The following is a 69,776-nucleotide window of genomic DNA, read 5'->3' on the forward strand; positions in this document are numbered from 1 at the left end:
CCTTGTGATAACAGCTCTTCCTTCTCCTCTCTTTCCAAGAACATATTAGGACTTCTTCACCTCCTTGGGACATGGTTATGAAGATGAGAGTAAATGACACAATGTCACTTCAGGACAGACGCTTTCAGAGTCAAATGTGCAATTCATGATGTCCCTGTCTCTGCCTTAATCATAGTAGAAGCACCTACTGAGATGGAAGTTTCCTCAGCCTGGTCCCTGGGGGTCTATGATGAGCAGTCTTCCTTAGCACACGCTTTGGAGAAATAGATCTTAACTGAATTAAGATACTGAGGTTTGGCATTATTTATTTATTTACTTGTAACATCTTTGTTAGATTTTGGTATCTGGTTATTGCTAGCCTCATCAAACAAATTGGGAAGTGTTCTTTCCTGCTCTATTTTCTGAAAGAATTTGCTTAAGATTGGTGTAACTTCTTTCTCAAATGTTTGACAGAATTCACCAGGGAAACTATCTGGGCTAGGAGCTTCCTTCCTCTTTTTTTCTTTCTTTTCTTTTTAAATAGCTCTACTGATATAGCATTGACATTTAAAAATTGTACATATTTAAGCTGCACAACTTGATTTTTTAACTCTAAACAATAGTTTTATTTAATATTTTTTATTATACTTTGTTGTGGGATACATGTGCAGAACATGCAGGTTACACAGGTATACACAGGTTACATATGTGCCATGGTGGTTTGCTGCACCCATCAACCTGTCATCTACATTAGGTATTTCTCCTCATGCTATCGCTCCCCTAGCCCCCCATCCCCCAACTTGATATTTTGATATAGATTGTGAAATGATCACAATACAGCTAATTAAATATCTACCTCTTCTACATAGTTACCCTTTGTGTGTGTGTTGAAAAGATTTAAGATCTATCATCTTCTGAAGTTTTCTTTGTGGGAAAGGTTCTGATAATGAATTCGATTTCTTTAATAGATGAAACTATTTAGATTTTGGATTTCATTTTGTAATTTATCAAGCCATTTTGCCCATTTCATCTCAGTTGCCAAATTTATTGGCATAAAGTTGTTCATAATATTTTCTTATTACCTTTTAATGCCTGCGGGCTCTGTGGTGATATTGATGCAGATATTTTTTGGCCCCTTTGCTGAACTTGTGGCAGGGGTGCCCCATCTATTTGGCTCACTGTGCTCAGCCCCTTGAGGGAGGGAGCATGTGAGAGAGTGAGTGCAGGATCTGGCTCACCACAGGAGCAAGCCCTGTTGTGGGGGGCCTGTGGCCAGACCAGCTGTGTCGCCTTGAGTGGAACACAGTGGCATCCAGGTGAGGTTGCCCACGACCCCAAAGCCCCAAAGGGGGCATGTCATAGTAGTCTTTTAGTTCCACTGTCCATTGTCTGATGGACAGTGGTGTGTTAGCAGCTTAGTTGGCCCCTTGCCTCGTCATGTGGTGTAGCTGCCCTCCGCTGCTGAGGGCAAAGGGCTACTGTGACAGCCTTTTGTGGTTACCTGCACTTGGTGGGTCCTGAGGTCTTGTCCAGCAACCAAGAAGAAAATCTTCAATCACCGGCATGACCTCATTCTTCCTGGATGCTGGACGAGAGCTTGGGACCCAATGAGTGGGTGAAGACAGAGCATTTTATTGAGCAACGGAAATAGCTCTCAGTGGAGAGGGGAGCTGGAGAGAGGATAGGAAGGGAAGGTTGTCTTCCCCAAAGTCAGGTTGTCTCTTCCTCGAAGTCAGGCCATCTCCCCTTCTACTGAGTCTTTATAGGCACAGGACGGGGAGTGTGTGCTGATTGGTTTGTGAGTGTGCAAAGGTTAAAATGAAGAGATCACTCAAAGGTGAGCATGACAGTGTAGAAAACCAATTAGGAACGAGTAGGTATATGTAAAATAGGTGAAAGGTGGGGATCAGAGGAAAGCATACCAAACAGGAGGACAAATTCTCAATCCAGTCCAAGGATTTAACTTGTAGTTTGGCTTTCAGGCTTTAAACTGTCTTTGGTTTGGAGGTGGGGCTTCACCAGGGACCTGCTCCTGTCTGCCTAGGCATTTGGCTGCCTCCTGTCACTATCAATCTCTCTTCTTTCATTCCTTAAATGTATAATTTGCATGCTCTCTCTTTGATCAACCTAGCCAGCTAGGAGTTTATCATTTTTGTTGATATTTTCGATGAACCAACTTTTGGCTTTGTTAATTTTCTCTGCTTATATGTTTCTTGCATCACAAATATTGGCTGTTTTTATTATTTTTCCCTTTCTTCTACTTAAAGTTTACTTTACTCTTTTTTATCCTAGCTTTTTGAAGTGGAACCTTAGATCATTACTTTTACATCTTTCTTCTTTCCTAATAAAGCTAAATATTTTCCTTTAAGCACTCCTTTAGTTGTAAATCACAAATTTTCATAGACTATACTTTCATTTATTGTTCAGTGCAAAATAATTTTTAATTACTAATTTTCCCTGTGGTTTATTCTTCTACCCACGGGTTATTTGGAAGGGTGTATTTAATTTCCAAATATTTGGGTTGTGCCAGATATCTTACTGTAATTGCCTTCTAATTTCAATAAATTAAGATTTATCGAAGGCTTCAATAGTTTGAAATGTATTGAGACTTGTTTTATGGCCCAACATATGGTCTATCTTGGAGAGCGTACAATGTGTACTTGGAGTGTTCTACAAATGTCAGTTAGGGCACGTGGTTGACAGCATCGTTCAGATCTTTTTCTTTCTTATGATTTTTCTTTCTTAACCATTGTATATATTAGCCAACCCTGACTAATACAGTCCTGAAATCTGTATCTCTGGCCTTGAGTCTCTGAGCTCTAGGCCCATATCTGACTGTATACAATACATCTTTACTTGTATATTTCAAAGACACTTCAAATTAACTATTGAAGAGAATGGACTCATGATCTTTCCCCAGAAAACTTGCTTTTCCAAGGTTCTTCATCTCAGTGGATGGTGCCTCTGCTATCCATCCAGTTTCCCCAACCAGGAACCTAAAGTCATCCCTCAGACCTTTTTTTTCTTTTCTTTCTTTTTTCTTTTTTGAGACACAGTCTCACTCTGTCACCCAGGCTGGAGTACAGTGGCATGATCTTGGCTCATGCAACCTCCACCTCCCGGGTTCAAGTGATTCTCCTGCCTCAGCCTCCTAAGTAGCTGAGATTACAGGCGTGTGCCACTACACCCAGCTAATTTTTGTATTTTTAGTAGAGATGGGGTTTCACCATGTTGGCCAGGCTGGTCTCGAAGACCTCAAGTGATCCACCCACCTCAGCTTCCCAAAGTGCTGGGATTACAGGTGTGAGCCACTGCACCCAGCCCCTCAAGCCTTTTTCTGTCTTGCTGTCTCCACATCCAATCTAGCTCCAATCCCAGCTTTTCCTCCTCAATATAGTTCACATCCATCCACTTACCTCCATCTGTGCTGCCACCGCCCTTGTGTAAGCCACCATCATCTCTCCCTTAGACAACTGCAGTACCTCCTTGCTCTTCTCTCCACTTCATTCTCCACACAACAGCCAGGGTAAAGCTGCAAAAACCCCAGTCTTATCATTTACCCATTGCACACTTGACCACTTAAAATCATTCACTAGCATCTCATTGGTCTGCAGATAATGACCCAAATCTTTCCTACGGCCCCCGAGACCCTGTGTGCTCTGGCCCTGCCGCCCCCCATCTCCACAGTCTCCCCTCACTCACTGCGTTTCTGCCACATTCACCCCCTTCTACCACAGGGTCTTTGCACATGCTGTCGGTCCCAAATGAAATGTTCCTCCCCCACCTGCACCCAATTTTGTCCAACTATCCTCTTCCTTGGTTGAGGTCCACTTTTTTTTTTTTTGAGATGGAGTTTTGCTCTTGTCGCCTGGGCTGAAGTGCAGTGGCGTGACCTCGGCTCACTGCCACCTCCACTTCCCAGGTTCAAGCAATTCTCCTGCCTAAGCCTCCCAAGTAGCTGGGATTACAGGCATCTGCTACCATGCCTGGCTAATTTTTGTATTTTTAGTAGAGATGGGGTTTCACTATGTTGGCCAGGCTGGTCTCAAACTCCTGACCTCAGGTGGTCCGCCCACCTCAGCCTCCCAAAGTGCTAGGATTACAGGCGTGAGCCACTGTGCCCGGCCCACTTGTCTTTCTGATCCCAGCTCTATTTCACTTCCCAGGGAGCACCTCCCCTAACCTCTGTGTCAGTTTGGGTCCTTTGAGAAGCAGATATCAAAGTGGGATTAGATATGCAGGAGATTTACCTGGGGTTAATGATGTAAAGGATGAAGAGCTGACCTGCTGGTAATATCCCTTCTGTGTTTGGTCATTGGCTCAGAGCTACCTGCGGAAGAAGTCTTGGTGTCACGCTGGGGAAGATTTGAAGGTGTAGTAGTCGGAAGCTGTCAGCCAACCACATGCCTCACAAAAGCGTCTCTTCAAGGGATACATGCATAGCACCCCTCCACGGCCACACAAAAGCTCCCTAAACCAGAACATGTTCCTTCGATACATATAGTCATAGGACAATGTTCCCTCTTTTCAGAGAGCTGACCTGGGTTGCAATTATACCCCTCATGAGCGTTATTTTTATTTAAGGTCTGTCTCTTCTTGAGAACAGGGACAATGGACTCACTGGCCATTGTGTCTCTCGCCCATGACACAGTGTGTTCAATAAATGCTTGCAAGAAAAAAATGAAAGAATGAATCAGTGATTCATGACCAACCCAGTCTCTCTGCATTCTCTAGTCCTAATTCACAAAATAGAATCTGATGGCCCAGCTCACCTTTTCCACCCTGGCCATGGGACACCAAGAGGCTGATGCTGACCCTGTCCATCAGTTATGTGGGGCAGGGGAGTCATGTGGTACAAATCTGGGGTGCCACAGTGGATTTCTCTAGAATGAGTACCTTGAAACTGCCACTAAGTCTTTGTGTATTTTTTTTTTTTTTTTTTTTTTTGGTAAAAGCATGGCGCTCCTTCACCTGACTTAATCTTCTAGAGACTGGAGTTGTGAGGAGTAATGCAGACACCTGAGTCCTCATCCCCCCAGCACAAATTGTCCCCAGGGAACAGGTCCTTATGCCTGAGGCTTTAAATACACAAACACAGCAGCACCCCTTCTGCTTCCCCAGAAACCTATCCTCTGTTTCATTTTCTCTGAGATGTTTTAGCTGAGACAAAGGCAGCATCTCAGAACTGGAAACTTCTTCCTGAAGCTTACTCACATAGAATGAAAATACAGTAGCATTAGAAACAGGGCCGGAGATTCAGACTAGACCTGAGTTCAAATCCCAGCCCCTTCACTTCCAAGCTCTAGGACTCTGGGCTGTTACTTAACCTCTCTGAGCCCCCTTTTCTCATCTCTAAAATGGAATTAGCAAAATAGCAAAACCAAATAGGCAGTTATGAAGATGAAGCAAAATGTCTCCAGTAGTGGCTTGAAGTTCAGGGCACATTAACCTATTAGGAGCTCTGAAAAATCCTGCAGTAAAGAAACCCAGCTTTCCCCAAGCCTATTTGGCAGTAGGTTTGTGAAGCACAACCACGCATGAGATTCTGGTGTTCTTTGGAAAGCAATTTGGGAAGCGCTGCTCTAGAGAATGTAGCTTTTCTCTTTAGATCACTGTGGACCTTCAAAACCACCACAAATAAGATCCAGATGGCTTTGGCCTCCTGAAAAACCATTCTGAATTCAGTTTGGGGGTGTTATATCTCTGGATTTCATTGAGGAATGCTGGAACTCTCCAACATGTTCATCACCATGTGCTCTGCAGGGATGTCGTGGATGACATCGTGTGATGCTCCTCTCTTTAATGCTAACGGACCGTTTCTCTAGTCAAAGCTGGTCACGGTCATAGCGGCATGGAATGTTTTAAGTGCACATAAGGTTGGAGGCCAGCTTGTTTCACCTCTTCATTTTGTAGATGAGCAAACAGGTCCAGTTAGAAAATCAAGTGACTCATCCAGGGACAGACAGAACGAGGGGCAGAGCTCAGAACTCAGACCCAGCTGTTGTGCATTGAATGGACACTGCTGGGCTCTCAGGAAGATGACGGCTCCTTGGTTAGAAACAGAAACATGAAGGACCACCCGTTGGGGACTGGTAGGCCCTTGGCTCCTTCTTCCGACATGGCTATGAGTAGGGAGGTGAGGGGAAGGGCAGGATTATGGTGGAAGATCAGGGGTCTGTGGGCCTGAGTCCAGATGGCAGGCAGCTGGGCCAAGGCACACACCAACGACTACTTCCTCTTCTTTCTGGTGATTCCAAGGGTAAGGAGGCAGGGAAGGAACTTGCAACAGATGGAAGGGAGACCAGAAGGAATTTGGAATGGGCCCAAGGGGTCCAGCTCTTAGCAAATGAGGGGGAAATATTTTCTGCTTGGAGAGAACATTATTTACAAGAACAGAGCAGGAACAGGGTCCTGCCCGGATAGACTGGTGGGCTCTGGCTTATGTTTCTTGGCTGTGACAGCTCATACCAATCTGTGTTTCTAAGACAACCAGTGAACCAAATAGGAACAACATTAATGGTGATAAGAGGTGGCTGTTGCAGGCTGGGCCAACTCAGACAAGTTGAGCTCAAAGATCAGAAGTTTTGAGGCCAATTCTAAATTTAGAGTCCAATTTTTGAGGAAGCCAAAATGAGCTCTCTTTGCATGAAGTGTGTCAGAAGAATAGAAGACATAATCCCCAAACAGCAGCTAGTAGAGGGGGCTGGGGGCCTCCTTCCAGCTAGAGATGCTAATAATGCGATCGAACAGCTCCTTCTTTAAAAAATTCTTAGGGCCAGGCGCAGTGGCTCAAGCCTGTAATCCCAGCACTTTGGGAGGCTGAGGCAGGCGGATCACGAGGTCAGGAGATCGAGACCATCCTGGCTAACATGGTGAAACCCCGTCTCTACTAAAAATACAAAAAATTAGCCGGGTGTGGTGGCAGGTGCCTGTAAGTCCCAGGTACTCGGGAGGCTGAGGCAGGAGAATGGCGTGAACCTGGGAGGCGGAGCTTGCAGTGAGTGGAGATCGCGCCACTGCACTCCAGCCTGGGTGACACAGCGAGACTCCGTCTCAAAAAAACAAAACAAAAAAACTTGGCCTTTTCAAACTAAAAGCTTTGAAAGAACTGAATATCACACCTCCTCTTCTCTCTTCCCTGCTGCCTTTAAAATGTGTTATTTAGAAAGAACCCCAAAACAACTCAGGGTGTATGTGGAAGGGACAAAATTTAAACCCCTAGCTTCCCCTCCACACCCAGCCTCAATCTAACCCTGCATGGACCAGGCCTCACTCTAAGTGGGCACTTCAGAGCAGGAAGGCTGCAGGTTATCTACCAGAGCAGACACTTCCTGTTAGCTCAAGCCAAATACTCTCCTTCTTGGCCAACTCGTGGCATCAGCACCAACACTATGCTGACGCCAGTGTGCCCCAGAGATTAGCCACTTTTGTCCCCAAGTTCTATGGCACTCTACTATGAACACTCTCATTGTGCTTGAATGGACTAGGGGCTCAAAGGCTCTATTCCAATGTGGGCTCTAGCCTCCACTTATTCTTTTCACCAACTGAGCTCTTACCATCTGCCTTTGCCATTTGCTCTAAGAGGTCTTGGAGGGTAAGCCTCTCAGAGTAACAATTTCTTCATCTATAAAATACCATGTGTGGGCCGGGCACGGTGGCTCACGCCTGTAATCCCAGCACTTTGGGAGGCTGAGGTGGGCGGATCATGAGGTCAGGAGATCAAGACCATCCTGGCTAACACGGTGAAACTGCATCTCAGCTAAAAATACGAAAAAAAAAAAAAATCAGCTGGGCGTGGTGACAGGCGCCTGAAGTCCCAGCTATTTGGGAGGCTGAGGCAGGAGAATGGAGTGAACACAGGAGGCAGAGCTTGCAGTGAGTAGAGATTGTGCCACTGCACTCCAGCCTGGGTGATAGAGCTAGACTCTTGTCTCAAAACAAACAAAAAACCCACGTGCGTCAAATTCACCCATGCGATGTTTCCCACATTTATACCCAGCCCCCATTTCCACAAATGCTACCTAGGTCAGGTCTTCATTGCTCCTATGGGGGTCTCCTCATTTATTGGGCTGCCTCCATTCGTCCAGAATACACGGGGCTAATCTTCCTAAAACATGATTTTGATCAAGTCACTCTCCTGCTCAAAGCCTTTCCATAGCTCCCCATTGCCTGCAGAGCCAATTCCAAATCACTTAGCCTGGTTTCAAAGTCATCCACCATCTGGCCTCGGCCTATCTTTTTTGTTCATTCTTGTCCACCTACTTCTTCCAACTGTTACATAAACTGTCGCCTAAAGCTGCCTTCTTACATTTTTTAAGTTTGGCCTAAAGGTTTCTCCATACATAGTGAATTGTAACCTAACTGGATGTGTAAATAGTCTGTAACGTACTCTTCTACCAGTCACAGAATTCCAGCCAATCACAGGCGGCCCACTGTTCAAGCCATATTTAAAGATGGCAGACAGAGCTGTAACCAGCCCTGCTGTTTCTATACCTCACTTTCCTTTTCTGTTTGTCACTTTCCTTTTTCTGTCCATAAATGTTATCTGACCACATGGCAGTCTCAGGAATTACTCTGAACCCATTCTGGTTCGGGGGCTGCCCAATTCTCAAACATTTTTTCTTCAATTAAACTCTGTTCAATTTGTCTAAAGTTTTTCTTTTCACACAGCAAACTGAACAATCACACTCCAGGTTTTCATGTCAGTGGGCCCTCGTTCACATGCATCCTTTAATCTGCAATGTCCTCCACATTTCTGCACATCTAACTTTTATCCTACTGACCCCCATAGCCTAATTATTAGCTGATGATCTTGAGCAAGTTATTTAAACTCCATATCTGAAGAAGATTGTTTCCAAAGATTGCCACAGCAATCGTTTCCATCCTGCGTGCCCTTTGCAAGGTGAGTTTGCCACTTCTCCATGTCAGTTTCCTTTCCGTTTGAATCTTTGCTGGCTCTGTGACATTCATGGACCCATCAAATGTGGTGGACATGATGCTATGTCATTTGCAGCTTCTGTTTTTGTACTCTGGGAAGCTGGCCACCATATATAGAAGTTCTGGCTATCCTGCTAGAGAGAGGTCACAGAAAGGACAACTGACGTGCCCCAGCTGACAGCTAGCCCCACAGCCCGAGTCAACTGAGTAAGGCCATTTTGATCCTCCAACCCCAACCAGGGCTAACACTGCAGCGTAGAGATGAGCTGTTTCCACTAAGCCCTGCCTGAGTTTCTGAACCCCCAAATTGCGAACAAATAAGATTGCTGTTTTAAGCCACTCGGTTTTGGGGTAGATTGTTCTGTAGCAATAGATAATTGAAACAGACTCCTCACCTACAAAATGGGAATAATAATGGTCTCCAGCCTCACAGAAGGACTGGGAGAATTAAGTGAGTCAATCTATGAAAAGCTCTTAGAATAATGTCTGCCCATGGCAAGATCACAATCAACACTAACTCCTCACAACCTCAAATTAACTTGTTTAATTTTTTCGTTTCTTGTTCATCCCTAAATTCCTCTCGCAGTAGTGCCTGGCATACAATAGGTATTCGGCAAACACAATTGGATATCAAACGTCCCCTTCCTTAAGCCTTCTCTGATGACATTCCATCAGCTTGCCACCACCCCTCCCTCTCCTGATTCCCACTGCACTTTATCAACTCTTCCCACAATGTAGGTTACATTCAGCCTGGAGCCCTGGCTGGTATGTCTCCTTGGTAGATGGTGAGCTTCTTGAAGACAATGACATTATTCATAATATATAAACAATAATGAGTTAATTAATTAAAAATGGGAACAAGGCCATGCGCGGTGGCTCATGCCTATAATCCCAGCACTTTGGGAGGCCGAGGTCAGCGGATCATGAGGTCAAAAGATCGAGACCATCCTGGCCAACATGGTGAAACTCCATCTCTACTAAAAATATAAAAATTAGCTGGGCATGGTGACACACGCCTGTAGTCCCAGCTACTCGGGAGGCTGAGGCAGGAGACTCTCTTGAACCGGGAGGCAGAGGTTGCGGTGAGCTGAGATTGCGTCACTGCACTCTAGCCTGGAGACAGAGCCAGACTCCGTCAAAAAACAAAAAACAATGTCACCTCCTATACCAGCATAACCAGGTTGTTTGTTTTTTGAGATGGAGTCTGGCTCTGTCACCCAGACGATCTTGGCTCACTACAACCTCCGCCTCCTGGGTTCAAGTGATTCTCCTGCCTCAGTCTCCCAAGTAGCTAGGATTACAGGTGTGCGCCACCACGCCTGCCTAATTTTTGTATTTTTAGTAGAGACAGAGTTTCACTATGTTGACGAGGCTGGTCTCAAACTCTTGACTTCAAGTGATCCGCTGCCTTGGCCTCCCAAAGTGCTGGGATTACAGGTGCGTGCCACTGTGCGCGACCCCAGGTTTGTAATTCAAAAGAGATGATGAATGACTCAGGCGCTCCGACATGCCTTCCAGAGCATATCTAATTGTAGATGGTAGCTTTTCTGTCTTCCTGGTCCCATCTGTGTGACTTTTATACTTTAAGGCAGGAGAGAATCCAAACAGGACTCCTGCAGAAAGTCTCCCTATTTACTGCCCTAAGAGCTGGTTGACCTTGAACTCTGGAAGTACAGGGTGTCACAAACCTAGGAAGGAACTAATGACTCCCAAGTCTGTTCCTATGGCTGACAGATGTCTGAAGTTCCTCCAGTAGATGAAAAACAGCTCATTCCTAAGCCATGATTTCTTCAGAGATCATTTTATTATCTCTAAGACTTGTGAAGTCTAAAGAGAGAGAATTTGAAAGAATGTTGGATTCCATCTCGTTCAAAGATCTTTAGTGATAGACATAAACAACTTTACCAGTTTGAAAAACCAAAGATGAGCAAAATCAAATCAGGTGGTAGAGCGTCCTGGGTAGGGGTGTAACATACAACTTAAATCTAGGTGTCCTGGTCTACGTGGCACTTTTTTTGAATTATGGGGTCATTGACACAGCAAGATAGGTAAGGCAGAGTGGTTGTTACGTAATCTCAGGAGAGTGGAGAAGGCACCCCCAAAAGTGGAAATGATATTACATTTTCCTTGGTGAGAATCTTTTAACCCCAGGAGGGTTTAAAATTAAGTATAGAAAGTTGAAGGGAATCATGATATTAATGTTTTCATGTAAAAGAATCTAGGCATATTTATGTATATATAATGCTTAATAGAATTTAGCCTATTTAGAGCAAAAATCTCAAAATTCCAGTTGAAAATTAATAAGTATTTAATTGATTCAGACTTATGACTTTAGACTAAAAACTTCCTAAGCGTATATATAGTATTGGAACATTTAAGAGAACCCTAAGGTTGTCGTATTTGCAAGTTTAATTTATCGCATGAATAATCTAAATTTAAATACTTGAAAAGGTTTTAAGTCAGGCCATTAAAATACATAAAAGGAAACGGAACACAATAAGTGTCTCAATGTAATTTTAAATCTTTAAAAGAAATTTAACCTTATAATTGGAACCACACATCCAAAAGCCTTTTAAAAGTGATAGGTAAAATATGTTGGACATCAACAGGATAAGATTAGAAAGCTGAAGCTTAAAGAAGAGCTACGATTTTGAATTGTAATTTCAATAAATTCAATATTAATTTTAAAAGCTAAACTTCTGTATCATCTATGAAATGAGATTTATGGTAATACTTGCCGTGTAAGATCATTAAGAAGATTAAATAAGACATTAGTTTAAAAGCATCTGGCACTGTGCCTGTCACATGGTAAGCATGATATATGATGGCATTTATTAATATTAAGTCTTCCTTAAAGGAGAGCATAAAGCCAGGCATGGGGATGTACACCTGTACTCCCAGCTACTAGGGAGCCTGAGGTAGGAGGATCACTTGAGCCCAGGAGTTCGAGTCCAGGCTAGGCAACATAGTGAGACTCTGTCTCGATTTAAATCAATCAATCAATCAATCAATAATAATAAGAGAGAGTACAAAGATGTTTAGAAATGAGAGGGAATATGGGATAAGATGTGACCCATAGCACAAGTAATCCCCGTGGCAGGGGTGAGATATCCACCACACACCTTTGCCCCTTAGCCCCTGTCTGGCTAACAAGGCTCGCCTTATCTTGTCTGGGTCTCCCCAAGATGTGTTCAGCTTCTCCAGCAGGGGTGCATTACCATTACATCACCCAGTAGCCCTTTGCTAAGATCCATGGGAGGCATTTTTCCTAAATCGCTCATTCTCTCCCTCCATCTATCCTACGAACAATTGATGTTTGTACCAAGCACCATTCTAGGCAGTGGGGATAGTGCAGCCAACAAGAAGAAACCCTGCTCTCATGGAGCTTACGTTGTGTGTGTGTGTGTGTGTGTGTGTTTTTTTTTTTTTTTTTTTTGAGATGGAGTCTCACTCTCTCACCCAGGCTGGAATGCAGTGGCCTGATCTTGGCTCACTGCAAGCTCCGCCTCCCGGGTTCACGCCATTCTCCTGCCTCAGCCTCCCGAGTAGCTCGGACTACAGGTGCCCGCAACCACGCCCGGCTACTTTTTTCTGTTTTTAGTAGAGACGCGGTTTCACCGTGTTAGCCGGGACAGTCTCGATCTCCTGACCTCGTGATCCATCTGCCTCGGCCTCCCAAAGTGCTGGGATTACAGGCATGAGTCACCACGCCCAGCCATGGAGCTTACATTCTAATAATGGAAACAGACATTAAACAAAATCGGCAAGTAAATTATGCAGTATGTTAGAAGAGGATATGTTGATAGAGAAAATGCACAGGGCAAAAAGATGGGTGTAGTGGGGTAAGGATTGGAATTTTACAAAGGGTAGCCACTCCACTGAGAAGTTGACATCTCAGCCATTTGAGCCAAGACTTTAAGGAGGTGAGAGAGCATTCTGTGCACAGGGAACAGAAAGTGCAAGGACTGTGAGCTGGGAGTGTTCCTCACACATCGGAGGAATGCGGAGGAGGCCCATGAGGCTGGAGAGAACAAGCGGGAGGGTAGGAAATGCGATCAGAGAAGCCATCGTGGAAGGTCTTGTGGCCTTTGTTAGGACTTTGGCTCTTACTCTGAATGAAGTGGGGAGCCATTAGGGCACTTTGGGGACAACTGGGGAAATTCCAACACGAACTGTATATTAAATATTATTTAATCAGTATTGAAATTTGTGGATGTTGTAATTCCCAATAAGTTGAAATAATTTTCCTGGGTGTTGGCATGAACTGAAAGTTTGTGTCTTCCCACCTCCCAAATTCATGTGTTGAAGGCCTAACCTCCAATGTGATGGTATTTGGAGGTGGGCCCTTGGGAAGTAATTCGGTTTAAATTAGGTCATGACAGTGGGGCCCCCAGGACAGAATTAGTGCCCTTATCAAAAGATGAAGGGACATTAAATCTTCCTCTCTCCAAGCATACTACAAGATGACAGCCACCGACAAGCCAGGAAGAGGCCTCAGAGTTAAACCCACTTCACCAGCACCTTAATCTTGGACATCCCAACCTCCCAGCTGACTATGACAGGTGTCACTGTTAGAAGAAACATGCTGAAGTACTTATAGGTGAAGAATCATGATGTCTAGAACTTATTTTCAAGTCACTGGGAAAAAAATAAAGGAAAAAAATCTAACCATTTGTCATTGTTACAGATAAGACTGTGTGCTCCCCAAAACTTGTATGTTGAAGCCCTAACTTCATGTGACTATTTAGAGACAGAACCTTTAAGAAGGTTGGGGTTAACTGAGGTCATAAAGATGGGGCCCTAATCCAGTGACTGGTGCCCTTATAAGAAAAGAGAGAGACACCGGGTGTGTGCGCGCAGAGAAAGGGCCATGTGAGGATACAGTGAGAAGGCTGCCATCTGCAAGCCGAGGAGACAGGCTTCAGGAGAAACCAAACCTGCCAACACCTTGACTCTGGATTTCCAGCCTCCAGAACTGTCAGAAAATAAGCTTCTGGTGTTTAAGCCACCCAGTCTGTGTGCTATTTTGTAATGGCAGCCCTAGAAGACTAATCTACTGCATAACAAGTAACCTCAAATGTAGGAGCTTAAAATAAGATTATTATCTCACATGCTTTTCTTTTTTGAGATGCAGTCTCCCTGTTGCATAGGCTGGAGTGCAGCGGCATGGTCTTGGCCCACTGCAACCTCCACCTCCCAGGTTCAAGCGATTCTCCTGCCTCAGCCTCCTGAGTAGCTGGGATTACAGGCACCTGCCACCACACCTGGCTAATTTTTGTATTTTTAGTAGAGATGGGGTTTCACCACGTTGGCCAGGGTGGTCTTTAACTCCTGACCTCAGGTGATCCACCGCCTCAGCCTCCCAGAGTGTTGGGATTATAGGTGTGAGCCACCACGTCCGGTCAATCTCACATGGTTTCTGAGGGTCGGAAATCTGGGAGACGCTCAGCTGCGTGGTTCTGGCTCCAGGTCCATCATAAAATACAGTCAGTATGCTTTCCCCAGGGCCTCCATCATCTGATGGTTTATCTGAAGTACAAGAGTGCATTTCCAAGATTCACTCTCGGCCCGGCGCAGTGGCTCACGCCTGTAATCCCAGCACTTTGGGAGGCCGAGGCCAGCGGATCACCTGAGGTCAGGAGTTCAAGACCAGCCCGGCCCACGTGGTGAAACCCCGTCTCTACCAAAAATACAAAATATTAGCCAGGAATGGTGGCGGGCGCCTGCCGTCCCAGCTACTCAGGAGGCTGAGACAGAAGAATGGCGTGAACCCAGGAGGTGGAGCTTGCAGTGAACCGAGATTGCACCACTGCACTCCAGCCTGGGCAACGGGGGCAAGACTCCGTCTCATAAAAACAAACAAACAAAAAAAACACCACTCACCTGGCTGTTGGCGACAGGTCTCAGTTTTTCACCATGTGGTCTTCTCCACAAGGCTGCTTAAGTGCCCTCATATGAGAGCATGGCATTTGGCTTTCCTCAGATTTGAAGAACCCAGGAACAGAGCAAGGAGGAAGCCACAAGGCCTTTTACGACCTAGTCGTGGAAGTTGCACACCTTCGCTTCTGACATGTTCTAATATTATCAGTGAATCACTAAGTCCACCCCACACTCATGAAGAAGGGAGTTAACCTATGTCCCGAATTGGTGAGTTCTTGGTCTCACTGACTTCAAGAATGAAGCCATAAACCCTCGCAGCGAGTGTTACAGTTCTTAAAGGCAGCGTGTCTGGAGTTTGATCCTTCTCATGTTCAGATGTTCTCGGAGTTTTTCCCGTCTGGTGGTTTCGTGGTCTCACTGGTTCAGGAGTGAAGCTGCACACTCTCGTGGAATATCACAGCTCTTAAGAAGGCGTGTCGGGAGTTGTTCATCTCTCCTGATGGGTTCATGGTTTCAATGAAAGTCTGGAGCAAAGCTGCAGACCTTCACGTGTTACAGCTGATTGAGGCTGTGTGTCCCCAAAGAGCAAACAACCAAATAACAACACTGCCAAAACAGAGAAAAGAACCATAGCAGGCTACAACAGTGAGCTCTGGCAGCCTGTTTTTATTCTCTTATCTGGCCCCACCCATATCCTGCTGATTGGTCCGTTTTACAGAGAGTTGATTGGTCTGTCTTACAGAGAGCTGATTGGTCCGTTTTGACAGGGTGCTGATTGGTCCGTTTTGACAGGGTGCTGATTGGTGTGTTTACAATCCCTGAGCTAGACGCAAAAGTTCTCCACAGCTGGACTAGATTACCTAGATACAGACTGCTGATTGGTGTATTTACAAATCCTGAGCTAGACACAGAGTGCTGATTGGTGCATTTACAAACCTTGAGCTAGATACAGAGTGCCGATTGGTGCATCCACAAACCCTGAGCTAGACACAGGGTGCTGATTGGTGTGTTTACAAACCTTGAGCTAGATACGGAGTGCTGATTGGTGTATTTACAATCCCTTAGCTAGACATAAAGGTTCTCCAAGTCCCCACTAGACTCAAGAGCCCAACTAGCTTCACCCAGTGGATCCCGCACTGGGGCCACGGCTGGAGCTGCCTGCCAGTCAGGCGCCGTGTGCCTGCACTCCTCAGCCCTTGGGCGGCGGATGGGACCGGGCGCTGTGGAGCAGGGGGTGGCAGTCGTCGGGGAGGCTCGGCCGCGCAGGAGCCCATGGTGGCTGTGGGGAGGTTCAGGCATGGTGGGCTGCAGGTCCCGAGCTCTGCCCCGCGGGGAGGCAGCTAAGGCCCGCGAGAAATCGAGGGTAGCGCGGTGGGCCGGCACTGCTGGGGTACCCGGCACACCCTCCGCAGCTGCTTGCCCGGATGCTAAGCTCTTCACTGCCGGGGCCGGTGGGGCCGGCCGGCCGCTCCGGGTGCGGGGCCCGCCAAGCCCACGCCCACCCGGAACTCTAGTTGGCAGGCGCGCAGCCCCAGTTCCCGCCTGCGCCTCTCCCTCCACACCTTCCCGCAAGCTGAGGGAGCCGGCTCCGGCCTCGGCCAGCCCAGAAAGGGGCTCCCACAGTGCGGCGGCGGGCTGAAGGGCTCCTCAAGCACGGCCACAGTGGGCTCCGAGGCTGAGGAGGTGCCCAGAGGGAGCCAGGGCTGCGAGGGCTGCCAGCATGCTGTCACCTCTCAGCTGCATCTCTTGAAGAGCAAAAAAACTCTTGGTACGTGCTATACAAGATTTGTTATTGTGATTATTATTGTCATCAATATATTTAAATCCACAGATACCTCCCCTGGAGGACCTTCCTCTAACCCGCCCTCAATCGTCTGAGATTAGGGGCCTGAGCAAAGCCTGAGAAGGGACATGCAGGACAAATTTGCAGGGAAAGAGAGAAGACTGGGTAAAAACTTGGCGTGAGAACAGCCTTTAACCTGTCCCTTCATCACATTTGCTGCCTCGGGAAGGAAGAGGCCACGAGGAGCTCCTGGTTTTACTACAGCCTCCAGAGTCTCTAATTCCCTCCCCAAGGATGGTGTGGGCAGCGTGATTGGGAGGCATCCACTGTCTTCAGCAGCCCCACTCGAGCCTCCCACACCACACAGTGGGCACTGTGGACATTGAATAAGTATGTGATGATGATGATCTTGAAGGTTCTCAGAGGCTGGCTGATTCTTCCTGTCTGTATTCACACTTGGTGCTTGTTGATTAGTTAAGGATCAAGGATCCCAATTTTTTTTTTTTTTTTTTTGGAGATAGGGTCTCACTCTATTGCCCGTGCTGGAGTGCAGTGACGTGATCTTGGTTCACTGTAACCTCTGCTTCCTGGGTTCCAGCGATTCTCCTGCCTCAGCCTCCCTAATAGCTGAGATTACAGGCGTGAACCACCACACCTGGCTAATTTTTGTGTTTTTAGTAGAGATGGGGTTTCACCATGTTGGCCAGGCTGGTCTTGAACTCCTGACCTCAGGTGACCCACTTGCCTCTGCCTCCCAAAATGCTGGGATTACAGCTGTGAGCCACTGTGTCTGGCCAAGGATCCCAATTTTGATGAGAGACTGGTATCATGAGTTCAGCCAACCAGCAGGCTTCCGGTGAGCACAGTGAGCCAGAATGATGGCTTGTGGCTTCATTCAACCAGTAGAATCACAGCAATAAAAATACTTAATACATTTCTTATTCCAGGTTCTGTTCTAAATGATATACACACATATTAATTGAGTTAGTCCTCAAAGCAACCCTGTGAACTATGAATCTGTCCATTTTACAGATGAGGATATAGAGGCACACAGAGATTAAGAGACTTGCCCAAGGTCAGAGTTCAGACTGATTCCAAGAGTATGTGTTTAAAACTGCTATGCTAGATTGCCTCTTAAAAATTGCGCAATTAATCCTTAACATTTAAAGATATCTAAATATGAGCAGGAGGTGGTACTTAAATAATAGAAATAATTGAGAGTAAGATTTAGGGACTAGAAAGTTCAGGTAACATAGAATGCTAAGCAGGAAGGAACCTGAGAAATACCGGGTCCATAAGTTTTCAAACTGGATTCTGAAGAGTCCCAGGATTCTTGTGGTATCTCTGGATCTGCTTGTCCAGGAGTGAGGGAAATCTTTGGACTCCACCACCCCAATTCAACCACAGCACCCACCAGGATCTGTTTCACAGAGTGTTCCTGTGCACAAGTCACAAGCCCAAATTTGGCTGGACCACGGCCTCAGATTGTCAGGGAAGTTTGCAAATGGCTTTGAAGTGGCTGAAAATATTACTGGGTTTCCTTTCCATGATGTTGTCTCTAGAAGACCTTTCGGGGGTTGATTCTATAGGGATCTGTGCCTTTCTTTTTGTTTTTCTTTTTACCATTTTGCAACTCTGAACTCTGTTGAGACAAGAGTTAACTTACGTAGCAAGTGATTTCTGCCCTGTAGAAGACAACATTTTTGTATCTATTAGCAAATTAGTTTCTACATTCCTGATTGTGCATATATGTCTCTGTTCTGTGGATTCTTCTTTGAATGCAGTTTTATGTCATACTGCTTATCTCAACTAATGAGTTAGATAAAATCTTTTTTTCTTTTTTTTCTTTTGAGACAGAGTCTTTCTTTGTCATCTAGGCTAGCATGCAGTGGCGTGATCTCAGCTTACTGCAACCTTTGCCTCCTAGGTTCAAGCGATTCTCCTGCCTCAACCTCCCCAGTAGCCGGGATTACAGGCGTGTGTCCCCACGCCCAGGTAATTTTTTAATATTTTTAGTAGAGATGGGGTTTCACCACATTGACCAGCCTGGTCTTGAACTCCGGACTTCGGGTGATTGGCCTGCCTCGGCCTCCCAAAGTGTTGGGATTACAGGCATGAGCCACCACGCCCGGCGAGTTAGATAAAATCTTTGTGACATCTCCATTTATGTTTATATGTATATGGCAGTCATAACTTAACTTTAAGAAACTTATCCTTTAACAAGATGGTCTTCCTGCATTCATTCTGGCCTCCTCCTATTCTTGACCCCTATCCAGTCCATTCTCCACGAAGGAGCTAGAGCCATCTTTTCCAAGAGCAAACCTGATCATACTCCTCCCCGGCTTAAAACTGATATGCAGTATAGCCTGCTGACAGCAGTGCAGACCTCGCTTCTGCTAGGACAACTGGATGCCATCATCCTGAATCGGACACCTCACCTGACATCAAACAGCGGGACAGGGCCCAAGGCAGGTGCCCACAACACGCTGATTGATCAGCCCAGATCTCACCAGCATCACTCACTTGCCTTTCTAATTTGGGACAGAGAAAGTTTGTGAGTTTTATTTTGTCTTTTTTTTTTCTCCAGATGTAAAGATCTATTCCCTTTCCTCTCCTCCAAACCTCATTCCCCAGATCCTAGATTCTGTGCCATATTGGGTTTCCAAGCCTAGCAGTATAAAACAGAAAACAAATAAACAAACTCCTACCCAGAGCTCAATCTTTGGTCTCTTATTCTTTTTTTTTTTTCTTTTAGTAAAGTCTCAGTGCTGCCAGGAGCAGTGGCTTCTGCCTATAATCCTAGCATTTTGGGAGGCTGAGGTGGGTCTTGGTGCAAGGTGGAATCGCTTGAGGCCAGGAGTTCGAGATCACCCTGGCCAACATGGTGAAACTCTTTCTGTACTTTAAAAATACAGAAAATTAGCTGGGTGTGGTGCGTGTGCCTGTAATCTCAGCTAGTAAGGAGGCTGAGGTGGGAGGATCACCTGAGCTTGGGAAGTTGAGGCTGCACTGAGCTGTGATCCCACCACTGCACTCCAGCTTGGGTGACAAGAGTGAGTGAGACTCTGTCAAAAAAAAAAAAAAGAAAAAAGAAAAGAAAAAAACCCTCAGTGCTCTCCAGTCCCCTTAGAATAAAAGCCAAAATCCTGGAAAAGGCCTCCCTGAAAGGTCTCACATGATCTAGCCCCTGCCTGCCTCTGTTCTCACCCTCGCCCTCTTCATTCCAGCTACCCTGACCTTTGGCCCACCCTTTCCAGACCCAGCCTCTTCCCATTTTGTGTTAGGACACTGTGACACCCTCTCTTTCTCCTCCTCCTTGCCATTGTCTGGCAGAAACGAAACAAAACAAAAATAACATGTATTCATTCTTCAAGTCTCTTGCTAAACCTTACCTTGCTGCCTCAAAAAGACCTGGCTGGTTCCCCACCTCCTTCCCTCATAGGATCCCCTAGCACCAGAACTTCCTAACAGCCAGTGCAGTGATGATTATTTAATGATGTAGCTATTTATATCTAGGGGTGGAATGTCTCTCTTTCCCAAGAGGCCAAAAGCTCCAAGAGGCAGGACTCAGATTAGTTGTTTACTACTTCGTTCCCTCTGCTTTGCTTGGTGCTTGCATATAGGAGGCACTCGATAGAACCATTATTATTATTATTTTTTTGAGATGGAATCTTGCTATGTTGCCCAGGCTGGAGTGCAATGGCGCAATCTCGGCTGACTGCAAGCTCTGCCTCCCGGATTCACGCCATTCTCCTACCTCAGCCTCCCGAGTAGCTGGGACTACAGGTGCCTGCCACCACGCCTGGCTAATTTTTTTGTATTTTTAGTAGAGACGGGGTTTCACCGTGTTAGCCAGGATGGTCTCGATCTCCTGACCTCATGATCCGCCCGCCTTGGCCTCCCAAGGTGCTGGGATTACAAGCATGAGCCACCGCGCCCGGCCAGAACCATTATTTGTTGATTCCCAGAGGGTTCTGAGGTCCAGGTGTGAGGGTGGAGGACGTGAGCCTGAGGTGGGAAGGGGGGATGGTGCATATGGGGGCTCTGAGGCAAACTGTCGCCTCATACAGTGAATTATGGGTTGGGCTGAGATGGCTGCCTGGTCTCTAATGCGTGGTCAAGGCTCCTCTCCCATGAAGACTGGCAGCTATAATTGGGGATTGTATTCATCAATTTATTTATTTATTTATTTAATTTGTTTTGAGACAGAGTCTCTCTCTATTGCCCAGGCTGGAGTGCAGTGGTGTGATCTCAGCTCACTGCAACCTTTACCTCCTGGGTTCAAGCGATTCTCCTGCCTCAGCCTCCCGAGTAGCTGGGATTATAGGCGCCCACCACCACATCTGGCTAATTTTTGTATTTTTAGTAGAGACAAGGTTTTACCGTGTTAGCCAGGATGGTCTCGATCTCCTGACCTCGTGATCCGCCCACCTCAGCCTCCCAAAGTGCTGGGATTACAGGCGTGAACCACTGCACCGGGCTGCCAGGCTGATCTTCCTTTGTACTACTTTGCCATTAATCCCTGAAATAGAAATGCTCCTGACGTATCTAAAATCCAGTCTGGCAGTTCCTCAAAAGGTTAAACATAGAATTACCGTAGGACCAATTGATTCCACTTCTAGGTGTTTACACCTAGAGTGAAATGAAAACCTATGTTCACACAAAAACTTGTGTAAGAATGTTCATAGCAGCCTTATTCACCAAAGGCAGAAAGCAGAAACTACACAAATGTCCATCCACTGATTATTGGATCAACAAAATATACTACCGTATATCCATACAATGGAATAGTATTCAGCCCTAAAAAGAACTCATGTACTGATACATGTTGTAGATATCACACACGAACCTTGAAAACATTATGCTAAGTGAAAACATGCTAAGCCAAACATAAAAGATCATAGATTGGGCCAGGTGCGGTGGCTCACGCCTGTAATCCCAGCACTTTGGGAGGCCAAGGCAGGCGGATCACGAGGTCGGGAGATCGAGACCATCCTGGCTAACACAGTGAAACCTCATCTCTACTAAAAATACAAAAACTTAGCTGGGTGTGGTGGTGGGCGCCTGTAGTCCCAGCTACTCGGGAGGCTGAGGCAGGAGAATGGTGTGAACCCGGGAGGCGGAGCTTGCAGTGAGCAGAGATCATGCCACTGCACTTCAGCCTGGGCGACAGAGTGAGACTCCGTCTCAAAAAAAAAAAAAGAAAAAGATCATAGATTGTATGACCCCATTCATGTGAAATATCTAGAACAGGCAAATCCATAGAAACAGAAGGTAGATGAATGGGGCTGGGGGGTTGGGAGGAAATGAGATTAACTATTGGGTCTACTAATGGAACTTTTTGGGCGGTGACGAAAATGTTCCACAAATGTGTTGAGAGTTGAACAATTCTGTAAATATGCTAAAAACCATGGACTGTACACTTTAAATGAATGAATTATACAATATGCAAATTATATATCAATAAAGCTGTTTATTATTATTATTATTATTGTTTTTTTGAGACAGAGTTTCGCTCTGTTGCCCAGGCTGGAGTGCAATGGCATGATCTCGGCTCACTGCAACCTCCACCTCCCAGTTTCAAGTGATCCTCCTGCCTCAGCCTCCCAAGTTGCTGGGGCTACAGGTGCTTGCCACCACACCCGGCTAATTTTTTGTGTTTTTAGTAGAGACAGGGTTTCACCGTGTTAGCCAGGATGGTCTCGATCTCCTGACCTCGTGATCTGCCCGCCTCGGCCTCCCAAAGTGCTGGGATTACAGGCGTGAGCCACTGCGCCCGGCCTGTTAATTATTTTAAAAAGCAGTAGTTCCTAACCTTGTTGGGTTAAGATTTCTGGGAGAATTGGCTGAAAGCTGTAGAGTTTCTTTTGCCCCACCTCCATCCTTACCCGCCTCAGCCATGAAAAATCCACATATGCTTATATATAAAAGTTTCATAAAAAATTAGGTGATTCCCAGTCTGAAGCCCATTTATTGACTCCCTAGAGATCTATAATCCCAGTAGAAACCTGTCTTGATAAAACTATCACTAGTAAATGTTAGCTCAGGTGCACATCTGAAAGAATTTTTTTTTGAGACAGGGTCTTGCTCTGTTACCCAGGCTGGAGTGCAGTGGTGTGATTGCGGCTCACAGCAGCCTCAACCTCCCAGGATCAAGCGATCCTTTTGAGTGGGTGGGACTACAGGCAAGAGCCACAGTGCCCTGCTAATTTTTAAATAGTTTTTGTAAAGACAGGGTCTTGCTATGTTGCCCAGGCTAGTCTTGAACTCCTGGGTTCAAGCCATCCACCCACCTTGGCCTCTGGAACTGCTGGGATTACAGGCATGAGCCACCATGCCCAGCCTAAAATATATATTTTTTCCCATCCTTGTCATAGTCCCTTTTCTCCCCCTCCCCTTTTTCCTTCACAAGCTGTTTTGACACCCTTTCTCCATCAGTGTGGTAGGAAGAGTTTTAAGACAGTTCCCATGACCTTCACCCTCTGGTATTGGGGCAAAAGGAGGAGATTATCTGGGTGAGTCTAATTTAATTGCAGGAGCCCTCTGAAAGCAGATAATTTCTGTAGCTGGTATTGGAGGAGAGTCAGATTCAAAGCCTGACAGGGACTCCACATGCTGTTGCTGGCTTTGAAGATGGAAGAGGCCGTGCAATGAGGAATGCTGTTGGCCTCTAAGAGCAGAGGGGCTCCTGGCTGACAGCCAACAAGGAAATGAGGACCTTAGCCCTAGAGCTTCAGGAATTGGATTATGTCAGCAACCTGAAGGAGCTTGGAAGTGGATTCCTTCCCTGAGCCTCCAGGTGACCGTCCAGCCAGTGCACGGCATGGTTGCAGCCTCATGACACCCTGAGCAGAGCCAGGCCAGCCCATGCGGACTCTGAGCTGCTACCGTGGAGTAACATGTGAGTGTTGGTTTAGGACCCCAAGTTTGCAGTAATTTGTTAGAAAACTAACACAATCAGCCTCGTATCGCTGTGCAGCCGGCTGTCTTTCTGTTGGATGTTTCTAGAGCCACCTCTTTTCCTCATAAGATTCCTAAAATGGTTATTTGTCCCCCCCTCTACCCCCCGAGGGTGACATCACACTCCAGTTGCCTCCGAGCCTGGCTCATCATTTTGCACTCCATGGCCTACACTGGGAGCCTCTTCCTGGTGTTTCAAAGGTGAAAGCTAAGGGGAACCTCAGGCCATTGCAGGTGAGGAAGCTACACAGGGCTGGTGTCACAGCTTTCAGCAGCTCTGATCTCCCAAGAGAAGAAGATTGGCCTGAGACAGGGGTCTCGTGGGACTCCGCTAGGCCTCAGCACCTGCTATGCACATGGAAGGCTTCCAGTAAACATTGCTGGGACTGAAAGTCCAGGAGCATAGGAGCTCACTCAGATGCCCAAGTGATCAACCCTAAGATGGCTTGAAAGGAGAAGCAGAAGGTTCTAGAGCCCTTCCAGCTGACCAAAAGCCTTTTTCGTAATATGTGGGACCCTAGCCTGGAAGCTGGGGAAAGGGCTTTGAGGGTAAAAACTTGTGAGGAGGGGGGCTGATCCCAAGGGCTAGTAGCTGATCTCACAGAAGCAGAGGCTCTTCAGCTACTCCAGGGAGACTGAGATCACCTGGAAGGGTGCTCAAAGCTTGGTTCTAATGGAAGGGTGCTCAAAGCTTGGTTCTAATCCCATCCTCAGCAGCAGTTTGGAGGTTGTGTGTATGGCAGGGCGTTGTGACAGACATGCAGCTGTCTGGCCACCTGCCTGCTTGCAGGCTCAGCTCTTAGTCCCCCAAGCCCCTCCAACCCCCTCTTCTGTCCTTCCCCTACTCCCACCCATCAGGAAGAGCTCACGGGTTTGGAGGGGAACCGAGTGCTCTACACTGAGAGTGAGCTCCTGAAGGCCTTCCTTCCTCTTCCCTCCCTTTATCCATAAAACACCCAGAGCCCTACTTCCTGCCTTTGCTGATGAGAACCATTCATTTCTGGAACAAATCAGTTATTTCTGCTCTCGTGAGTTAGTGTCTTTTCTTGCTGGGAAAAACTCCAGTCAGGCACTTAACTTCATCTTCTTGTTCTTGGAGCGTGATCTCACGCATCTGAGAATTGGAATCCCTCTTGACTGGGTCGTCTTGGCTTCTTTATGTGGCTATAGGGCCCCGGGTAGCCATGCTGAAGGCCTGAGATGGGGCTGGGGTGGGGTAGGGAAGGAGCAGGGGCCTGTCTGTGACTGCCATTACCCTCCCGATGGGAGGACCCCATCACTCTGGCGCCTGTGAATCCCTGCCCCATTTGGATTTGTTCTCCCTGTTTCTGTGGGCTTGAGTAGGTTTGCGGATTTGTGGCTTCTCTTGTACTCAAGAAATCTGCCTAGACCCACAGAATTTCTTCTGCCCCAGGGCTGGACCACCCTTTTTAAGCATGAAATACGCAACAATATCAGAGTTATACACTTATATAATATGCGCATATTAGTTATACATCTGCAGTATCAGGGTGAGTTATGCACACTTATAGCATGCACATGCAGAGTTACACACAGGCAATGTCAGCGTAAGTTATACACACATGTGCAAACACATGTGTCTCAGGATGAGCTTATGTGTGATCACAGGAATTCTGAGTGTGACCCTGAGGAGTCCCTGTTTCAGTCAAGCCCTGGAAACTTGGGGCTGCAGGGCAGTGAAGCCGAGGAGGGAGCACAGAGGAAGGAGGCAGACGGAGGGCCTTCGGCTTCTGGCACAGGGCGTTGCGTGGTGCTGTGGGGGTGGTGCTGAGGGGGCCTTGCACACTCCAAGAGGAAGTGTGTTCAGGCCGAACAGCCTGGGCTTCTCAAACACCACCTTACAGAGACAGCAGAAGACGGGGCTGTGGGAGGAAGTGTGTATATTGGGGAGTTGGGGGAACTGCCTGTTCTGTGCCTTCTTCCACCTCCCAGGACCCAGCCCAGGAGGCTGAACGTGGGGAAGTTATTTCAGCAGCATATCCTTCACCCACGGCCATTTCTGGAGAGCCCCAACCCCTCCATGCCCCTCTGAGCACCACCTTAGCACTCGCCATCCTGGGTGTGTGAGGTGACCTCTGCCCTCCATCCGCTAGAGACGCCTGTTTGGCCAGGGCCAGTCGGCAGGACTGCAGCCTCCAGCATCCGTTCCTCTCTTCCGAAGGCAGATTTGCCTTGGTTTCGTCACCTGTGAAATGGAGATGATGATAGCGTGGAGGCTTCAGGATAAGTCAGCGTGCCTAGGCTGAATTGTATTCTCAGAATTCCTTTTCTTGGGTGTGTCCTGTTAGTGTGGGTCACAGAGAGCTTCCCGTAGGGGATTTGGGGGCGGACTCACTCTGATATTGTTGCATTTTTCAGGCTTAAAAAGGGGCCCAGCCCTGGGGCAGAAGAAATTCTGTGGGTCTAGGCAGATTTCTTGAGTACAAGAGAAGCCACAAATCCACAAACTTACTCAATGCCTGCTGACTCGCGGCATTGGTGTGAGGCGGTGGCCAGCCCTGCATCTGCCCGCCCTCCCCTGGAACCTCCTTCAGTCTCCTGCCCCTGGGCCAGGCGTATGTGTTCATTTCCAGGATGAAGGATCCTGGCTTTGGCAGGACGCCCACACTGCCGATTTCAGAAGCAACAAGAACTGACATGGGTTTCTGTCTGCCTGTCTGTCCTCGGGTCTCCAGCCTGTGCTATTGATCTCCTGTACTTTACCTCCATGCTTCCTTCCCAACCATTTCCCCTGCGAACTTCAAGCCCCAGCATTAGATGGGAAGACAGCTGCTTTATAGACACTGCTTACCCAGTGCCCACGACTGCCTACGGTCAAATCCCTGAAACAAAGCCCTTCACATATACCAGAAGAATCTCTCTCTCTCTACCATCTATCTGTCTATGTATTTATCTGTCTATGTATCTATGTATCTATTATCTATCTCTAATATCTATTATCTATCTCCTATCTATCTACCGTGTATCTTCTATTTACTATTTATCTATCATCTATTGATCTATTGATCTGTTATCTATCATCTATCTACTATGTATTGTCTATCTCCTATCTACATATTATCTATCTTCTATTTGCTATTTATCTATCACCTAATTTATCATCTATCTTCTATATCTATCTATGTATCTATCATCTATCTGCTATTATCTCCTATCTATCTACCTACTATCTATCTTCCATTTACTATTTATCCTATCTATCTATCTATCTATCTGTCTATCTATCTATCTATCTACTTACTTCTCTGGCTAAACGCTGACCCAGGTAGACACGTATTGCTTCTTGAGGTAGCAAATGAATGGAGCCCAGGTGCTTGAAAGTGTTTGGTCACTGTAGGGCAGTGGTTCTTCAACGTGAGCACGCGTCAGAATCGCGTGGAGGGCTTCTTAAAACCCAGAGTGCTGGGTCCCACCCCTGGAGTTTCTGGTTCTCAGGTCTGGAGTGGGGCCTGAGAATTTAACTGGTAAAGTTGCCAGGTGATGCTGACGCTGCTGGTCCGGGGACCATGCCTGAGAACGACTGTCGTAAGGTGTTGTATGTGAAGGTGAGGGGTTACTGCAGCCACGCAGTGATCCTGGCAGGGCAGCTGCAGCAGTGCCTTCCCTGAGGCAACAGGAATCCGGGCAGTCTGAGGGCCGTCTAGGATCACAGGGCCAGGGAGGAGACACGGAGCCTTGTTCAAGTCTGCTCCTCAGCCTGCTTTGGGGACAAAAGTACAGGGCCTCTGCCTTCTGGGAGGCAGACTGGTGAGGGGGAGAGACCAGGCTCAGGAAGAGCAGACCCAGGGGTGAATCCTGGCCCTGTCGTCCTATAGCCAGGGTTCCCAGGGAAGCATCCTGCTCTGTGAGTCAGGATAATGATGCCTCACTGGGTTTTCAAAAGGCGGATACAAATGAAGTCCCTGTTGAATACATGTTACTTCCCCACGGCTCTCTGACTTGGCTTTTGCTATTGATTTAAAAATGTGCAATTGAGTTTTTGAACCTAAGTTTGAGACTTTACATTGACCTCGATTGAGTTGAGTTTGGCTGGTTTTAATCCATTATCCCAGCTTGCTGAGGTGCTCCTGAGCCTTGAGCTTGTCATTTGGCACATTAGTGATCCCTCCCTAGTTACTGGTGGCCTGCCCAGTAACTAGGGCAGTAACTAGGGCTATTCTTTCCTTAGCGTTGCTGACACTGGTTTGCATGTTTTAGCGCACACAGTGGGGCAGGCGAGCAGAGCTTGCTCCTGAAGTCAGGGAAGAGTGATCGACTCAGCACTTTTGCAGCTCTGACTTGGGAAGCTGCCTTCGTAGTTTTAAGTGGGTCTTTGCACCCAAATTAGAAACACCTCATGCCTGTAATCCGAGCACTTTGTGAGGCCAAGGCGGATGGATCACCTGAGGTCAGGAGTTCGAGACCAGGTTAACCAACATGGTGAAACCTTGTCTCTACTAAAAATACAAAATTAGCCGGGGCATGGTGGCGGGCGCCTGTAATCCCAGCTACTCGGGAGGCTGAGGCAGGAGAATCGCTTAAACCCAGGAGGCAGGGGTTGCAGTGAGCCGAGATCGCGCCTTGCACTTCAGCCTAGGCAACAAGAGCAAAACTCCATCTCAAAAATAAAATAAATAAATAAATAAATAAAATAAAATAAATAAAATAAAATAAAGTTTGAAGTGGTGGATGAGAGAAGAGTCCTCTGTACTGACCCTACTGGTTTGTTGCCCACCTGAACACTGACTGTGTGTGAGCCCAAAGCCGAGGGGACACCAGACCTAAGATGTGGTTTCTAGTTCCCAGGCAGCCTAGGTGACCAGCTTTGAGAGTGAGTGCTTGTTGAGGGGCTCCCCCGTCGCTACACTCTTCCCCATGAATAAACTACCAAAGGGCTAGAGAGAACTTGAGAACAAACTTCTTATAACATTCACTGTTTTCAGGGATAGAGTGAGGTCCACGGGGGAAAATAAGCAGGTGCCTCTCAGCAGGAAGGCACAGCGGGCATCGGTCCCAAGCTGGACTGACTGGACCGCAGGCTCACGACTTCTTTTTTCACTACCTCTGTCTCAGGACATTCTAGAACAAGGCAGCCTCCTTAAATCCGGACTTGCTGTTGTTCCTTCTTTTTCACCTCTGCCCAGATGTCCGACAGGTCTTGGATAAATTGCTGGATCTAGAAAGGCAAGGAGCCCAGCGTTAACTCAGCCCCCCAGAGGCCTCCCCTGTCCCAAGATGGAGCATCCCAGGCATTCACTTGTAAAGAGTTCATCATTGCTGTCCTGTGACTGACTTCTTTTTAAATTTTTATTTATTTACTTTTTTGATACGAGAGTCTTGCTCTGTCACCCAGGGTGGAGTGCAGTGGCACGATCTAGGCTCACTGCAACCTCCGCTCCCTGGGTTTAAGCAATTCTCGTGTCTCAGCCTGCTGAGTGGCTGGGCTTACAGGTACCTGTGACCATGCCCGGCTAATTTTTTTGTTTTTAGTAAAGATGGGGTTTCACCATGTTGGCCAGGCTGATCTCGAACTACTGACCTCAAGTGATCCACCCGCCTCGGCCTCCCAAAAGGCTGGGATTACAGGCATGAGACACTGCGCCCAGCCATGACTGACTTCTTGAGGAGGCCACTTTCTCTCATTTGACAATGTTTTGAGGTGAAATTGAGTATCGGGTGTAGCCGATTAGAAGCAACAAACAGGGATGGAGTTGGGAACTCCTGGAGGCAGACCTGGTGATGTATGAAGTCCAGGCTGAGAGTCGAGCAGGAGGGAGAAGAAAGAAAAGGTCACAAGCAGGCTAGTGGATGAACAGGATTTAGCAGGCAGGGTTCCTCAGCATGGGCAGACCACTTTTCACAACTTCGCCGCCCTCAAGGTGGTCATGCATTCAAAACCCAGAGCTGATGCTCATCATGATAACCTTGAATCATGAAAAGGAATGTAAATTCTGTCCACTGGCTTCTGTTTTTTAAAGAGCATACAGTCAGCATGACACAGAAATCATGCTCCAGAAGTCAGATAACCTAGCTGGGCCCCTGTCACAGGTCTGGGGCAATCATTCCATCTTTCTGGGACTCAGTTTCTTCATCTTTAATAAGGAGAGAGGGAGAAATGATTGGCTCAGACAGCCTCTAAGATATCAGTTCTAATGCAAACCAAAACCACAATGAGATACCATCTCACACCACTCAGAATGGCTACTATCAAAAAGTCAAAAAGTTACAGATGCTGCTGAGGTTGTGGAGAAAAGGGAACGTTCATACACCGTTGGTGGAAATGCAAATTAGTTCAACCATTGGGGAAGGCAGTATGGCAATTCCTCAGAGTTAAAATAGAACTACCGTTTAACCCAGCAGTCCTATTACTTGTTATATACCCAAAGGAATATAAATCGTTCTATCATAAACACACATGCACGGGGATGTTTACTGAAGCACTATCCACAATAGCAAAGAGAATCAACCTAAATGCCCATCAATGGTAGACTGGATAAAGAAAATGTGGTACTTATACACCACGGAATACTATGTAGCCATAAAAAAGAATGAGATCACGTCCTTTGCAGGAACATGGATGGAGGTGGAGGTCACTATCCTTAGCAAACTAACGCAGGAACAGAAAACCAAATACTGCGTGTTCTCACTTATTAGTGGGAGCTAAATGATGAGAACATGTGGACACAAAGAGGGGAACAACACATACTGGGATCTGCTTGAGGGTGGAGAGTGGGAGGAGGGAGAGGATCAGAAAAAATGGCTACTGGATACTCGGCTTAATACCTGAGTGATGAAATAACCTGTACAACAAACCCTTGTGACATGAGTTTACCTATATAACAAACCTGCTCAGCCAGATGTGGTGGCTCACACCTGTAATCCCAGCACTTTGGGAGACCGAGGTGGGTGGATCACGAGGTCAGGAGATCAAGACCATCCTGACTAACACAGTGAAACCCCGTCTCTACTAAAAATACAAAAAATTAGCCAGGCATGGTGGCGGGCACCTGTAGTCCCAGCTACTCAGGAGGCTGAGGCAGGAGAATGGCGTGAACCAGGGAGGCAGAGCTTGCAGTGGGCTGAGATCACACCACTGCACTCCAGCCTGGGTGACACAGCGAGACTCCCTCTCACAAAAAACAAAAACAAAAACAGAAAAAACCTGCTCATGTACTCCTGAACCTAAAATTAAAAAAAAAATAAAGGATTTCAGTTCTAAATCTTCTCCTTTTCAAGGCTGTCTCTGGAGATGGAACTACACAGACTTTGTCCAAAGCTCTCAACAACTGTCAGCTGCTGATACTGTTACCATTATCAATATCATTCCCATTTTGCAAATGAGAAAACAGAGTCAATGAATTAAAGCAGCTTTCCCAAGATGACAGAGAAGACAGGTCAGCGTTTCCTGAGCTATGTTCTTGTAATAAGTGGTCACATGCCCCAAAGGAGTTCTGTGGTCAAGTCAGTTTTAGAAACGCTGTCTGCTGGGAGCATCTCAGGGCACAGAACTATAGCAAAGACTCCAAGTCCTGTTTGTTTTTTTAATCTTATCTTCGTTTAATTTAGAGTTTCTAAATGTATTAGTCTATAGAGTCCTTTTATTTCCCCTAGGAAACAGTATCTCAGGATTCAGTCTGGAAAATGCTTGTTCAGATACTTTGGTTTTTCTTCAGGGATAATGCCAAACCTTCCATGACACACTCTAAGGAATTCAGATTGACTTGGCCTTCTGCGGAATCACTTTTCCTAAGCTGTCCTGTGCACCACGTTCCTTGTTCTGTATAAGCAGCTGCCTTACAAAGCCAGTGCCTGCATCGGTTGCAGGGATGCTGTTGAGAACATTATTCACAGAGTGTCAGTGAAGGCTCATCGAGAAATTTCAGTGGGAACTAAGTGCTGGGAAAAGGCACATTGTCTCGGAGGAAACCTTATTTTTTCTTATTCTAGTATAAGAACTACAGGTGGCTTTTCATTCAGGTTACCAGCAAGCTCAGAAGCAATTACTGCCCTTGTCTCAGACCCTTAAGAACCAAGGGCAGTCTGTATTTCTCTCCATCCTTGGTCTCTTAGTTCAACTTGTACTTTCCCAGGTCCTTAAGTTTAAATCTGTAGGCTACTCGGTCATGTGTATTTCCGTGAGTAGTTTCATCTCCTACGGGAATGAAGTGAGATATTTTCAAATAACTTTTGGGCAATCTGAAGTTCTCCTGTAGAGGTGAATCCAAGTTGAGAGGGATTCAGAAACTCAAAATTTGGAGCAGATGGACTAGAAGCTATGGTCTCAGCAGGGGATGTACCTGTGGGAGTGAGCTGCTGGAGGGCAGCATCTCCCAGTGAATCTTGAGATGGAGTCTTGCTCTTGTTGCCCAGGCTGGAGTGCAATGGCGTGATCTTGGCTCACTGCAACCTCCGCCTCCCAGGTTCAAGTGATTTTCCTGCTTCAGTCTCCCGAGTAGCTGGGATTACAGGTGCCTGCTACCACACCCGGCTAATTTTTGCATTTTTAGTACAGATGGGGTTTCACCATGTTGGCCAGGCTGGTCTTAAACTCCTGACCTCATGATCCACCCGCCTCAGCCTCCAAAAGTGCTGGGATTACAGGTGTGAGCCACCGTGCTGGGCCCTCCTGCTGCATCTTTCTTTACAACAGCTAAGGGCAAGGGCCTGAGGACCTCAGGGAGGCCGAGGGGAGGGGGCCCGAGGATTTCTGGAGTCTCTGAGACCCTATTGTGGGTCACAGGGGTTTTTGAGGCCAAAACTCTTTTAACGATAATATTAAAATGTTATTTGCCTTTTTTCGCTCTTACTGTCTCATGAGCACACAGTGGCATTTCCCAGAGAGGAGTTTCCATGACATATGCTATCACAGCAGAATGAACTCAGGAGTGGACATGAGCACCTGCCTGTCCTGTTAAGCCAGACATTAAAGGGATCTGCAAGTGCGTCAAACAATGCCACTCTTCTCACAAAACACTTTTGAAACTTTTTTCATAAAAAATGCTATTTCTGTTAACATACTTATCATTATTTAAAAACGAATGAATTAAACAAATATTTTAAAATTTTCTGTTTTAATTTCTATTGTGGCAATTATAAATACAACCCTATAAAGAAAAGCTCTCTGGGAGTCCTCAATAAACTCTAGGAGTGTACAGGCAAAATGTTGAGAATTGCTACTTCCAGAACACACTTGCTTACAAACGCTCTCCTTTGGGCTATAAAATAATTCTGTTCAAACAGGCTTTAAAGTGTAGGCTAATTATTTGTTTTAGGGAACTCCTTTTTCCTAGCTGTGTATATTTCATGAATTTCACCTTTTTTTTTTTTTTTTTTTGGTAAAAGTAGGGAAAGTACCTCTAGGTCAATTGCTGTTTTTTTTTTTCTTTTTCTTTTTTTTTTTTTTTGAGGCTGGCCTCGAACTCCCAACCTCAGGTGATCCACCCACCTCGGCCTCCCAAAGTGCTGGGATTACAGGCGTGAGCCACCACGCCTGGCCCCAATTTCCTTTTTTAACAAAGTGTGGGCCTCAAGCTCAAGCCTTCAGCAAGCCACAGCATCTCACTAGAATTTAATAAGGCTGTTTTGCACAACTAATGGATTCAATAGTGGGTCCCTGCTACTGCTGTGTAGACTGGGGCTAAAAAGGGTTTTGGTGCTAATGCAATGGTTCTCAAAGTATGGAACCCAAACCAGCAGTGTCACTTGGGAACTTGCTGAAAATGCAAATTCATGAGTTCTCATCTCAGATCCACTGAATCAGAGACTCTGCAGGTGGGGCCCAGTAACACTCCTCACCCTCTCAGGTGATCCTGATGTTGTTAAATTTTGAGAGTCCCTGCTCTGCTGCTCGGTCGGGTTCATTCTTCCACCCAACTAAATGGCAACCTCCTCGGCCCAGCCGACCCCACGGGCCCAGTGCCTGTCCCCTCCTCCTACCATGTCCAGCTGCTTATGGGTGTCCTCCAGTGCCACCTCGGTCACCTCCTTCAGCTGCTTGCTCACAATCTGGAAGAGGTTCAGCGTGGCCATCTTAATGGTGCCAAGCAGGAGGGTCTTCTTGGCTGCGGTGTTCTGGATGTGCGCCCAGCGAGATTCCTGGAGAGTGGATAAGGACGGGGCATGAGCACAGCATGTGGTGTGTGTGTGTTTGTGTGTTTGTGTGTATGTGTGTGTGTGTGTGTGTGTGTGTGTGTATGCTCAGGGCCCTCACTCACCCAGTGCCTGGGAGCCCCCGGCCCGCCCCGGGCCCCTCACCCAGATGATGACATTGCTGTGGGCACGGTCGAAGCGCATCTGCAGCCTTGCCAGCTCATTGTTTTGCTGCAGGATCTCATCATCCTTTTCCTCCATGTAGCGTGCCAGCCGGGCCTTGGCGCGCTCAATCTTCTCCTGGCCCTCCTGTGCAGACTGCATGAGGTCGTGGTGCATGCTCACCAGTGTCTTGTAGCGCGCAATCACCTCATGGATCTCCTCGAACTGTGGTCAGGGGCTCAGGTCAATGTACAGCCAGCCCCTGGGGCCTGAGGGAGCCACCCAGTCCTGCCAACCCCCAGCCTGGATACCTGGACACCTGGACACCTGGGCAGGCAGGCCCTTGGCCAGGGTCACAGCCAGAGGCTGTGAGGGACACTGGGGTCCTGCTGCCTGCTTCTCCTGGGTTTGTGAGGGCCACGGCCCATTTGTTGGGTAGGGGGATGCACAACCGGGCCAGGGATTTTCGACTTGAACTGCATGTGAGAGTCACCTGCAGGGGCTTTAAAAAGGACACCTGCCAGTCTCCACCCCCAGAGATTCAGATGAATAAACAAGTGCAAAAGGTCCCCAGGTGGCTCTAGGCACAGCCAGGGTTGATAATTGCTGATGGAAGGCATTTCGCAATGTCTCCCAAGGCAAGAATTTCCTATTCAACAAGATTGTACCAGAAACCACTTACAAGCCAGGAGCTATGCTAAATGCTAGGGAAATAGCAGGAGTTAGGAAAACCAGACTCTGCTCTTAGGAAGCTTACAGCTTGGGGGGTGGCATGGAGGGAGGACAGACAGACAAGTAAACAGTCAGTTACAACAGCAAGATAAGCCCTATCTATGACTGGGGGATGGGGCTGGACGGGACTCTGGGAAATCTGGTGATCTCTGGTATTTGTTCATTTGCTGAGGGAGAAGCAAGGGCTAGAGAGGGTGCTGGTGGGGCAGGTGGCCTGCCAGACTCAGCTCACCTCCCCCAGCCTGGTCCAGAACCATGCCACTCTGGCCCTAATCCTCAGGTCCCACTCAGTGGAACAGAAGCCATGAAACCCATGCTCTTTAGAAGGCAGCATGAACACCAGTTCTGTGATGCCAAGTTGCCTTCCTAGGGGCTTATCAAAGCATGCCTTTCAGCCACCCAGGGGAAACTTCCCAAGCACCTTCTCCATCTCATGACATCTCCAGTAATGGATGCATGTCCTGGGAACTGCCCTGCTGGCCTTTCCCCAAATATGCCTCTTTGGGGAAGGGCCACCCAACCCAGCACAGAAGGAGGTAGGAACAGCCAGAAAAGGTTTCACGGGAGAAAGGGTGGCTGAAATGAGATGGGAGGTATATAAATAGAAGATAGCTAGCAAAAGCAGGTGTAGGGAGGTGAGGCAGTTGTACAGGTGAAGGAGACAGCCTGGGCAAAGATGAATGGAATAGGGGGTGGTATGTTCAGGATGCTGAAGGTAGCCTGAGTTCAAGATGGGGAGGGAGAGATTGAGAAGAAGAAGAAAGGAAGAAGAAAGCAGAAGAAGAAAGAAAGAGGGAAGGAAGAAGGAAGAAGAACAAGAACAAGAAGAACAAGAGAGAGAGAGGGAGGGAGGGAGGAAGGAAAGAAGGAAAAGAAAAAAGAAAAAGAGGGAGGGAGAGAGGAAGGAAGGGAAAGAAAAAAGAAAAAGGAAAGAAAGAAAGAAAAAGGAAAGAAAAAAGAAAAAGAAAGAAAAAAAAAAGAAAGAAAGAAAAGCAAGCAAGCAAGCAAGCGAGCTCAGTAAACCTTGGGAAGGAGTGTGGACTTTATCCATTGAAGGATTTTAAGAAGCAGAGAGACAATTCATGTCTGCATTTCTGAAAGTTCATCTGGCACCCAGTGCAACAGCGTACCACAGTTCAAATAAATGGACCACATCAGAGCTACTAGGAACACACCTCTAAAACTTAATGCTGATGTCAAAAGGATTTAGGTGCCAAATCGAAGAGCCTCCCACTGCCTAAAGATGAGAGGATTTGAACATTAGTAAGAATAAGTGCAAAGGATTAAAACATATCAAATATGTTAAAAATCCATAAGTTCACAATGATACTAGAAACATTACAGGTCAGTGCTAGAGAACAAATTCATTATTCTGAAAACTAAATAAAGCATTTAACAAACTTTTTCTGTGAGACCCACATAGTAATCAAATGGTTGATGAAGGAAAGGATCTCTTTATGAAGTCTTTTTCTTTATGGTAGTATTCTAGCAAATAAATGAGAAAGGGTTGCTAGTGAGTGTCTTCCCCCGACCAGTAAAGGAAACCAATATTCTGACTTCTATCAATAAAGATTAATTTTACCTGTTTTTAAACACATCAGTGGAATCATACGATATAACCTCTTTTGTGTCTGGCTTAAGAAGCATACCAAATGAGGGCAGTGCGAGGACCTTATATGGACTCTCATTGGAACAAACCAACTGTACAAAAAGCATCCGTGCAATAATTTGTCTTAAAAGACAGGGTCTCACTCTATTGTTCAGGCTGGACTACAGTGGCATAAACACAGCTCACTGCAGCCCTGACCTCCTGGGCTCACGCAGTCCTCCTGCCTCAGCCTCCCAAGTAGCTGGGACCACATGTGTGTGCCACCATTCCTGACTGATTTTTATTTTTTAATTTTTTGCAGATTTGTTGCCCAGGTCTCACTTTGTTGCCCAGGCTGGTCTTGAACTCCTGGGCTCAAGTGATCCTCCCACCTCAGCCTCCCAAAGCACTGAGATTACAGGCATGAGCCACCACGCTTGGCCCATTTTGTGCAATAAATGATACTGATATTTGATGTTAAGGAATTACTATCAATTTTATAGTAGGTGTGACAATGGTGTTGTAGTTATTTTAAAAAGAGCTCTCATCTCTTAGAGATACATACTGCAGAGAGACACAAATGGATGAAAATATATTGTTTGCTTCAAAATGGCAGAGGTGGGAAAGTGTGGGAGATGTAACTATGAATTAATCATTATTAGAATCAGGTAATGAGCAACAGATGTTCAATAGACTATTGTCTTTACTTTTGTGTATGCTTTAAAAATTCCGTATAAAAAGTTACAAAACATTAAATGTGACAAAATAATAAAAAGCATGATTTGAGATTTTTTTTTTTTTTTTTTTTTTTTTTTTTTTTTTTTTGAGACGGAGTCTAGCTCTGTCACCCAGGCTGGAGTGCAATGGCATGATCTCGGCTCACTGCAACCTCCGCCTCCCGGGTACAAGTGATTCTCCTGCCTCAGCCTCCGGAGTAGCTGGGATTATAGGCACCCGCCACCACGCCTAGCTAATTTTTGTATTTTTAGTAGAGACAGGGTTTCACCGTGTTGGCCAGGCTGGTCTCGAACTCCTGACCTCGTGATCTGCCCACTTTGGTCTCCCCAAAGTGCTAGGATTACAAGCGTGAGCTTGTAATCTCAAATTTCAAAAATTTGAGAATTTTTGAAAGCAGAATACTCAAATAAAAAGTTACAAAACGTTAAATGTTACAAAATGTTACAAAATGTTACAAAATAATAAAAACAAGCATGACTTGAGAATTTTTAAAAGCAGGATACTCCTGATGTCTGAGGACAGGTGAAGAAACATAAGATTTGGAAGGACAGAAAGGATTACATTTACTGGATTTTAATTATCGGTAGTGTTTGATTTAAGACAAAAGAACTGGGGGCAGATGGGGAAAATACGAAGATTTAGCAAAGCTGTGGGATGAGTACTTGGTTGCTGTTATGTGAGTCTCTATACTTTCCAGTATTCTTAAAGTATTCTGAACAAAATAAACAAAGAAGAAAAAAGAGAAAGAGGGGGGGCTGGGGGAATGCTGAACAGGCTGGCCAGGAACGACGCCGGAGTTGAACTCCAGATGAGGTACCACTGGTGGCCTGGATGAGGAAGGGGCAGGGGCTGGATTCCAGAAATACTTCCAAGGCAGAACAGACCAGATCTGCTGATTGATAGCTGTGGCACTGAGCAAGAGGGAGCAGCCAAGGAGGCCCGAGTTCTGGCGGGGCTGTGAGTGGGTGGTCCTGCCTTTCACCAGCACAGGTCGCACCAGTGGCAGGGCTGTCCTGGGGGTGGCAGGAAGCAGATGAGATGAGTGTGCATGGGATGAGTTAAATGTGGGGGTCTCAAGCTTAGGAGGGAGACATAGGCCAATTTCCTCCATTCTAAGATACATATTTTACCAACTCTGAATTCAAGACACATCTTACAATTTTTTTTTGGTTTGTTTGTTTTTGAGACGGAGTTTCGCTCTTGTTGCCCAGGCTGGAGTGCAATGGTGCAACCTCAGCTCACTGCAACCTCCGCCTCCTGGGTTCAAGCAATTCTCCTGCCTCAGCCTTCCGAGTAGCTGGGATTACAGGCGCCTGCCATCACGCCCGGCTAATTTTTGTATTTTTAGTAGAGATGGGGTTTCACCATGTTGGCCATACTGGTGTAGAACTCCTGACCTCAGGTGATCCACCTACCTCGGCCTCCCAAAGTGCTGGGATTACAGGCGTGAGCCACCGTACCTGGCCACATCTTGTAATTCATCTGCAGTTTTAATCTGGTAGTCCCTCCTTGCTTCCTGCCCCCCCAACAAACCCCAACCATGAAATGAACCACTGACCTTATAGTACGTAGCACCTTTGAGTGGAGGAAATAATGCAGAGGTGGGACTCACGCATGAGTAAATTAGGTTAGTGGTTTGATATGGAAATTGTGGGACCTTTAAACAGTTGTGCATCCTGTCGCCCCTTCCCTGAGGACATGGATCCACACCCCTGGAGGGGGTGCCTCCATCTGCCCTAGTGAGGGGATCTCCTGGCTGTTGGTCACATGGGGGAGGAGATAATGTGACATGGGTGGCATCCATGGGAGGCCCTGGACATTGCTAAGAAGAAAAGTGGAGGATCGCTCACGCCTGTAATTCCAGCACTTTGGGAGGCCAAGGCAGGCGGATCACGAGGTCAGGAGTTCGAGACCAGCCTGATCAACATGGTGAAACCCTGTCTCTACTAAAAATACAAAAATTAGCTGGGCGTGATGGCAGGCACCTATAATCCTAGCTACTCGGGAGGCTGAGGCAAGAGAATCACTTGAAAACTGGAAGGTGGAGGTTGCAGTGAGCCGAGATCAAGCCACTGCACTCCAGGCTGGGCAACAAAAGCGAAACTCCGTCTCAAAGAAAAAAAAAAGTGGAGGATCTGAGACAGAGAACCTGGACCCACCACATAAGAAGGAGCTGGGAAGAGGCGCCCCCGCCCAAGAAGCCTGAGAAGGAGGGGCCAGAGGTAGGAGAGAGAGGGAGGTTCCAGCAAGTTGAGGGCAGAGGGGGGTTTCCGGGAGGGGCATCGGCAGTGTCAGATGCTGCAAGAGGCACGGTGGAACCAAGAAGTTTCCTAGGCTCTGGCCACAGGGACTGCAGGGACAGCCCTCATCAATGGCACTGTGGGGCCCACTGAGGAGTGGCTAAAAGCAAAGCTCTCCCCACTGACGAGCTGTGAGACTCTAAGCAGGTGACTTAACCTCTCGGAGACTCCATTTCCTTCTCTGTAAAAGGATGATCAGCTTGGGTTCCCCCTGGGGCTGACCAGTGAACTAAATGAAGTTACCCGTGTGAAGCACCAACCCCAGGGCCCAGCACATACGAAGCACCCCAGTTCTGCAGGAGGTTGGGTGTTTTTCCAACTCCTTTCCCTTCCTTTCCCCAATTTTCTCTCCAGTAAACAGAAGACACTGAGAGGAGGGGATGCAGGGATAGAGGGAGGCCACGTGCTGACATACACCCACACACACACCCCTTTAGAAAGACACAGCCATGGACACACATGTACACATAGACACGCAACTCATGCAAGATATATACACAGTTGTGGCTCACACAGACACACAAAGATACACCACTAGGCCCCACCCCTTGAGAAACTCATCCAGCCTCACCAGAGGCTTCTTTTAGCTGCTCCCCAGTGTCCCCCAGGGCTGGCTGCATCTCCTCGGAGCAGGGTGCCCATCCTGCAGAGCTTCTGGGGCCCAGAGGGTCCACAGTCCCCAGCCAGCTGAGCCTGAACTCCACCCCATGGCCCCAGGCCCTGGGGGAAGAGGAGGTGGGGCTGAGGAAGGTGCCAGGGCTGGCTCCCCTGCTCCTTGGACTCACCTCAGAGTTCTCCACCACCTTCTCTAGGTACTTGTTGAAAATGGAGTAGTCCTTCAGCTTGGCGCTCAGCCGCTGGTGCTCCAGCCGCAGCGCCACCATCTCCTGCTTACCCTTGGTCAGCTCCTGCATGTGCTGGCGCTTGAGTTCTCGCTCCTTGTTGGCTTTCTTCATGGCGCGGATCCGTTTCTGGTCATTCTCCTGGAGCCCGGGGAGGTGGCACTGGTCAGGAAGCCTCGCCCGGCCCTCCCAGGGCCCAGGCCTTCCTGGGGCTGGTGGTGCCCTCAGACCCCTCTGTCTGCACAAACCATCCTAGCAACAGGCAGAGATTGCTGGGCCACCCACGGTGCGGAAGAGGGGTGAAGGAATAGGCTCTCCAGGGTTATTTGAAGCTGGCTGAAGGGATTTCTGTGGACTGAGGTGGGGGCTCAGGGGGCTGTGAGGACAGAGGTTTAATTCAAAGTCAACAGGTGGCCCTGGGGCCAGAGGGGCAGACAGGAAATGGTTCTTTCCTGTGGGACTTGGGTTCTGGACTTCAGAGAGTGGACTGGGGAAGACCTACATTGCATTGGGCTCAGAGTCTGGAAGAACTCAACCCCCCGAGAAGACTGAGAAAGTCCAGAAGTGGGAGCAGGAACCCTTCTGACAAAGCTTCTGTGGTTTCTGTTCTTAGTGGTGGCCATTTTCCATGGAGCAGAAGGACCCCTCCCGGACCAGAGCCGGAAGGCGAGAATTTTCTCCCGATTCAGTACTCGGTGCTTCCATTTTCCCAGCTGTGGAGATGGGAGGCAGGAGCCCCTCTCCCTTTCACAAGCTGGGGCACAACAGGGCTGGAGCTCCAGCAAGATGAGAGAGGAGATGCGTCTGGTGCCGTAGGGCCTGGGGGGTAAGGCCACGGGGAGAGCATGCTCCTAGGAGCTCAGACTGGCATCCCGCTGAGGGAGGAGATGGAACAGGCAGTTCGATGCCCAGAGGACAGAATGAGGCTCAGTTACCGCAATCAATCCAATCCTGCCTCTTCCTTCTGCAGAGTCCTCCCCTAAGATTAAGGGCAAACCCACCCCTCGCCCTCTGTGACTCCTTTCTCCCTTCAGGGGCTCCTGTGATTCCACATGGAGGGTGTATGTGGTGGTGGCACTTGGAGGCCACTGAGGAAGGTGCATGCAGGATCTGTACGCTGCCCCGTAAGCCCAGGAGAGGACTGTGAGGGGGTCTAAACCAGTGACTTTCAAATCCACCTGGTCATCAGAACTGCCTGGGGAGCTTTTTAAAAAACATAGAAGCCTGGGCCCAACCTCAGACATACTGAAAACAAGGGAAGCCCCTAGGGTCCGTATTTGTAGCAAACTCTCTGGGAATTGAAGCTACAGACCCTCTGAGAGCCATTTGGAGAATGCCTCATGCCCAAATCTCCTCCTGCCCCAACCACTCCATAAGTGTTTCTCTGGCTGCTAAGAAGAACTGGACTCCTGAGAATGTGCCCAGTCCAAGGACTTCCTGTCCCACGCGGCTTAGGCACAGAGTAGGAAGGAAGGTGCTTGAGAGCGGGGCTTCTTTGTGGCCGGTGGCAATCATTACCCACTCCCGGAGCTGGACCAGGCCCTTCAGGGCTGCGTAAGTGCTAACTGGAGTGGGTCTGGATAAATCTGGATTTTTAAGATGATTAAATTGCTCCACTAAAGACTGAAGTGAGAGAGGATGTCTTGGAGTGGACTCTGGTGCCTGGTCCTTCAACCATCCCCTGCCTGGACCTTCAGTACAAGGACAAGGATGGAGGGGTGGGGTGGGTGGAGGGACTAAAACTCTGTCTCATTCATCACTGTATTCCCCAAGTGCTTAGTCCTGGCTGTAGCACTTTCATTCATTCATCCATGCATTCATTTACTGGATAAACAGTATGTCCTAGGTACTGGAAAAGAAATAGGAAACAGCCATCTAGAGGGAGCAGAGACTGATAGGTAAATGGAAAATTATAAACAGAGACAGGTGGGGGACATAAAGGATGCCTAGGGAAGTGCCAGGCAATGTTGGAACACTAAGGATGCTTTTAACTCAGGGTGAGGAGTCAGCAGAAGCAAGGAGGAAGAGTGGCAGTTTGCCCACCTGCAGAGTATGGATCCCCCAGCCACTGCGGCCGCCCACACCCCTTCAAACCTGGATGAACTGCTCAAACTTCTGGATGTGAGCCTTCAGCTGGGCTTCCTTAACGCCCAGTTCCTCCCAGCGCAGGTTCAGGGTTTCCATTCTGCGCTGAAACATCTTTGGGGTGGGGGTGGGGGAGCAGAGAGGTCAGGAGGGCTCCTGACATGAGTACCAAGGAAGACCCCAGCATCCCTGCCCCAGAGGCTCCATCCCCAGGCCCAAGAGGGTCCATAGGAGCCTCCCACTTTCCACCCCATGCCTGGCTCAGAGCAGAGCATCCCTGGACAGTGGTACCCCCAAGACCCAGATCCTTTCTGTTCTCCCCAAAGAGACCAGACCACCATAGAGGACTCCTGGCTTTAGCCACCCCACCCAGAAAATGGAGGGCTGTGCACAGGCTCTCCCGGAGCCCCAGCCCACCCTCTTCCTTTCCTGCCCCTCTGCACTCCATCCCTGAGTCCCCACCTTCTTCTTCTGCACCATAGTTTGATGCATGATTTTCGTCTCCTTTTTCTTCTCCAGTAGCCGGATGGATGGGGACTCCGACGCCCCCTCAACATTGGGGAGTTTCCTGTCCAAGATGTGAACACCAGAGGGCGGTGTGTTCTGAGACGGGGTAGGCTGGGGCTGGGAGTAACCCGTGGAGACAGATACCCATGGGGAAGCAGAGGGGCCTCTCTCCCTTTCCGAGGGAAAGGAATGTTGTGTTGAGAAGCATAGAGGGCCATGCACGAGTGAGCTGGGGGAGGGTGACGGGGCGGAGACCAGCGTGATGGGGTGGACTGGTGCCAAGGTTATTTGGGGCACTGGGTTACAGGAGAGGAGGGGACAGACAGGTTGGAAGATGAGGTATGGGGTGGGTGTGAGTGGTCCCAGGCACAGAGGTCAGACACTCACTGAAGCATCTGCAGCAGCCGCTCCCCATACTGCAGCCGGAAGTACTCGGCCAGGTCTTCCTCTTCCATGATACCCAGACTCATGGTGGCAGTGACCTCACGGCCCAGGCAGCTGACTCTTCACAGTGAAATTGTGGGTAGCAACTGTGGCTCAGGGGTGGTGGCTGCGCTCTTGTTTCTCCCTTCGGCCTTCAGGGTCCCACAGATGATGGTGTTTGAGACTTCACAGAAGGTGGCTGGAGACAGGATGGACGGCTCAGGACGATGTGCTGGGGGCAGTGATGGGAGATGTGGTTACCTAGCAACAGGCTGCCTGGTTCTGTGGCCGGCACGTGGAGTCCAGGCACTGCCCTCTGCCTCCTGCCACCATTGGTCCTCCCCTTGCTGGGGTCGTGCTCTCTGCTCCTGCCCTTTGCCCTCAGGAACTCTAGGAAGGCATTAGGCCTGGTTAGATGCTGGTTGCCATGGAGCCCAGGGCCAGGAGGCAGCTTCTGGTGAGTGTGGCTGAGAAGGGGCATCGGGTGGAGGAGCGGCCTTGTGCGGGCGCCCTGCTCTTGGGGCCTCCCTTGGGTTCAGGTGTGGGTGAAGGTGAGGGAGGGGCCGGGCCTTGGGCAGAAGGCCACGAAGAAGAGCAGAGAAAGAAAGGAGGCGCTTAGCGGCGGCAGGGGTGGAGTCGCGAGGAGGCGGGAGGTTAGAAACCAGGCGGAGGGCCCAGCACGCGGTGGGGTGGGGTGGGGAAGGGGGGACAGGCACAGGAGGAGGGCCCAGGCCAGGCCCCTCAGAAGAAGAGACTCCGGGCCTGCGCCAGTGTTTTTGTTTTGTTTTGTTTTTGTTTTTGTTTTTTTGAGACGGAGTCTCGCTCTGTCGCCCAGGCTAGAGTGCAATGGCAGGATCTCAGCTCACTGCAACCTCTGCCTCCCGGGTTCAAGCGATTCTCTTGCCTCAGCCTCCCGAGCAGCTGGGACTACAAGCGCCTGCCACAACGCCCCGCTAATTTTTGTAGTTTTAGTAGAGATGGGGTTTCTCCATGTTGGCCAGGCTGGTCTCGAACTCCTGACCTCAGGTGATCCACCCGCCTCTGCCTCCCAAAGTGCTGGGATTACAGGCATGAGCCACCGCGCCCGGCCCTGCGCGTTTTTGTTTGCATAAACTTAAAATAGGGAGAAATGCCAAAACACGGTAACGGAAATGACCCTATTTAAAATGTTCACTCCGTGGTGGCCGCCTTCCTTGATACCGTCAGGCTGCGTGCATTAACTCATCTGGCTGGAGGTCGGACGTCTTCGCGTGGGACGGCGGGTGTGCGGCGGACGCCCTGGGGTCTGTGGCTGGACTCTGGCCGGGATCTTGAGCTCGCTCCCGCCGGGCGCAGGCTCCCCTCTGCTCTCTGCCTGCCTTCCTCCCACGCCCGCCACCCCCGCCACGCCCGCCACGCCCGCCACGCCCGCCACGCCCGCCACGCCGCCCGTTCCGCTCCTCTCTGTCTGGGAGGGGGAGCGGGGTGGGGTGCGTGGGTTGTGGTGGGCTAGGGGTCTCGGGCGGGGGCGTGTCCCGGGCGCGGCCAGTCCGCCCCGCCGCATTGCCGGTCGTCTGGCGCCCCCTGTTGGCCGTCTGCCGCGCCCTCCATCCCGGCCCACCCCAGCCCTGCTCCCCTCCCACGCTCCGCCGGAGCCTCCCCTCCAGAGCGGACCATCACACACACCTGTCGCTTCCACCTAGTCCGGTGGGCTCAGCAGAGAAAGCAAGACAGTCCCTACCCCACGCAGAACACACCCACGCAATGTCCACCCTACCCCTAAACAAGAGGTGGTTCTCCACCGGAGCCCCGGAGGAACAGGCCCAGCAGGGCGACAATAAGGCCGCCAAGAACGATTCAAGCTCCTCGGAGGGGCATGTTTCCTTGTTTATCCACAGAGGCTGGCACAGTCAATCTGGGGTTCCCCTCCCTTTCTTTGAGGTCGTAACTCAGCCTGGGAGCTGTGCAACGCCAGCCCTTGAGGAGGAAGCTATCTGTTTCTGGAATCACCCCTCCCCGCCACGTATATGAGACATATCCTTGATCGTCCGTGAAATCAGGTGGTCCAGGGCCAGGTTGGTCCATAGAGGTAGCTGTAAGACATCCTCTGCTCCTGCCCAAGGATCTCCTCGTATCTGGAAGCTATTTTTGCTGCTTGGTTTGGTGCCTATCATGGGAGTTTTCGTGATCCTCGCACACCACCATCCCTCTCTGGAGTCTCACTGCCCTCCCAGGGACCCTGAGCAAGACTCAGGGCTGTCTCGGATTTACAGAGGTCTGTCCTATCCCCATCTTTTCTTTTCCCTTCCTTTCCCTTCCCTTCCTTTCCCTTCCCTTCCTTTCCCTTCCCTTCCCTTCCCTCCCCTCCCCTCCCCTCCCCCTCCCACCACCCCCTACTCGCTTCCCTTCCCTCCCCTCCCCTCCCCTCCCCTCCCCCTCCCACCACCCCCCCTCCCTTCCCCCCTCCCTCCCCCTCCCGCTTTCCCACCCCTCTCTCCTCCCCTCCCCTCTCCTGAGGATATAAAAGAACTGAACAGACTTACAAAATGTCTAAATGATGGTTCAGTATGGTAAAGCTGTAAATTCCATCCACATGAATTTTGGAATTTAATGCGATTGCAATCAAAATTTCAGAGAGTTTTTTTCCCCACAGATGTTGACAAAACAATGTAAAAGTTCATCTAGAGAACTGAGTACTTAAGGAACTATCACAAAAGAAGAATGAGAGGGAATGTCCACTGCCAGACACCAAAATGTGTTCTAAGGTGAAACTGTTAAAACAGCATGTTGCTAGTGTCACTCCAGGCAAAAAACCTCAAGTGCTCTAAGGGCTTGGGCAAGTACCTTGCTCTAAGATAGCCCTGACTTTGCGAGCTGCCTAAAGGCATGAAAATTCACAATAGTCAAACACACTTCTGACCAAAACCGAAACAAGATCAAAAACACATCTGGAGCCCTGAAATGGGGTACAGGGACCCAGTTTATGATCCTTGATACAATAAACAGAATAGAAAATCCAGAAAGAGTCTCAAGTTTCTATAGGAATGTATTATATGCTATCATGGCATATCCCAGTAGGGAAAGTAGAGATTATGCCACAAATGGTGCTGGGATAACTAGCTAATTATTTGGAAAAAAGAAACGCATATAGAAATCAAATTCCAGATGGGTTTATTTAAATGGGAAATTAAATGTTCAACGTGAAAATTCATTATGTAGCAGGATATTCAATGGGAATGATACTTTTCTGTTTTTTTTTTGCCAATGGTGAGAGACCTGCCAGAACACAGCCTTGATCTCGCAAGTCATATGTGAGTCTCTGAAGACTTTACAAGTCTAATTTACAAAGCGTAGAGAGTCTTCATTTCCCTGCATCCTCGCTGCTGTGAACTGAATCTGTGCCCCCCTCAAAATTCATATGTTGAAACCCTGTCTTAGTCCGTTTTCGTGCTGCTGATAAGGACATATCCAAGTCTGAAAAGAAAAAGAGGTTTAATTGGACTTACAGTTCCACATGGCTGGGAGGCCTGAGTCATGGCGGGAGGTGACAAACACTTCTTACGTGGTGGCGGCAGGAGAAAATGAAAGGGAAGCAAAAGTGGAAACCCCTGATAAACCCATCAGATCTCCTGAGACTTATTCACTATCATGAGAATAGCACAGGAAAGACCGGCCCCCACAATTCAATTACCTCTGCCTGGGTCCCTCTCATGACATGTGGGAATTCTGGGAGATAACAATTCAAGTTGAGATTTGAATGGGGACACGGACAAACCATATCAAACCCTAATCTCCAATATAATTGTACTTGGATATAGAGCCTTTGGGATGTATTAGCTCCTAAGGGTGGTACCCTCATGATAGCTTTAGTGCCCTTTTAACAAAAGAGACAGCTTGCTTTCTCTCTCTTTGTCTCTGCCATGTGAGGGAGCAGCAGGAAGACAGCCATCTGCAAACCAGCAAGCTGACTTTCAGCAGATGCTGTTTCTCCTGGCACCTTGATCTTGGACTTCCTGGCCTCCAGAACTATGAGAAAGAAATGTTTAAGATTTCCAGTCTGCAAACCAGCAAATGGGCCCTCACCAGACACTGCCTCTCCTGGCACCTTGATCTTGGGCTTCCCAGCCTCCAGAAATGTGAGAAAGAAATGTTTTAAGTTTCCCAGTCTATGAGAATTTGTTAGAACAGAACTGACTAAGACACTCACTAACATGGTATATTACCAATCTCTTAAATTTTGCCAGTCTGATAGGTGAAGTTACTCATCTGTGTACAGCCATTTCTTCTTCTGTGAGTCTCCTGTTCATGTTTCATGCGCATTTTAAACATCAAGTTGCTTTGCATTTTTATTGATTTATAGAAGGTCTTTATGTATTCTGGAAAGTAATCCTGTATTTTTCATGCTTACTGCTACTCATCCTAATACCTCTGAGTGGATTGGTTGGACCCTCATCAGATGCAGCAAGGGACAGGAAGGCAACTCAGGCAGCAATCCATGGCAGACTGACCAAGAGCCAGTCACACAGGCAGATTCACCAAGTCAGCAGAAGAATTAGCTTTCCCTCCTTCTAGGCTTGGGATTCTCTAACAGCAGAGAGGGCACTAAACAGGAGACATGGGCAATATTCGGTCTGTTTACCTGTGACTACATCATTGGCAGATAGATACAACAGACCTGCAGTCCCCAAGAATGTTTTGAATTTTTTTTTTTTTTTGAGAGAGGGTCTTGCTCTGTTGCCCAGGCTGGAGTGCAGTGCTATGATCACGGCTGATGCAGCCTTGACCTCCCAGGCCCAAGCAATCCTCCCACCTCAGCCTCCTGGGTAGCTGGGACTGCAGGTGTGCACCACTACACCCAGCTAGGTTTTGTATTTTTTTTTTTTTTGAGATGGAGTCTCACTCTATAGTACCCAGGCTGGAGTGCAGTGGTGTGATCTAGGCTCACTGTCACCTCCACCTCCCGGGTTCAAGTGATTCTCCTGCCTCGGCCTCCCAAGTAGCTGGGACTACAGGCGCATGCCACTATGCCCGGCTAATTTTTTTGTATTTTTTTTTTTAGTAAAGACGGGGTTTCGCCATGTTAGCCAGGATGGTTTCGATTTCCTGACCTCGTGATCTGCCCGCCTCGGCCTCCCAAAGTGCGGGGATTACAGGCATGAGCCACTGCTCCCGGCCCAGTTTTGTATTTTTATAGAGGTGTGGTTTCACCATGTTGCCCAGGCTGGTCTTGAACTCCTGGGCTCAAACCATCTGCCCACCTGGGCCTCCCAAAGTGCTGAAATGACAGGCATGAGCCACTGCATGCAGCTATCCCAAGAATGTTTGGAGTGTTCAGGGTCAGTGCAGACTCTTGTTAACTCCCTAGGTTCATCCCATTATAAGTGCACCCCTGGACATTGCACAAACGCTTCTCCAATTCCTCCCACATCTTACTTGCCTCGTTTGCATGTGGTTTACGGTATTGGCGACACGAGGGTCCTAGAATGAAGGTCATCTGTAACAATAGCTTCACGGTTCCATGTGCTGGAATAGTAACTGCGTTCTAGGCTCAGCCACACTTGTGGTTACGCAAACATCCACACTTTGCAACCTCCTCCACCTTATCTTGTGTGTCTGTCAAGCATCTCCTCAGAGTTCATTGACTTCATTAATTTGATTTCTACTAACTAACCTGAGATATTTCCGTCTTCTCATAAATAGTTTTACTGTATGGGCCGAATGCCGTGTGTCACGCCTGTAATCCCAGCACTTTGGGTGGCCGAGGGGGACGGATCACCTGAGGTCAGGAGTTCGAGACCAGCCTGGCCAACATGGTAAAATGGTGCCTCTACTAAAAATACAGAAATTAGCTGGGCGTGGTGGCAGGCACCTGTAATCCCAGCTTCTCAGAAGGCTGAGACAAGAGAATTGCTTGAACCTGGGAGGCGGAGGTTGCAGTGAGCTGAGATTGAGCCACTGCATTTCCGCCTGGGGAATGGGACAAGATCCTTGTCTCAAATAAATAAATAAATAAATAAATAAATAAATAAATAAATAAATAAAATAAAGGGCCAGGGGAGGTGGCTCGTGCCTGTAATCCCAGCACTTTGGGAGGCCGAGGCGGATGGATCACGAGGTCAGGAGATCAAGACCATCCTGGCTAACATGCTGAAACCCCGCTTCTGCTAAAAATACAAAAAATTAGCCGAGCGTGGTGGCCTGTGCCTGTAGTCCCAGCTACTTGGGAGGCTGAGGCAGGAGAACGGCGTGAACACAGGAGGCGGAGCTTGCAGTGAGCCGAGACTGCACCACTGCACTCCAGCCTGGGTGACAGACCGAGACTCCATCTCAAAAAAAAAAAAAAAAAAAAGAAAGAAAGAAAAAAAAAAGATTCAGCATTATTTTCCAGGGTTAATAAATTTGTTCAAATAACTAAAACCGCATTAAACAAAAATGTCATTGGACAACAAATAAGCAATCCAGACCGATATGGTCCCAGTCATTGTGAAGATGAGAAAACTTCATCTTTATTGCATTTTCCCAGGCAGCGCACTGCACTGTCCTCTTTGAAACACACAGCTCCTGTCCTCCTTTCAAACACATGTCCTCTTTAAAGTAACATACAAACCTTTCAATACAAGCTAAAAAATTATGTCTGAATTCTCACAATTCAATAACAAACACTCAACGTCCAATAAAAATTTATTTTTACAAGAATTTCTGGAAAATGCCACCTAGCTATAAATATAATAGATATATTATGTAGCTACTCTAGGTAATGACAGTGCTCCCTTCAGCAGCACATGTAATAACAGATAAAAGGATTTAAAAATAAAACATTTAGGATAAAAAGAATCCTCTCTTAAAAATGAAAACAGAATTATATTTATATGTATATAACAGGTGTAACAGCCATCACACAACTTCATAAGAACAGTGTCATTTAAAAAATACTTGTATTTCTAAACTAGTGAAATAAATGTAGTAATAATGCCACGCCCATCATTTTCAAAATAAACAAACAAAATGTATAGTATATATTGGACATGTTAGTATATACGGAAGGCATGTTAAAAATCACAACTGAATTCTCACAATTCAGTAACAAACACTAAACAGAAAATAAACATTTCTATTTACAAGAATGTAGGGGAACTACCACCTAGCTATACATATAATGGATATATTAGGTCAGTATCATAGATAACAAGAGTGCTCGCTTCGGGAGCACATGTAATAATAGATAAAACGATTTAAAGAGAAAACATTTAGGATAAAAAGGATCCTCTCTTAAAAATGAACACTAAATTATATTTATGTGTATATAACAACCATCAGAGAACTCTATAGGAACAGCATGTTTTCAAAACTACAAAAACTCCAGACTCTTTTAAATCAACCTAGTAATAATTGTATGGCCAACATTTGAAAAATAAACCAATAAAATGTACAGTATCTATTAAACTATCTCTTAAAATCCTATGGCAGTAATTTCATATTTTACAAAGAATTCTGTGACAATCTGAGCGCCTGCGCTGTGCCTTCAAATGCTCTGGACTGTGGCAACCAAGTCCATAGGAAACAGGAACTCCAGCTTCCAGCCCAGGGGAGGCTGGGATTCAGCAACGTGAAAAGGGAGGTTTTGCCGCAGGAAGGGGTGGAACCAGAAACACCCCTGGTTTCTCACTTTCCCTCCACTGACTCCTAGAAGTACCTCCATGGCTCCTAGGAGGAAAACCTGGTCACGGTATTTTGCCCCTTCTAGAAGAGTCCAGCTTCTTCTAGATGATCTGCACAGGAGGCTCCTCTATCCCTTCCTGGTGTCTGGCATTAGCGTCGCGATCAACTTCCTGCTGAAAATTCCCATCTCCCCTGGGCCCAGTGTTCTGGAAGTGAGAGAGAGGATGTCACACTTCAAGGAGGGAGATCTCTAGACAGGAAGGTTATTCCCATCCCACGTCAATCCTAACTAGAGTTCAGAGCAATGTATAAATCCGATTTTATCTCTAACCCTTTATTGTAAACCCTGATTCTGAACCATCATTTTTGATTCTGGTACTCACACTTTCGTGAGCTTGACTCCACAAATCACTTAATACACCCAAGGTCAGCCCTAGTGATCTGCTTCATAGCAAGGACTTTGGGTGGGTCCACCCAGGGAGTAGAGCACCCTTGGAGGACGTGGCTTTGGACTTCATCACACGTGGAGCCTTTTATGTTGCTGAAGATCTAAACTTTTAACCATGCTACAAACGTGTCTAACACGACAACCTCAGGAACCAGCAGACCAGATTCCTAATCCCAAACCTTAATCTCTCATGTTTAAGTCTAATGCTTGGTCCTAAATGTGGTTAGCTGCACAAGATGTCAACCAAATCTTCACTGAATCCTTTCCCCAAATCAGTAACTCAAGTGTGTCAACCATAATGAACCTCCCTGGACCTAGGTAGCATTCTCATTTTTGAGAAAGAGTGTCACTCGTGTCACTCTGTCATCCTGGCTGGAGTTCAGTGGCAGAATCACAGCTCACTGCAGCCCCGACCTATGGGGCTCTGGTGTTCCTTCCGCCTCAGGCTCCTGAGTAGTGGGGACTAGAGGTGCCCACCAGGACGCCCGGCTAATTGTTGTATTTTTTGTGGAGATGGGGTGTCACCATGTTGACCAGGCTTGAAGCCGGATCAAGCAGTTGGGTTCCTCGGATTTTTTGATAGATGAGAATATTCTGCCTTTACCCCGGAGGATATACACGTACCTTCTCTCAGGCCGATGACCTCAGGCCTCCATGTCCCCAGAGCTCTAGGAAATGAGGGTGCGTTCTCTGGCCCACACCCAGTGCTCTGGGTCATAAGCCTGGATCTGGAAAAACACACACCACTTGAGAAGCCAGGGACTCCCCAGGAAGACCCCTCCCTGCCCTCCTCCAGCCTCCAATCCACCCCACCCCTCCCCACCCCCACCTCCTCATATGGCCCCACCTACCTCCTCCATCTCCTCGGGGGAAACCCACGTCCTCCAGCGCATGGAACAGAGGAGCTGGTATCGAAGCTTATGGAACAAGGGTCGCTGGGAGTAGTTCTTCCCGTAGAGGAAGGAGAAGATGTCTTGTTTGGGGGCCTGGTTGTCCTCCTCCATGTCACTGGCCAGGTAGCTGGGGAGAGAGATCAGGTTGCTGCTCAGGGGCCCCACCAGGAGGGACCCCTGCCTGAGGGCAGTTTCCCAGAGAGGAGTGCGGGGAGCATCCTCAGCTCAGCACCAACAGCCACCCTGCAGAGAGCCCTGCCTTCCTCAGGAGGCCCCGCTGGACAGAGACCTGCTGAGGGCGCCTCTCACACCTTCAGGAAGGAGATGATCCAAGTGGTGGCTGGGAGTGGTGGCCCTCGCCTGGAATCCCAGCACGTTGGGAGTCCAGGCAGGAGGATCACTGGAGGCCAGGAGTTAGAGACCAGTCTGGGTAATATGGCAAGACCCCCAATGAATTGGAAAACAACCCAAGTCTTATCCTAAGGGTGTGTCCTGCCATCCTTACACAAGACAGATGACATCACCTCATCCTAGTCCCCATCCCTGTTCCTCCCACACCCCCTTTCCTTGACATGTATGCAGACACCTGTCTTCCCCCTCCATCATAAGTGCCCCCAAGGACAGGAACCTAGTGGTGTGTTTCTGTAAATCATCTCTCACCTACCAAAAGGCCACTAGAGGCCTTTGTTTATCTTGGTGCATGAATTCAACAAGCATGGCTGCGAACTCTCTTCTCATCCTTCCTATTCCCTGGCACATATGATGTACTTCATAAGGTTTTGTTGAATAAATGAATACATGAATGAATGAAGGAAAGAAGGAAAGATTTATCTTACAGGCAAATGCCATATGAATTATTCCGTAGAGTCAATATAACACGAGTACTTGCAAAACGAAAAGAATTGTGCTGAGTGTTTCAGGAATACTTTGATATTTTGGCTAATTGGGTGGCTCACATCTATAATACCAGCACTCTGAGAGGCTGAGGTGAGAACCCAGGAGTTCCAGAACAGCCTGGGTGACATAGCAAAACCTCATCTCTACTAAAAATCATAAAACTTGGCTAGATGTGGTGGCATGCACCTGTAGTCCCAACTACTCAGGAGGCTGAGGTGGGAGGATCACTAGAGCCTGGGAGACGGAGGCTGCGGTGAGCTACGATCAGGCTACTGCACTCCAGCCTGAGGGACAGAGCAAGTCCCTGGTAAAAACAAAAACAAATCTTTGATATTTTGACAAGACCCTGCCTTCAACAGGGGTCTAGTCTGATGGGTTTGAGGAAAAGGAGGGCAGATAAACGAATCCAAAACGTCACATCATCCTAGGATGTCACTAAAGTGCTGTGGGGATGCAGAAGCTGGAAGATCAGGGAGGCATCGCAAAGGCTGTGGGGTTGAACTGACTTTAAGGAATGGGCCATTCCCTTCAGATCCACATGTGTGCAGGACATCCAGACAGAAAACACAAAATCCAAATGGAGTGGAGGGCATTTGGGAGGAGTGGCGAAAGCAAAAAATGAAACATGAAGATGGTAGGCAGGTTTGGTGGTAGAAGGATTGCAGAGAGGGTTGAATTCGCCCTATGGACCCGGGCCTCCATTTGGAGACAAATCAGCTAAGGAAGTTGTTCAGGTGGGCAGTGAAGGGGTGGCAGCTGTGCTTTGGAAAGCTATTCAGGCAGCACTAGGAAGCCCCGTGGCTTGGGGCAGGACTCGCAGGAAGCCCCAGCAGGGAGTATTTGATGATGGATCCGTGTTATGCGAGGACGACCTGAATTTCAGCCCCTGTCACGGGAACCTGGAGGAGGAGGATGGAAAATTGCACTTGGTGTTGATATGGGAAGGAGAGAGACGAGAGAACCAGAAATGGCTGCTTGCTTGGGGAGCAGGGTCGTGTCCACGGCTTTCCTTTCCCCTTAGGACGGGTTTACGTTTCCTTTTGTTTGATTCTACTATTTGTCAACTGCATTTGTGTTTGTTTTTAGAAAGAACAGACTAAGAACACCATAGTATAATCTTATCGTTTTTATATACAGAGTAAAGAGGAGAAATAGGGTAAAAAAATAGATGGAAGGTTGGAATCCCACTTCGTCCACTGTCCCAGGGTGTGGGATATTGACAGGTGGGAAGCAGCAAACTACTCACAGAGCCAGGAAGAAATGGATGCGTTGGTATTGCCATGAGAAGAGGCCGGCACGGCTAAAATACGCTATGACCATAGCCAGGAGATACTGATGGAGAGAAGGGAACAGAGAGAGACAAAGGTTGGTCACATCCTGGAAGAGGAAGATGGTGGAGATAAGGGAACAGGGGCTGGGGCGCGGTTGTCTATCACAGAAGGAACCTCAGTGTTGGGTGACTATGCTCATTGGGGGCTTGCGGGTGGAGAGTGTTCAAAGTCAGCTGCAAATCCAGGAAGTCGGAGGAAGGGAGGTCTGTGATGCTCCCATGATGATGAGCTCCAATGGGATCACTGGAGGGAGTGTGTCTAGGGTGGCTAATGTCAGGAGGGTCTTGGTGAGCTGGGGTAAAGGACTGTCCCAAAGATCTGAGAGGATAGGGGTCAGGAGTTTCAAGACTGGCCCAGGGCCTGGATTCCAAAGGACCCTGTGCAGAGGCAGCGGCCACCCATCAACTATGCAATAGGCTACCAGAGCCCCGAGGGAGATGCTGACAAATGATGAGAAGACCTAGAATAGCTGGGGGCGGTGAATCACACCTGGAGTCCCAGCTATTGGAGAGGCTGAGGCGGGAGGATCACTTGAGCCCAGGAGGCTGAGGCTGCAGTGAGCTATGATGGCACCACTGCATTCCAGCCTGGGCAACAGAACGAGACCCTGTTTCTGAAAAAAGAAAAATCAAAACGTGGGCGCCCAAGAGTATGGAATCAGCAGGTGGGAGATGGTAGAGGGAGAGAGGAGAGCAACTGTGGGTTTAGACGCTGCACCCTCCCCCAGGATGTGTGTTAAAACAGGAACACAGTGGAGTGGAGAACAAACTTACCTTGTCTGACACCCTCAGGTCTTTGTCCCAGGCCAGGAATTTTTGAACGACAGGATCCCCTGTGAAAAGAGAGCCTGTGTCAGGGTGAGAAGCGGAACAGGGTTGCTGTGGGAGCAACAGAGCAGAGAGGAGAACTGTGTCCCTCTGGGGGAAGTCTCAGGATTGTGGCCAAGGCTTAGGTGGATGGGAGAAGAGAGAAGAACTTTCACTGGACAAGGAGGGAGGCTTCCGCTCTGAGATTCCCCTGAGGAGAGGCCGAAGGAGGCCTTTGGTGTCAGAGTCTACAGGATGAAGAGCTGTGAATAAGCCATGATGTCCTCCCATCAGACAGGAAGGGACCACTGCAGAAGTCATAACAGAATTCCCATCATTGCTTCCTGAGATAGTCACAGCTGGGTGTGCCCATGGCCTTGTTATCCCCCTCCACGGATGGAGACACTTAGGTTTAGAAAAGTCATCAAGAGACATAGAGTTTCAGAGGGTACAGCGGAAACCAAGCTTTCTTTTATCTTTTATTTTATTTTATTTATTTTATGACAGGGTCTTTCCCTGTCAACCAGGCTGGAGTGCAGTGGTGCAATCATAGCTCATTGCAACTTCAAACTCCTGAGTTCAACAGATCCTCCCGCCTCAGCCTCCCAAAGCGTCAAGTTCTCAGGCATGAGCCACTGCACCTGGCTAGAAACCAAGCCTTCTTATTTCAAGTGCAGACCTTTATTAAGACTAGCCCAATCCTCTATCTCCTAAGCATCCTCCTCCCGCATGGAGCGCTCACCCCCCAGGAGGGCATATTCTTCTTACTGGGAAAGTGTGATTATTGAAAGATTCCACTTTTTTAAAAGGACAGGGTTGGAGGTGCTCTTTGGGGTATCCTCCTACCAAGCAGCCTGTTGAAGGCCTCGTGGTGCTCAGGGAGCACGGAGGATGCTCGCTTTCGCTTCAGCTTCATCTTGAGTCCACACAGCGTCTCCGCCACCCAGGTGTCCTCGGGCTCAGGGGCGCGCTCCAACTCCAGCTCCTCCTCCAGCTCCTCCTCGGATTCGTCTGACCATTCCATCTTCCTTTTCAGGCCAAGGGATTGAGGCTGGGGGCTGGGATCTACCCAAGGGGCTGAGTGAAGAAACCAGGCCATGGTGTCATGTTTCTGCCATTGATCACCTTAGACGCCCCGACCCAGGAACCTCAAACTACTCTTCCATCCTCCCCAGCCTCGCAGACTGTCGGCTTCTCCGAGCCATGTTTCCACCTTTCTCCTTTGCTGATCCCCATCTGCCTCTCCCTTACCTCCCCATTCTTCCAGCTCTCTGTCCTCGAAACATTTCCTCATCACAGAGAAGAACTTTCAATTGGAGAAAAACGGAAAGGTTCCCTTGAGCTCTGTCTCCTCTCTCTCTCTCTCTCTCTTTTTTTTTTTTTTTTTTTTTGAGATGGAGTCTGCCTCTTGTTGCCCAGACTGGAGTGCAGTGGCGCAATCTCGGTTCACTGCAACCTCCGCCTCCTTGGTTCAAATGATTCTCCTGCCTCAGCCTCTTGAGTAGCTGGGACTACAGGCATGCGCCACCATGCCCAGCTCATTTTTGTATTTGTGGTAGAGACAGGGTTTCATTATGTTAACCAGGATGGTCTCGATCTTCTGACCTCCTGATCCGTCCACCTTGGCCTTCCTCTCTCATCTTTTGAGCGCATCTCCTGACCCCCTTCATTGCTCCTCACACTTTCTTTCCATGTGGCCATGCTTGGCCCCACTCCCTGCACCCTCCTTCCCCGATCCTTGGCTTCCTGAGTCCCTCCTTTCTTTCCCACACACCCTACTCAGGTGCTCCAGGTTCCCAGTAACTGGCCCCCTTCCCTCTCCTCAGTCAATCATCTCCCATCGCTTCTCCCTCCAGTCACCTCACCTGATGGTCCTGGCACTTCATCATCCACCACCACCTCGGGGGACCGCACTGATGTGCTAGGCTGGGGGCTCTCCTCCTCAAACGGGGGGTGCGCTTGACCACTGGCCATAATCTCTCCCAAACGCTTTGTTTCTGTCCACAGAACCTAGTCCCTGTTCTGTCCAAAGCCTTCTTCCAGACTCCGTTAGGACCCAGAAGAGCGCGTTTCTCTTCTGGAGGCTTGGGAGAAGTTAGGAGTGAAGAGCAGTTCTGAGAAGTTGCTGTTGTCCACCTGAGCTCCCAAGCACCCAGAGTCCGGTCCTTCCAATCAGGAGAGTCGGAATCTCTGATGTCATCGGTCGTTCCAACCTGGCAACCAGTTTGAAGAAAAACACGTGTAACTGCCAGACTGATCTCTTTTCTTGGAGATCTGGGGTGAACGGTATCTCCTGGCAATGTCCCAACCTCTGAGCATTGTCCAAAAGCATCCTCAGGGTCTCTGCATTCCTCTTTTCCCTGTCCCAGCAGAGGTTGTGTCCTCTCCACTCTAAACTTGAGGGATGTTGGGCTCTCCTCCCCACTTCTCCTTCCCATTTCAGAGTCCAGTCTGGTGAGAGAGGGAGGAAGGTGGAAGGAAATTTAGGGTAAGCAGAATGATGAGACCTTCCAAGAGTGAGATTAACATATACAGGAGATCCCGGGTACGTTGACTTGTTAAATGGAGACGTTACGTCAAGGTACTCAATGTGGCAAAGCGTTTTTGCTGAATGTTTGCTGATATTCACTATCCTGGATCCTATACTAGGGGAACACGCATCCTTTGCTCTCAGGCATCTTTGAGTCCGAGAGACATTTTGAGTAATGAAAATCATAGGAGACTGTCCATGGGTTCGTCGTACAGATCTTCAATGGTGTCCAGAATTTCAGGGTATCCATGGATCACCTAAAGCCTTCCCCTCCAGTTCAGCTAAGGAACTCTGGTCTATATATCAACTATTACAACATATCTATTTCACTTGACCCCAAAATTTTCCTACTATTTATGTATTTTATGAATAAAATATCCTGTGTATAAAAAGACTAAGGGGAAAAATCTCAGCCAGGCCCAGGGGCTCCTGCTCATAATCTCACTCCTTTGGGAGGCCAAGGCAGGAGCGTCACTTGAGGTTAGGAGTTCAAGATTCGTCTGGGCAACATAGCAAAACCTCATCTCTACGAAATATAAACAAAGTAATCAGGAATCGTGGCACACACCTGTGGTCCCAGTACTTGGGAGGCTGAGGCAGGAGGATTGCTTCAGCCCAGGTGTTTGAGGCTGCAGTGAGCTATGATTGCACCACTGCACACCAGCCTGGAGGACAGAGTGAGACTCAGTCTCAAAAATATTTTTTTAAGAACAAATAAAAATAGAAGAGCTGGATACTATCTCAGATACCATCCAAAGAACCTGTGAGTTCTGGCACAGCTTCCTAATGGGCTCCTAGGAGTCTCTCGCTGATGGGAAAGGCACAACTGAATGAAGAGGCAGATCCCGTCGCTGTGGAAGTCCAACTGTTAGGAAACTCTGCTTACGTTGAGCGGACCTTCGCATTCACGATGCTTTCAACCATCAGAACTGGTTGGATCCTTTTACAACAAAACAGAAAATCATCTTTCTCTCCTATTTAATAGGCTTTCAAACATTAGAAGATCAATATTCTGTTGCCATTAACATTTCTCTTCTGTACCACGTAAAGTTCTGATTAATCACTCTTCAAGCCAGTTTTGCATATTCCTCTGTCTTCTAGGCACCTTCTGTAGACAGGCTACAATAAGGCAGCCATCTTAAATTATGTGAATACACTGTCCAAAAATGAGCTAAACAGTCCAGGTTTCATCTGATATGTTCAGGGAAAAACAAAACTGTCACTTCTCCCCTTCTCTTTTCCTTCAGTGATGCAGGTGAATACAACAATGGCTGTAGGTATGCACCAAAAATATCATTAGAGTGAAACAGAAGGGCTTTATTGGCTGGGCATGGTGGCTCATGCCTGTCATCCCTACACTTTGGGAGGCAAAGGCTGGAGAATCACTTGAACCCAGGAGTTGGAGACGAGTCTGAGTAATGTTGTGAGACTCCGTCGCTCCAAAAACATTTAACATCAGCCTGGTGTGGTGGCACACACCTGTAGTCCCAGCTAGTTCGGAGGCTGAGTTTGGAGGAAAAGAAGTGCTTTGCAAATACCAGCCTTTCAGCCTAAGGATCTCAACTAGGAACATTAAGATACAGATGCCAGGACCCAGCCCCACAGATTCTAATTCCAAAGGACTGAAGTGGGGGCTGATTAAACTTCATCACTGGAGTCCATTCAGATTTGGAACTCTCTGGGTGGGGCAGCGCAACAGAGATCCCAAAGAAAGCAAAATCACTCTCAAATGAAATGAGCAGGAAAGATTTTTTGAGCGAGGTAAGTAAGACCTGGGCCTCACACGGGAGGGCTGTCACCAGGCTTTGTATCCTTGGCTTAGTGGGAACTTCTGAAGCAGCCTCCAAGGCCCCTGTATGCTGGTCGACAAGCCCCCTAACATTGGCTCACAACTGTAATTGCAGCACTTTGGGAGGCCAAGGCAGGAGGATTGCTTGAGCGCAGGAGTGCAAGACCAGCCTGGGCAACTTGGCGAAACCCTGTCTCCACCAAAGTAGAAAAAACTAGCTGGGTGTGGTGGCGCCTGCCTGTACTGTCAGCTACTTGGGAGGCTGAAGTGGGAGGATCATTTGAGCCTGGGAGGCGAAGGCTGCAGTGAACCGAGTTAGCGCCACTGCACTCAAGCCTGGGTGACAGAGTGAGACCGCATCTCAATTAAAAGAAGAAACCCTAAAAATTTTAACTGAGGATATAAAAGAACTGAATAGAGACTTACAAAATGTCTAAATGATGTTTCAATATGGTAAAGCTGTACATTCAATCCAAATGAATTTAGGAATTTAATGCAATTGCAATCAAAATCTCAGAGAGCTTTCCCCCCGCAGCTGTTGACAAAACAATGTAAAAGTTTATCTAGAGAATTGAGTACTTAAGGAACTATCACAAAAGAAGAATGAGAGGGAATGTCCACTGCCAGACACCAAAATGTGTTCTAAAGTGAAAGTGTTACAACAGCATGTTGCTAGCGTCACTCCAGGCAAAAAACCTCAAGTGCTTTAAGGGCTTGGGCAAGTATCTTGCTCTAAGATAGGCCTGACTTTGTGAGCTGCCTAAAGGCATGAAAATTCACAATTTTCAAAGACACTTCTGACCAAAACCAAAACAAGACCAAACACAAATCTGGATCTGGAGGCCTGAAACGGGTTACAGTGTCCCCGTTTATGATCCTTGATACAATAAAGAGAATAGAAAGTTCAGAATAAACCCAAGTTTCTATAGGAATGCATTAAATGCTGTCACGGCATATCCCAGTAGGGAAAGTAGAGATGATGCCACAAGTGGTGCTAGCACAACTAGTTCATTATTTGGAAAATAGAAAGACATATACAAATCAAATTCCAGATGGATTTATTTAAATGGGAAATTAAATGTTCAATGTGAAAATTCATTCTGTAGCAGGATATCCAATGGAAACGATACTTTTCTGTTTTTTGCCACTGGTGAGAGAGCTGCCAGAACACAGCCTTGATCTCGCAAGTCATATGTGAGTCTCTGAAGACTTTACAAGTCTAATTTACAAGTTTAAATTCCAACCCAAAGTGTAGAGAGTCTTCATTTCCCTGCATCCTCGCTGCTGTGAACTGAACCTGTGCCCCCCTCAAAATTCGCATGTTGAAACCCTGTCTTAGTCCATTTTCGTGCTGCTGATAAGGACATATCCAAGTCTGGAAAGAAAAAGAGGTTTAATTGGACTTACAGTTCCACATGGCTGGGAGGCCTGAGTCATGGCGGGAGGTGACAAGCACTTCTTACGTGGTGGCGGCAGGAGAAAATGAAAGGGAAGCAAAAGTGGAAACCCCTGATAAACCCATCAGATCTCCTGAGACTTATTCACTATCAGGAGAACAGCACAGGAAAGACCGGCCCCCACAATTCAATTACCTCTGCCTGGGTCCCTCTCATGACATGTGAGAATTCTGGGAGATAAGAACTCAAGTTGAGATTTGAATGGGGACACGGACAAACCATATCAAACCGTAATCTCCAATATAATTGTACTTGGATATAGAGCCTTTGGGATGTATTAGCTCCTAAGGGTGGTACCCTCATGATAGCTTTAGTGCCCTCTTAACAAAAGAGACAGCTTGCTTTCTCTCTCTTTGCTCTCTGCCATGTGAGGGAGCAGCAGGAAGACAGCCATCTGCAAACCAGCAAGCTGACTTTCAGCAGATGCTGCTTCTCCTGGCACCTTGATCTTGGACTTCCTGGCTTCCAGAGCTATGAGAAAGAAATGTTTAAGATTTCCAGCCTGCAAACCCGAAAATGGGCCCTCACCAGAACTGCCTCTCCTGGCACCTTGATCTTGGGCTTCCCAGCCTCCAGAAATGTGAGAAAGAAATGTTTTGAGTTTCCCAGTCGATGAGAATTTGTTAGAACAGAACAAACTGACTAAGACACTCACTAACATGGTATATTACCAATCTCTTAAATTTTGCCAGTCTGATAGGTGAAGTTACTCATCTGTGTACAGCCATTTCTTCTTCTGTGAGTCGCCTGTTCATGTTTCATGCGCATTTTAAACATCAAGTTGCTTTGCATTTTTATTGATTTGTAGAAGGTCTTTATGTATTCTGGAAAGTAATCCTGTATTTTTCATGCTTACTGCTACTCATCCTAATACCTCTGACTGGATTGGTTGGACCCTCATCGGACGCAGCAAGGGACAGGAAGGCAACTCAGGCAGCAATCCATGGCAGGCTGACCAAGAGCCAGTCACACAGGCAGATTCACCAAGTCAGCAGAAGAATTAGCTTTCCCTCCTTCTAGGCTTGGGATTCTCTAACAGCAGAGAGGGCACTAAACAGGAGACATGGGCAATATTCGGTCTGTTTACCTGTGACTACATCATTGGCAGATAGATACAACAGACCTGCAGTCCCCAAGAATGTTTTGAATTTTTTTGTTTTTTTTGAGAGAGGGTCTTGCTCTGTTGCCCAGGCTGGAGTGCAGTGCTATGATCACGGCTGATGCAGCCTTGACCTCCCAGGCCCAAGCAATCCTCCCACCTCAGCCTCCTGGGTAGCTGGGACTGCAGGTGTGCACCACTACACCCAGCTAGGTTTTGCATTTTTTTTTTTTTTGAGATGGAGTCTCACTCTTTGGTACCTGGGCTGGAGTGCAGTGATGTGATCTAGGCTCACTGTCACCTCCACCTCCCGGGTTCAAGTGATTCTCCTGCCTCAGCCTCCCAAGTAGCTGGGACTACAGGCGCATGCCACTATGCCCGGCTAATTTTTTTGTATTTTTTTTTTTAGTAGAGACGGGGCTTCGCCATGTTAGCCAGGATGGTTTCGATTTCCTGACCTCGTGATCTGCTCGCCTCGGCCTCCCAAAGTGCGGGGATTACAGGCGTGAGCCACTGCTCCCGGCCCAGTTTTGTATTTTTATAGAGGTGTGGTTTCACCATGTTGCCCAGGCTGGTCTTGAACTCCTGGGCTCAAACCATCTGCCCACCTGGGCCTCCCAAAGTGCTGAAATGACAGGCATGAGCCACTGCATGCAGCTATCCCAAGAATGTTTGGAGTGTTCAGGGTCAGTGCAGACTCTTGTTAACTCCCTATGTTCATCCCATTATAAGTACACCCCTGGACATTGCACAAACGCTTCTCAAATTCCTCCCCCATCTTACTTGCCTCGTTTGCATGTGGTTTATGGTATTGGCGACACGAGGGTCCTAGAATGAAGGTAATCTGTAACAATAGCTTCACGGTTCCATGTGCTGGAATAGTAACTGCGTTCTAGGCTCAGCCACACTTGTGGTTACGCAAACATCCACACTTTGCAACCTCCTCCACCTTATCTTGTGTGTCTGTCAAGCATCTCCTCAGAGTTCATTGACTTCATTAATTTGATTTCTACTAACTAAGCCGAGATATTTCCGTCTTCTCATAAATAGTTTTACTGTATGGGCCGAATGCAGTGTGTCACGCCTGTAATCCCAGCACTTTGGGTGGCCGAGGGGGACGGATCACCTGAGGTCAGGAGTTCGAGACCAGCCTGGCCAACATGGTAAAATGGTGCCTCTACTAAAAATACAGAAATTAGCTGGGCGTGGTGGCAGGCACCTGTAATCCCAGCTTCTCAGGAGGCTGAGACAAGAGAATTGCTTGAACCTGGGAGGCAGAGGTTGCAGTGAGCTGAGATTGAGCCACTGCATTTCAGCCTGGGGAATGGGACAAGATCCTTGTCTCAAATAAATAAATAAATAAATAAACAAACAAATAAAATAAAGGGCCAGGGGAGGTGGCTCGTGCTTGTAATCCCAGCACTTTGGGAGGCCGAGGCGGATGGATCACGAGGTCAGGAGATCAAGACAATCCTGGCTAACATGGTGAAACCCCGTTGCTGCTAAAAATACAAAAAATTAGCCGAGCGTGGTGGCCTGTGCCTGTAGTCCCAGCTACTTGGGAGGCTGAGGCAGGAGAATGGCGTGAACACAGGAGGCGGAGCTTGCAGTGAGCCGAGATTGCACCACTGCACTCCAGCCTGGGTGACAGAACGAGACTCCATCTCACAAAAAAAAAAAAAAGAAAGAAAAAAAAAGATTCAGCATTATTTTCCAGGGTTAATAAATTTGTTCAAATAACTAAAACCGCATTAAACAAAAATGTCATTGGACAACAAATAAGCAATCCAGACCGATATGGTCCCAGTCATTGTGAAGATGAGAAAACTTCATCTTTATTGCATTTTCCCAGGCAGCGCACTGCACTGTCCTCTTTGAAACACACAGCTCCTGTCCTCCTTTCAAACACATGTCCTCTTTAAAGTAACATACGAACCTTTCAATACAAGCTAAAAAATTATGTCTGAATTCTCACAATTCAATAACAAACACTCAACGTCCAATAAAAATTTATTTTTACAAGAATTTCTGGGAAATGCCACCTAGCTATAAATATAATAGATATATTATGTAACTACACTAGGTAATGACAGTGCTCCCTTCAGCAGCACATGTAATAACAGATAAAAAGATTTAAAAATAAAACATTTAGGATAAAAAAATCCTCTCTTGAAAATGAAAACAGAATTATATTTATATGTATATAACAGGTGTAACAGCCATCACACAACTTCATAAGAACAGTGTCATTTAAAAAATACTTGTATTTCTAAACTAGTGAAATAAATGTAGTAATAATGCCACGCCCGTCATTTTCAAAATAAACAAAATGTATAGTATATATTGGACATGTTAGTGTATACGGAAGGCATGTTAAAAATCACAACTGAATTCTCACAATTCAGTAACAAACACTAAACAGAAAATAAACATTTCTATTTACAAGAATGTAGGGGAACTACCACCTAGCTATACATATAATGGATATATTAGGTCAGTATCATAGATAACAAGAGTGCTCGCTTCGGGAGCACATGTAATAATAGATAAAACGATTTAAAGAGAAAACATTTACGATAAAAAGAATCCTCTCTTAAAAATGAACACTAAATTGTATTTATGTGTATATAACAACCATCAGAGAACTCTATAGGAACAGCATGTTTTCAAAACTACGAAAACTCCAGACTCTTTTAAATCAACCTAGTAATAATTGTATGGCCAACATTTGAAAAATAAACCAATAAAATGTACAGTATCCATTAAACTATCTGTTAAAATCCTATGGCAGTAATTTCATATTTTACAAAGAATTCTGTGACAATCTGAGCGCCTGCTCTGTGCCTTCAAATGCTCTGGACTGTGGCAACCAAGTCCATAGGAAACAGGAACTCCAGCTTCCAGCCCAGGGGAGGCTGGGATTCAGCAACGTGAAAAGGGAGGTTTTGCCGCAGGAAGGGGTGGAACCAGAAACACCCCTGGTTTCTCACTTTCCCTCCACTGACTCCTAGAAGTACCTCCATGGCTCCTAGGAGGAAAACCTGGTCATGGTATTTTGCCCCTTCTAGAAGAGTCCAGCTTCTTCTAGATGATCTGCACAGGAGGCTCCTCTATCCCTTCCTGGTGTCTGGCATTAGCGTCGCGATCAACTTCCTGCTGAAAATTCCCATCTCCCCTGGGCCCAGTGTTCTGGAAGTGAGAGAGAGGATGTCACACTTCAAGGAGGGAGATCTCTAGACAGGAAGGTTATTCCCATCCCACGTCAATCCTAACTAGAGTTCAGAGCAATGTATAAATCCGATTTTATCTCTAACCCTTTATTGTAAACCCTGATTCTGAACCATCATTTTTGATTCTGGTACTCACACTTTCGTGAGCTTGACTCCACAAATCACTTAATATACCCAAGGTCAGCCCCAGTGATCTGCTTCATAGCAAGGACTTTGGGTGGGTCCACCCAGGGAGTAGAGCACCCTTGGAGGACGTGGCTTTGGACTTCATCACACTTGGGGCCTTTTATGTTGCTGAAGATCTAAACTTTTAACCATGCTACAAACATGTCTAACACGACAACCTCAGGAACCAGCAGACCAGATTCCTAATCCCAAACCTTAATCTCTCATGTTTAAGTCTAATGCTTGGTCCTAAATGTGGTTAGCTGCACAAGATGTCAACCAAATCTTCACCGAATCCTTTCCCCAAATCAGTAACTCAAGTGTGTCTACCATAAGGAACCTCCCTGGACCTAGGTAGCATTCTCATTTTTGAGAAAGAGTGTCACTCGTGTCACTCTGTCATCCTGGCTGGAGTTCAGTGGCAGAATCACAGCTCACTGCAGCCCCGACCTATGGGGCTCTGGTGTTCCTTCCGCCTCAGGCTCCTGAGTAGTGGGGACTAGAGGTGCCCACCAGGACGCCCGGCTAATTGTTGTATTTTTTGTGGAGATGGAGTGTCACCATGTTGACCAGGCTTGAAGCCGGATCAAGCAGTTGGGTTCCTCGGATTTTTTGATAGATGAGAATATTCTGCCTTTACCCCGGAGGATATACACGTACCTTCTCTCAGGCCGATGACCTCAGGCCTCCATGTCCCCAGAGCTCTAGGAAATGAGGGTGCGTTCTCGGGCCCACACCCAGTGCTCTGGGTCATAAGCCTGGATCTGGAAAAACACACACCACTTGAGAAGCCAGGGACTCCCCAGGAAGACCCCTCCCTGCCCTCCTCCAGCCTCCAATCCACCCCACCCCTCCCCACCCCCACCTCCTCATATGGCCCCACCTACCTCCTCCATCTCCTCGGGGGAAACCCACGTCCTCCAGCGCATGGAACAGAGGAGCTGGTATCGAAGCTTATGGAACAAGGGTCGCTGGGAGTAGTTCTTCCCGTAGAGGAAGGAGAAGATGTCTTGTTTGGGGGCCTGGTTGTCCTCCTCCATGTCACTGGCCAGGTAGCTGGGGAGAGAGATCAGGTTGCTGCTCAGGGGCCCCACCAGGAGGGACCCCTGCCTGAGGGCAGTTTCCCAGAGAGGAGTGCGGGGAGCGTCCTCAGCTCAGCACCAACAGCCACCCTGCAGAGAGCCCTGCCTTCCTCAGGAGGCCCCGCTGGACAGAGACCTGCTGAGGGCGCCTCTCACACCTTCAGGAAGGAGATGATCCAAGTGGTGGCTGGGAGTGGTGGCCCTCGCCTGGAATCCCAGCACGTTGGGAGTCCAGGCAGGAGGATCACTGGAGGCCAGGAGTTAGAGACCAGTCTGGGTAATATGGCAAGACCCCCACTGAATTGGAAAACAACCCAAGTCTTATCCTAAGGGTGTGTCCTGCCATCCTTACACAAGACAGATGACATCACCTCATCCTAGTCCCCATCCCTGTTCCTCCCACACCCCCTTTCCTTGACATGTATGCACACACCTGTCTTCCCCCTCCATCATAAGTGCCCCCAAGGACAGGAACCTAGTGGTGTGTTTCTGTAAATCATCTCTCACCTACCAAAAGGCCACTAGAGGGCTTTGTTTATCTTGGTGCATGAATTCAACAAGCATGGCTGCGAACTCTCTTCTCATCCTTCCTATTCCCTGGCACATATGATGTACTTCATAATTTTTTGTTGAATAAATGAATACATGAATGAATGAAGGAAAGAAGGAAAGATTTATCTTATAGGCAAATGCCATATAAATTATTCCATAGAGTCAATATAACACGAGTACTTGCAAAACGAAAAGAATTGTGCTGAGTGTTTCAGGAATACTTTGATATTTTGGCTAATTGGGTGGCTCACGTCTGTAATACCAGCACTCTGAGAGGCTGAGGTGAGAACCCAGGAGTTCCAGAACAGCCTGGGTGACATAGCAAAACCTCATCTCTACTAAAAATCATAAAACCTGGCTAGATGTGGTGGCGTGCACCTGTAGTCCCAGCTACTCAGGAGGCTGAGGTGGGAGGATCACTAGAGCCTGGGAGACGGAGGCTGCGGTGAGCTGCTATCGGGCTACTGCACTCCAGCCTGAGGGACAGAGCAAGTCCCTGGTAAAAACAAAAACAAAAACTTTGATATTTTGACAAGACCCTGCCTTCAACAGGGGTCTAGTCTGATGGGTTTGAGGAAAAGGAGGGCAGATAAACGAATCCAAAACGTCACATCATCCTAGGATGTCACTAAAGTGCTGTGGGGATGCAGAAGCTGGAAGATCAGGGAGGCAATGCAAAGGCTGTGGGGTTGAACTGACTTTAAGGAATGGGCCATTCCCTTCAGATCCACATGTGTGCAGGACATCCAGACAGAAAACACAAAATCCAAATGGAGTGGAGGGCATTTGGGAGGAGTGGCAAAAGCAAACAATGAAACATGAAGATGGTAGGCAGGTTTGGTGGTAGAAGGACTGCAGAGAGGGTTGAATTCTCCCTATGGCCCCGGGCCTCCATTTGGAGACAAATCAGCTAAGGAAGTTGTTCAGGTGGGCAGTGAAGGGGTGGGAGCTGTGCTTTGGAAAGCTATTCAGGCAGCACTAGGAAGCCCCCTGGCTTGGGGCAGGACTCGAAGGAAGCCCCAGCAGGGAGTATTTGATGATGGATCCGTGTTATGCGGGGGCGACCTGAATTTCAGCCCCTGTCATGGGAACCTGGAGGAGGAGGATGGAAAATTGCACTTGGTGTTGATATGGGAAGGAGAGAGACGAGAGAACCAGAAATGGCTGCTTGCTTGGGGAGCAGGGTCATGTCCACGGCTTTCCTTTCCCCTTAGGACGGGTTTATGTTTCCTTTTGTTTGATTCTACTATTTGTCAACTGCATTTGTGTTTGTTTTTAGAAAGAACAGACTAAGAACACCATAGTATAATCTTATCGTTTTTATATACAGAGTAAAGAGGAGAAATAGGGTAAAAAAATAGATGGAAGGTTGGAATCCCACTTCGTCCACTGTCCCAGGGTGTGGGATATTGACAGGTGGGAAGCAGCAAACTACTCACAGAGCCAGGAAGAAATGGATGCGTTGGTATTGCCATGAGAAGAGGCCGGCACGGCTAAAATACGCTATGACCATAGCCAGGAGATACTGATGGAGAGAAGGGAACAGAGAGAGACAAAGGTTGGTCACATCCTGGAAGAGGAAGATGGTGGAGATAAGGGAACAGGGGCTGGGGCGCGGTTGTCTATCACAGAAGGAACCTCAGTGTTGGGTGACTATGCTCATTGGGGGCTTGCGGGTGGAGAGTGTTCAAAGTCAGCTGCAAATCCAGGAAGTCGGAGGAAGGGAGGTCTGTGATGGTCCCATGATGATGAGCTCCAATGGGATCACTGGAGGGAGTGTGTCTAGGGTGGCTAATGTCAGGAGGGTCTTGGTGAGCTGGGGTAAAGGACTGTCCCAGAGATCTGAGAGGATAGGGGTCAGGAGTTTCAAGACTGGCCCAGGGCCTGGATTCCAAAGGACCCTGTGCAGAGGCAGCGGCCACCCATCAACTATGCAATAGGCTACCAGAGCCCCGAGGGAGATGCTGACAAATGATGAGAAGACCTAGAATAGCTGGGGGCAGTGACTCACGCCTGGAGTCCCAGCTATTGGAGAGGCTGAGGTGGGAGGATCACTTGAGCCCAGGAGGCTGAGGCTGCAGTGAGCTATGATGGCACCACTGAATTCCAGCCTGGGCAAGAGAACGAGACCCTGTTTCTGAAAAAATAAAAATCAAAACGTGGGAGCCCAAGAGTATGGAATCAGCAGGTGGGAGATGGTAGAGGGAGAGAGGGGAGCAACTGTGGGTTTAGACGCTGCACCCTCCCCCAGGATGTGTGTTAAAACAGGAACACAGTGGAGTGGAGAACAAACTTACCTTGTCTGACACCCTCAGGTTTTTGTCCCAGGCCAGGAATTTTTGAACGACAGGATCCCCTGTGAAAAGAGAGCCTGTGTCAGGGTGAGAAGCGGAACAGGGTTGCTGTGGGAGCAACAGAGCAGAGAGGAGAACTGTGTCCCTCTGGGGGAAGTCTCAGGATTGTGGCCAAGGCTTAGGTGGATGGGAGAAGAGAGAAGAACTTTCACTGGACAAGGAGGGAGGCTTCCGCTCTGAGATTCCCCTGAGGAGAGGCCGAAGGAGGCCTTTGGTGTCAGAGTCTACAGGATGAAGAGCTGTGAATAAGCCATGATGTCCTCCCATCAGACAGGAAGGGACCACCGCAGAAGTCATAATAGAATTCCCATCATTGCTTCCTGAGATAGTCACAGCTGGGTGTGCCCATGGCCTTGTTATCCCCCTCCACGGATGGAGACACTGAGGTTTAGAAAAGTCATCAAGAGACATAGAGTTTCAGAGGGTACAGCTGAAACCAAGCTTGCTTTTATCTTTTATTTTATTTTATTTATTTTATGACAGGGTCTTTCCCTGTCAAC

The 69,776-nt window shown here is 47.8% G+C and overlaps 3 protein-coding genes across 10 annotated transcripts in view; all 3 read right to left on the bottom strand.

The window, feature by feature from the left end:
- Positions 1-24,994: 24,994 nt before the first annotated feature.
- CCDC42 (coiled-coil domain containing 42) lies at positions 24,995-44,401 on the bottom strand. Of its 6 annotated transcripts, XR_008494982.2 has the most exons (9): positions 44,206-44,366; positions 42,970-43,237; positions 42,538-42,643; positions 42,085-42,189; positions 39,934-40,131; positions 33,794-34,015; positions 33,476-33,634; positions 25,600-25,745; positions 24,995-25,422 (listed from the first exon to the last, which is right to left on the bottom strand). XR_008494982.2 is itself a non-coding variant. In XM_054456806.2 (8 exons), exons 2-8 carry the CDS (start codon positions 43,050-43,052, stop codon positions 28,638-28,640), a joined length of 951 nt encoding a protein of 316 aa, XP_054312781.1. In that variant the 5' UTR covers positions 43,053-43,204; positions 44,206-44,401; the 3' UTR covers positions 28,437-28,637. The 6 variants fall into 6 exon arrangements, 4 of the variants coding, with proteins under 4 accessions (XP_054312781.1, XP_054312779.1, XP_054312780.1 ...); XR_008494981.2 differs by lacking the exon at positions 44,206-44,366 and having other exon boundaries at positions 42,970-43,640; XM_054456806.2 differs by lacking the exons at positions 24,995-25,422; positions 25,600-25,745 and adding an exon at positions 28,437-28,715 and having other exon boundaries at positions 42,970-43,204; positions 44,206-44,401.
- A 5,067-nt stretch (positions 44,402-49,468) lies between these two features.
- SPDYE4 (speedy/RINGO cell cycle regulator family member E4) lies at positions 49,469-57,218 on the bottom strand. The gene is made up of 7 exons (XM_063657060.1): positions 56,884-57,218; positions 55,865-56,095; positions 54,986-55,044; positions 54,128-54,213; positions 51,943-52,111; positions 51,716-51,819; positions 49,469-50,849 (listed from the first exon to the last, which is right to left on the bottom strand). The coding sequence occupies exons 1-6, from the start codon at positions 56,990-56,992 to the stop codon at positions 51,760-51,762; spliced, it is 714 nt and encodes a 237-aa protein (XP_063513130.1). The 5' UTR covers positions 56,993-57,218; the 3' UTR covers positions 49,469-50,849; positions 51,716-51,759.
- Positions 57,219-60,378: 3,160 nt separating this feature from the next.
- LOC129016950 (speedy protein E4) overlaps positions 60,379-69,776 on the bottom strand; it is a 25,309-nt gene continuing 15,911 nt past the window's right edge. The window contains exons 3-7 of one of the 3 annotated variants that reach the window (XM_063657061.1): positions 69,220-69,278; positions 68,362-68,447; positions 66,176-66,344; positions 65,949-66,052; positions 60,379-60,712 (exon numbers count right to left, since the gene is read on the bottom strand). In XM_063657061.1, the coding sequence (XP_063513131.1) occupies positions 65,993-66,052; positions 66,176-66,344; positions 68,362-68,447; positions 69,220-69,278 (374 nt within the window). In that variant the 3' untranslated portion in view covers positions 60,379-60,712; positions 65,949-65,992. Of the gene's footprint in view, positions 60,713-63,705; positions 65,083-65,948; positions 66,053-66,175; positions 66,345-68,361; positions 68,448-69,219; positions 69,279-69,776 lie in introns of those variants that run through there. The other 2 variants (XM_054456810.2, XM_063657062.1) reach the window with 2 other exon arrangements.

This window comes from Pongo pygmaeus, chromosome 19 (assembly GCF_028885625.2).
Source record: "Pongo pygmaeus isolate AG05252 chromosome 19, NHGRI_mPonPyg2-v2.0_pri, whole genome shotgun sequence".
Lineage (NCBI taxonomy): Eukaryota > Metazoa > Chordata > Mammalia > Primates > Hominidae > Pongo > Pongo pygmaeus.

Coding starts and splice junctions, on each gene's coding strand:
- CCDC42 (XM_054456806.2), bottom strand. CDS start 43,052: ATGAGTCTGGGTATCATGGAAGAGGAAGACCTGGCCGAGTACTTCCGG. Junction 33,635..33,793: donor ACAGCAATGTCATCATCTGG/GTGAGGGGCCCG, acceptor TCCACTCTCCAG/GAATCTCGCTGGGCGCACAT. Junction 28,716..33,475: donor CCCATAAGCAGCTGGACATG/GTAGGAGGAGGG, acceptor TTGCCTTTCTAG/ATCCAGCAATTTATCCAAGA.
- SPDYE4 (XM_063657060.1), bottom strand. CDS start 56,992: ATGGCCAGTGGTCAAGCGCACCCCCCGTTTGAGGAGGAGAGCCCCCAG. Junction 54,214..54,985: donor ACCTGAGGGTGTCAGACAAG/GTAAGTTTGTTC, acceptor TCTCTCCATCAG/TATCTCCTGGCTATGGTCAT. Junction 52,112..54,127: donor ATCCATTTCTTCCTGGCTCT/GTGAGTAGTTTG, acceptor CTCTCTCCCCAG/CTACCTGGCCAGTGACATGG.